The 72089-nt window shown below is 33.0% G+C and overlaps 1 protein-coding gene across 1 annotated transcript; it reads left to right on the top strand.

The window, feature by feature from the left end:
• The first annotated feature begins 223 nt into the window (after window positions 1–223).
• LOC145303464 (26S proteasome non-ATPase regulatory subunit 13-like) lies at window positions 224–48339 on the top strand. The gene is made up of 13 exons (XM_080144803.1): window positions 224–477; window positions 4987–5065; window positions 17611–17645; window positions 21302–21357; window positions 25038–25081; window positions 29273–29359; window positions 31741–31912; window positions 33735–33814; window positions 40002–40127; window positions 44473–44535; window positions 44674–44754; window positions 47531–47647; window positions 48133–48339. The coding sequence occupies exons 1-13, from the start codon at window positions 377–379 to the stop codon at window positions 48226–48228; spliced, it is 1137 nt and encodes a 378-aa protein (XP_080000929.1). The 5' UTR covers window positions 224–376; the 3' UTR covers window positions 48229–48339.
• Window positions 48340–72089: the final 23750 nt, after the last annotated feature.

Here is a 72089-nt window from a genome sequence, read left to right on the forward strand (position 1 = left end):
CCAACCCCTTTTTTACCCTGCCTTGCATAAAACGAAAGTAAATATATCCAACATTCAAACCCTTCATGCTGAACAGCTGTGTTAAAAATAATCAGCTAATTAGTACAGGGAATTAATCTTGTACATTCAAATATATAAACATATCTAACTTTATACGAATAGAAAAGATATATAAGGTTATTGAATGTGAAAGATTTTAATGTTTTTCAAGAGACTCGTTTTCAAAGGGAGATAACTCTTAATGCAAGAAATGAATATACGCTGAATCATGATAGTTTTTTTTTTTTTTCGAACTCTTTAACGTTTGAAAATTCCTTCCAATTTTCATCCACATCAAATTTTTCTCGCTCAAATTCGTCTACAAGAATCGAAAACAATGCCGAAAGACATTGGCGCTTATCTGGCTGAACAACAACGGAATAGTACCGGACAAACAACATTGAAATGGACAGAACTGGAAGAATTATACAACAAAAAGTAAGCCTCAAGCCAAATTATCGTCCTTTCAAAAAATACGAAGCCGGTTGCCTTTCATTTCTTTGTTAACTAAATCAAAAATAAACATACAAAATACTTTATTATTATTATTAATAACATCGATTTAAATGCGTTTTATAGATTTTAATAATATCGATTTAAATACGTTTTATAGATTTAAAAAAATAATGAAAATTAAAAAAAAAACGTTTTTACTTTTATCATGTTTTTTTAAATAGTTGTACGGTTGAAAAATAATGGCTTTTTTCTTTGCTTTAGAGCCACAAATGAAGCATTATAATTGGTTTTTAAACTTTAATTCTAACCAGAAACCACGTCATATTCGTTAATTTAAAGACTTCTAAACCCCTTTCGAAGATCCAATGCGACGACGTAAACACTATTTACAACTATCCCCCTTCATTGTTTATCTTCAGTATTTGAAATAAAATTGACTTCTTGTGTATCTGTATTTTTCGTCGTCTATGAGACTTTCACAATATCTTTTATTACTTTTGAATTGATTATTTAGGGGAAAATTGCAATAGTGTAAAATAGATGTACTTCTACAGAATTTGAACCGAACTGTTTTTTGTTTTTTTAAACTAATAGTAACAAAAGTTCTAGTTTTTTTTTTCGGCAACAGTTGATTCGGTTCAAATTCTGTATATATTAAAAAAAATAAATAAATAAAAAAGCATCAATTTTTTAAATTTTTTAAGATTAAATAAAAATTATGACGAAAATATATCCACTTGTCTGGTTTCTTAATTTGATACTTATACGGAGAAGGTACCGGGCTGAAATAATAACGATATTTAGAAAAACCTTAACATCAGAAGGAGAGGGCGTTTTTACCTATTGTGTACTTTCACCTAACAATGTAATAAACACAAGATACCGTAAAACTTGAATTACTTATGCCGTGCTGAGATAATGGGTTTGTATTACTGTACACATAGATTCGAAAAAGTTGTCAAAAAACAAATATATAACAAATAAATGTTATCAAAAGCAAGATAAATTACTTTTCTGCTTTTCTTTTGTGTTTTTATTCAATGTAACATATTTATTCAGCTCGAAAAAAATAGTGTTTACCGATGTATTCGAAAATTCAAGATGGCGTCTCACACCCTCTTTAACACCGTAAGTATGGAAAAAGGTGTTATAAATAAAAAAAAACTATACAAAATACTATTAAAAACCCGCCGAATATATGTCAACCTATGTCACGGTAACATATATTGAGCGAGTTTTTAATAGTATTTTATCCGGTTTTTTTATTCATAACATCTTTTCCCACACTTGCCGTGTTAAAGAGAGAATCAGACGCCATCTTGAATTTTCCAATACATCGGTAAACACTGTATGTTTTTTTAGCTGAATAAACATGTTACATTGAATAAAAACACGAAAAATATATCCAGTTTGGTAGAAAAGTAACTTATCTTGCTTTTGATAACATTTATTTGTTATATATTTGTTTTTTGACAACTTTTTCGAATCTATGTGTACAGTAATACAAACCCACAATTTAATAAAAAAAAAAAAATATTGTAAAACTTGAATTTAACTTGAAAATATTACGAAAAACATAGCACGGTGCCTTCTCTGCGTAAGTACCATTTTAATATTATCATCCTAACTTTTATACTATTTAAAAGAATAAGCTTCAAATAAACTGCTAATATTTTTTTTAATTTTACAGCATACAAAAATAATGATGTAAAGATAGGAGCTTGGTTTTAGATGCATTAAAAGTAACCAGCCACCTTTTCCCCCATTGTACCACGCGCTCAAGATCAGAGGAGAGAGAATCAGAGAGAACTTTGACATTTACGGCCTTTGATGTGTTGCCATAGATAGTCGTGTCATCAGCATAGATGTCAATGAATGATTTAAGTGTGTGTTTTGGGAGATTATTGATGTAGATCATGAAGAGAGTTGGGCCCAGGATTGATCCCTGAAGGACTCCAGCATTAATACTGAGGGTCTCTGATTTCTGCCCATCAAACACTACTCTTATGAGCTTATCAGAGAGAAATGATTTAATGATTGAGAAAAAATTTCCAGTTATACCGTAGTTGGAAATCTTGTAAATCTAAATGGAAACCAACTTGAAAACAACAAATATATGCTATTAACTTTTCAAAATCTTTGGATTCGGCATTAAATAACCTTAAAAGGGTTGACATGCCGTAAAACAAAAACAACCAACCAACCAACCAACCTTAGTGGGGAATGCCCTTTTCTCTTCCCTGCAACCTCTTTCCCACAGGAGACGTTGCGAGCCTGTCTTTGTTTTATCGTTACTTCCATGGCAAGTGCTCGTCTGAGCTCCAATTTCTGGTCCCCTCTCGCCAATCTTTCACAATAAACACCGGTCTAGCTGAAACCACTGTCAAAAATTTTCCCCACTTTTTATCTGTGCAAAAACCAAGACATAGATTCCATGAACAAAGCTTCTTTCTAAGAAGTGCACGCCTGTGGAACTCTGTTCCGTTTGCCTGTTTCCCACCTGACTACAACCTGGATGTCTTCCAGTCCAACATAAACAAATTCCTGATGAACCGCCCCCTTAAGTAAGACACTTTATCAAATCTCCAATAGTAACGTACTGTACACGTAATAACCCTTATCCCCGAATGGCTTCTGGGCCTTGATAAGTGGTGACTACCTTGTAAAAAAAAAATGAAAATGCGAGACAAAAATCGTGTTTACGCACACCCATGTTTTAAAAATCTAGCAAAAATAAAATAATTGTCATATTTTCCTGAAATTTTCAGTATTTATTATTAAATATTGAATAAACTTACATAATAAAAGTAGGTTTCGATAAATATATTTAGAGGAAATATTTTTTTTAGGTGTTCCATCCAACCCCCCTATATTTCATGTTTCGAAAATTAAACAAAATAAATGTAGGTCGATAAAAATTTCAACATTTTTGAAATCTGAAAAGATCAAATAATTAAAAAATAGTTATCCCGTTATTTTTTTCATTTACCTTAAAGTTGTAAATAAAATTGAACATAAAATCAATATTACTATCTTAAAAAGAATAAACACTTTTCCTGATAATTTTTTTTTCTCCGTAATATAATTGTTTGAATTACAACAACAACAAAAAAAAAATATTTTTAAAAAGCTTTAAATGATATTAATTTAAAATATTACGCAATATGAAGTTTAAACAGATTTTTTTATATAACAGGTTTCCAATAATACAAAAAAATATAGTCATATAATAGAATATATAACTCTTGAGGTAATAAAAATTGCAAAAGCAAAATCGACTAAAAAAAATTTGTTTCGATTTGATTATTTAAAATGACAGAGAGTGATAATCTAATTGTGCGCCTTTTTCCAAAAAAGTATGGATGCCTGTAAGCAGCAGCATCTTTAGATACATGTATCAACAGAACAGGTTAAAATTGATTTTATCGTCTGTGTAGTTCGTTATTATAAATCTATTTGTTTTATAAAAGGTAAGTCTTATATTGTTTTTTATCCATTTTTTTTGTGCATTTCATAAATTTCTGCATAAATGATCTTCCATAGAAATTAACCCAGACTATAGTAAACACACAAAATGATGACATCACTAGTTAATATGTACAATGATGACGTTCTACACAACGGTTTGGAGATGCCTAGTGTTTTTATTCACTTTAAAACTTTTTAAAAATAGCCGCTAATGGTCACTTACGTACGCAAGTTTTTTTTTTTTATTACCTAGCTGCAGTTTTATTTGTTTTATTCGACTTCTTGTTAAATGCAAAATATTTCTGTAAAAAAAAAGAGTTGATTTTATTTATTAATTTATTATATTAGTCTGAAAAACAAAATAATTTCGGTAAAAAAAAATGTTATTAAATTGTTAGGTGAAAGTACAGAATAGTTACTAAATGCCCTCTTTTTCTCATGTTAAGAATGGCTTTCTAAATGATATTTCAGCACAGTTCAATAAGTGCACCAGTACCAGAAACATTTAAACTGTAAGATTATCTAAAATTCTTAAATCCTTAATTATTGCTATTTAGCAGTTGTTAATGAATTTTTGGATATATTAATATTTCCGACATGCCAATTAAGCACTGTTGTTTTGCTAGAAGCCATATATTTTAAAAATCGATCAGTCGACTCTATCTTAACAAGCACCAAAAATTCAATTAAACAAAAGTAAAAATTGCCTCTGTCTAGAAAGAATTTTTTTTTCACTGACCGAGGACAGAAAAGATGAAATATAATATAAGAACAAATATTACACTTTGTTCCGAGCCAAGCGGTCAATATTTTTATGAATTTTCTAACATTTAATTGTCAACATGGATTTTAGCAGCTTTTCTTAGATGCAGCAAATGTCAACAAGTTAGCTAAGAAGATTTACTTGATTAAATTTCTTCTATGGAAGTATCCAAAGCATTTATGTTGCTCTTGATGTAAAGAAAATCTATTATCAGCATCATATATAATCCTGTCTCATTTTTTATTAATTTTTCTTTCCAGACTGTGGCATCAGCTGACACTAAAGTTACTTGAATTTGTGGAAGATCCGATCTTCAGCAAAGGAGATGGACTTCTGCGTGTAAGTAATTTCCCTATAATACCCACCCCCTCCACTCCATCCCAAAAAAGTAACTAATTAAATTTTTTTTTCTTCAGGGAGGTATGGAAGTATTCGGACAACTATTCTTCTTTTAATTGTATTTAAAATGACAACTTTTAAAGGTTTTCGACTATGCTGAATATGAAAATCACATTTAAATTTTGCAAAGACAAGTAGTTATTGAAATATAAAGACTTGTATTATGCACTGTAATTCTCTGGCGCCCATGTTTTTATGTGCAATAAACAAGTCTACTTCTATGAAGTAGACTTGTTTATTGCACACAGGTGCATCTCTTCATGTGGATCCATGCTGCAATGGCTAAAAGCATTGATTAACTATCTAATATATAGAATGTTATATGTCTGTCTGTCTCTATATTTTCAAACTCTATCTCCACCGAAACTAAACTGGTGCTATCAGATCAAACTGTCTATTGGCTTCCTGAGACGAAATGCACCTATATTGATTTTCTGTTTTTTGTTTTCTATTCTCGTTTGTAAAGCTTAATTATGTTCTGCAAAAACAAAAACAGCCCCCTTCCACCCCTTTTCCAGTTTTTTTCTCCTTCCCAACCCCGTCGGTGGGGCATTAGAATACACCGACTGCCCCCTGCAGAGAGTAAAAGTCCCTCAATGGGGCCAAGTGTTGGCCGTGGGTGGCGACCTGTAATACTCTAGAACAGGATCCTGGTGGCTGAGTACCTCATGACCCGGATCCAAGTGGCCGTGAGTCTACAACACTTTACTTTGGCCCTTACTTCAGCTAGACGAGTGGTCAAGAAAGCCCAACCCAATCAATCTGCTAGTCATGCTAAGCCCTAATAACGGTAAATTCTCACAAAAAGAGAAATACAAATACATTACACATAAACACCTTTAAAAAAAAAGAAAACAAAAAAATATACTAATACTAGAAGGCAAGGGCCAATCAAATAATGAAACCTGATGCGACAACAAACCCTTTATTATAACTTGCTGGGCCCAAGTAAATAAAGAAACCGTCATAAGCAGATACACTCACTGTTTGAGTATATCATCCTTGTATCCCTGAGATGTTTGGGCAAATGGGTTTCCCCCCTAACCACCTCCCAATTTAGGGCTCCGAGGAGGGTGAGGAGCAAGGATGATGACAGAAACAATATAATTTATGGCTTCCAAAAAAAATCAAAAGACCCCATCCAGAGAGTGAAGATCAATCAGACTCGGATATAGAATTAGATAATCATAGAATATTCCCAAGATTCATTGTTTTGAAATCTATGGAGAGCAGTACTCCAATCACCAAATTGCCCCCATTCATTATCGAAAAAGAAATCGGATTTATAACCAAAACTACGCAAATCAAAAAACTAAGTAACAACACCCTCCTTATAGAAGTACCTAATAAACTCTCAGTAACTGCACTCCTAAATATAAACCACATCCACAACCTCAAAATAAAAGCCTACCCCCACATCACCTTGATCTCTTCAAAGAGTGTGATAAAGAGCCCAGAACTTGCACTTTGCTCGCCAGATGAAATTAAAAATAACTTAAAGGAGCAAGGAGTCACAGAAGTCAGAAGAATAAACATTAAAAAAAATTAACCAAATGATTTCAACGAACACCTACATCCTAAACTTCAATGCTCTGAAACCTCCCACAGAAATAAAAATCAGCTATATAATAGAAAAGGTAGAAATCTATATTCCAAACCCATTACGATGTCACAACTGCCATAAATTCGGCCATCATAAAGATAGATGCACCAGACCAGCAACATGCATAAACTGTGGTGGAATTGGAGAACACATCAATTGTGAAATGCCATCAAAATGTGCAAACTGCAAACAAAAGCAGCTGATTCAAAGGAATGCGAAGTTTGGAAGAAGAAGGAAAAACAAATAACAAAAATCAAACACACTAGAAATCTACCATATCCGGAGGCAAGAAGACTAGTTGAGGGCACACCAGACTCCCCAACATATGCAAGTATAGCTAAAATTACAAATAGCACGATCTCAAAACAACCTGACTGAATTGACGAAAGAATTAAAGTTACTGGTGGAGACATTAATGGAAAACTTAACTAAATGGGACCTGAAGAATCCCCAGTCCCAGAGAGATGAGGCTGAAACTCCAAATTTATCCAATACTACGACTAAAACCAAGGATCTTTCACCTACCAAATAAAAAGCTCCTAAGAAAAATCAACATAACAAACAGAAATGTTGCTGGTTGAGGATGAAAACAAATTCGGATTAATCGAAATTAAGAGCCAAGAAAGACACTCAAGACAAAAAAAAAATCAAGAACCCCCCCCTCCTCTCCAAAAAACAAAAAAAAAACAAACTAAAAAGCCTGGAGACCGAAAAATCTCGCCAATGTTCCCAATCTAGATCCAAACCAGAAATATCACCAAATGAGGTATCAAACCAAAAACCTAAAATAATACAAAAAATGGAAGTGGATGAACATTTGCAAATATCTACAAAACCTTCCCAGAAGCAAGAAAGCTGATAGAAGCAACAAAACATACAGATGTATAATCACAATAATAGACAGTCGAAATACAAAACATTACACACAGAATCATACAATGGAATTGTAGGGGTATAAAAGCGAATTACAACAAGCTACTGGTACTCATATCAAAGTTAAACCCTGCTGCCATCTGCTTACAAGAAACCTTCCTACAAGAAAAAACAAACTGCAAATGAAACACTACGGAGCAACAATTTTATCAACAACACAGGACACAGAGCTAATGGAGGTACAATAATACTCGTCAGGAAAAACATACCCCATAGCAAAATAAATATTAAAACAAAGCTACAAGCAATAGTAACTCAAATTACATTATATAAAACCATCACTATCTGTTCCATATACATACCCCCTAACGAAACTATAAATACAAAAGAAATAAACGACCTTATAGAACAACTCCCCAAACCCTACCTTTTGCTGGAAGACTTCAAAAGCCACAACCCAATATGAGGTAGTAAAAAGCTTGAGCCCAAAGGTAAAACATTGGAACCACTCATAAACAACACAACATCAACCTATTTAAACCCTGCCACTGGATCAGGATCATTGATAGACCTAAGCTTATGTGACTCAAAAACTTTTATGGACTTTACATGGAAAATATATGATGAGATACATATGGAAGTGATCACTTCCCAATCGTACTGGAAATATCCACTCTGAATGAGGAAACTCCCTTACACTGGAAACTGAAAAGAGCAGACTGGGAGAAATTCCAAAGAGAATGTAAAAAAAGATTAATAAGAAACGAAAATCAAGATCTAGAAGATATTCACTTTACAGAAACTCTTACCACTATAGCAAAGGAATGCATACCTAAAGGACAAACAAAAGCATAAAGAAACAAACCATGATTCAATGAAGATTGGCAAAAAGCAAAAACATTCTGGCGTGCAGCTCTACGAAAATTCAAAACCACACCAACTACCCAAAATTTAACTGAATTTAAAATACTCAGAGCAAAATTATGCAGAACAATAAAAGAATCAAAAAAAAGAAAGCTGGAAAGACTATGTAAGTAAACTCAACACAAATGCAAAACCCAAACAAATTTGAGAAATGGTAAGAAAAATTTCTGGAAAACCTCAAACCTCCACAGGACAAAATAAAACCACCACTAAAACAGAAATAGCAAATTAACTAGCCAAAACCTATGCAGAAAACTCAAAAACAAATAATAATCAACATTTCCAGAAAATCAAAACAAGAGGAAAAAAATTAAAATTTTCATCTAATAACATGGAACGCTACAACAAGCCGTTCACTATGACAGAGCTAAAAAAATTCAATAGAAATGTCATGTAACACAGCGGAGGGACCTGATGAAATCTGATATGAATTCATCAAACAACTCCCCCAGTAATCCCTTGAATATTTACTACACATGTACAATAACATTTGGACAACGGGAAAACTACCAAAAACCTGGAAGACAACAACAATTATACCAATCCCTAAGCCAAACAAGGACCATAGCAACCCACAAAACTATAGACCAATAGCCTTATGCAAAGCAATTGAATGCATGATAAACAACAGACTAGTCTGGTATTATGAAAAGAATAATAAAATAACTAAATATCAATGTGGTTTTAGGAAAAAAATGAGCACAAATGACAACTTAATCAGATTGGAAACCTACATCAGAGAAGCTAACAAGAACACCTTGTTGCCGTCTTTTTTTACTTAGAAAAAACATACGATACCTTGGAAATATGGGATATTAAAAGATCTACACAAACTCGGATTAAGAGGCAGACTCCCAATATTCATCCAAAACTTTCTATCAGATAGAATCTTTAGAACAAAAATAGGACCAACTCTGTCAAAATCAGAAAAACAAATCGAAGGAATTCTACAATTAAGCATACTCTGTGACTCTATTCAATATCAAAATAAATGACATAATCCATTGTCTCAATCCTCGGGTAAATGGCTCTATATATGTTGATGACATTGTGATCTGCTATCAATCAAATACATGAACACTGTTTCTTTTTTGAGAAATATGCTAGTCAGTTCTAAGTGACATTCTGGAGATGCAATCTTTACTGCATGCATTGTTAAATAAAAGTGGCATAAAAATGATGAAATATAGATTAAGTAACGGGTTTTGTTTAAAACATAAGTTCCTGACTTCAAAAAGATGCACTCGGAAGATCAGCTGAAATGTTGATAGTAGTAATCTAAATAATACAAGCCCTTATCTAAAAAAATTCCAAAACATCTTTTTTGGTCCCCCAATTTATCAGGGAGGGACCTATGTTTTCAGTGGCATCCTCCGTCCGTTAGTCCGAACGATTGCCAGATAACTGCCTATTAGTTTTTCCTGAAATTTTGCCATAAATTGTATTTCATTAAATAGATGTGCACAATAAAAAAAAAAATTTTTTTGCAAAAATTCCCATTACATCCCCAGGTAAAAGATAAAAAATGCCCCAAAATGACATGTTTTGCCCTATAACTTTTGATCCATCCATTAGATTTTTCTGAAACTTGGCCAAAATCTGGAGTCCATTCTTCTCAATATAAATGCAGTATGAGTGACCCTGGTAAAATTCTGGTTCATGTCCCCAGGGACTTTTAGTGCTAAAAAAGTTTGTGGATCTTTTTTCATATTTCTCAAAAAAACAAACTTGATATCTCTGACTATATAGTGGTTTTTCATGGTGATCAACTCATATATACATGTGTTAAGGCCTAAAACTGCACCGTTATTGATTTACTCTGGGATGCGGTGTCCCCTGGGGCTCAAGAGGTCAAAAATGACACTTTTTTCCCCATAGCGTTTGATTCATCCATTAGATTTCCCTGAAACTTGGCCAAAATGTGGAGGCCATTGTTCTTAATATAAATTCAGTATGGGTGACCCTGGCAAAATCCTGGTTTGCATCTCTCTGTACTTTCAGGGCTAAAAAAAAATGCCTTTTTGGGGCTCTTATTTCATATTACTCAAAAAGTTACTATGTATGTCTATAGAGTGGTTTTCCATGGTGCTGAATTCAAATATACATGTCTTAAGGTGTGAAACTGCATCATTTGTCCATTTTTCACTGGGTTCAGCGTTCCCAGGAGTTCAAAATTGCAAAAAATGACATTTTACCCCATAATTTTTGCCCCATCCATTAGATTTTTCTGAAACTTGGTGAAAATGTGAAGGCAACTGTTTTTCATATAAATTGAGTATCATTGACCCTGGAAAAATTCTGCTTCGCATCCCTCGGGAACTTTTAAGGCTAAAAACAACCCTTTTTGAGGCTCTTTTTTTTTTCTTTTTTTTTTTTTTTTTTTTTTTTTTTTTTAACATATTTCTCCAAAACTTTATATGTAGGTCTATATAGTGGTTTTCATACCGACATTTATGTTATGAAGAAAGTGAAGCAAAATGTAGTAGGCAAAAAAAAAATTAGGAACACAGATAGGAAATAGTCAGTATCGCCCACCTCTAGAAGAGAGGGATTTCTTGGCTGTAATAACCATAAGAAGCATAAAAAACAAGAAATAATAAATAAAAAAAAAAAATTAAAAAAAATAAAAATAAAAAAAAGCAGAAAAAAAACCTTGCTTCTCGCAGACATGTGGTTCGTCACAAAAAACAATCCAATCACCAGAACCACCTATACACAATCTGCAGGACACTGTGTGACTGCTTTCCAGCATCATGCCTTTATAGCGGCCGGGAATAATATATATATATATATATATAATCGCGTGAGAACTGACGCGATTCTACGAGAATTGCATGGGGTCAACGCTAATAAAAACCCATGGACACCATCTTGGAACTCTCTCTTCCGCTCAGCCCGAAACACAACAGACGTATCCGAGGTAAGCTCTCTATTTCCCCTCATTTCGGTAATTGCTAATTCTGCTACACTCCCCCCTGATCTCATGACATGATCACAAACAGGGTAGGGGGGGGGCAGTTGTCTTTGTCGGATACTTCTTCGAAGAACCGGAGGCAGCACTTCCTCCTTGCCATCTTCCTCATTGCCACCAGTCTGTTCCATAGGTGGTGTTTCACAATCAGAGCAGGGGGGCAGTATCCGTCTTTGTCGGGTACTCCTTCATAAAGGCAAGACAGGTGGTCCCTCTACCACTTCAGTATATGCATTATATGGCTCAAAATCCTCTCCGTCGTCCTGCATCATACTCTCTGTCCTTTCAGAAGACATCGTACTGTCTTCCTCTTCCTCTTCCTTCGATGTAACAACATAATGGTGAGGGCGCAGATCTTTCACGTGGCGAGGCACACCATCCACCAAAATCGATTGAGGGCTGATTACCTTGGTCACTTCACCCTTGCTGAACCTCGTGGTACACCGATTTTGCGGTCTTTTGACTCACATGCAATCTCCAACCTGGTAAGAGCTGTTCTTGGGACCTGAAGACGCAGTTACGAGATTGGTCTCCTTTACTCAACTTCGTATTGATAAATCCTGTTGGTAAGCGAAGTAAAAGATGTCATCTCTTGGTGTGATGTTATACCAGTAGACAACCTCCTGTATGGGACAGCGCATTCTAGCCGCTATTCGTTTCACTGTACAGTGACATCGCTCCGCTATGTCATTCCCGGCTGGAGCATATGCACAACGGAATTGCAAGTGAACTCCCCATTTATGTGCAAATACTTGGAACGTGTTGCTGCAGAAAGCCGTGTCCTTGTCTAAAAGGATTTCATGTGGCAAGCCACGCTTCAGGACCACTGCCTCCAACTGATGAATCCCGCTTGCCGAGTTCGGCCTCGCCAATTTCCTCGTGATAACCATTCCAATTCTCTGCCAATTCTCGTTCACTTCCAGCTTTCCCTTTTTCCACTTGACTGGAGGTGGGTCAATGGACTGACATTCCTCACATTTCCGTATGACCGGTTTAATGGTTGCTTTTGTCGTGGTTGGGCAACTTCTCCTGACAAAGTAGGTAGTGTGTCGCATCCCCGGATGTCCACTACCTTTGTGAATAGCCATGATTTGACTCTCATCCAGCTCGTCTGTGTGAACCGCACATATCACCAGGTCAAGCCCGTTTTTCTTTTTCATTGCCTCAAATCACTGCTGTGGTACTTGTGTCAATCGGTCAGCGATGTTTCGTGCTGATGGAACCAGCGTTACATCCATTGTCAGCCTGTACTCTTTCACAAGCTCCTTGAGAGTGCTTAGTCGCCTCCTAATAAGCATCTCGCTTGCTGCTTTGATGCATACTTGCGCCTTTCCAGTTAGCGTGTCCGAGACCCAATGGTATACGCAGACAGAATCTGTCTATGTGTAGCACCTTGCTCTGCCACTGAAGAGCTAAATTGATGCCTTTCAATACGGTGTCCAGTTCGACTAAGTTGATATGTTGAGAGTCATCTTAGGTCGCAGCCAACATGCATCTTCCAACACAGTTTCACGCATCTCCAAGGCTGCACCAATTGCTAGGGAGCTAGCATCGGCCCATAACTTCAGCTCTTTGCAGTCCAACACCAATTTCCCCGGGCTGGATCGTTCTGCTGCACAGATTCTAAGGTTTCAAACATCATACGATGCAGTACGGCGTCCCTTGCTTCATCATCCCAGCCCTTCGTTACCAAACTTACTCTCCTTCTGAGTATTCCACAAACCACATGAAGCCAACTGCACACCAGAAAGTGTTCGCAAGTCGACCACACAGGGAAAACATTATTTGTCGCGTAACAATGCTGGGAGCCTCTGGAATTGCATTTCCTCGCTTTCACCACAGTTCACTGCGTTCCATCCTGACCACCAATCCCAGCACCCGTGCACCGTTCTTCAACCATTCTGGGTTCTTGCACTCCAACCCGAACTGCGCTAGGTGTTCTCTTACACGGGTTGCGGACACCACGTCTTCATTGACAAAAATGCCATCAACGTAAGCAGATGCTGCGTGGCTTACAACAGACAATTGCTCTCATTATCAGAGGAGCCACATTCAAACCGAACCTCAAACGGGTCAGGCAGTATTTTTTCCAGTCAATTTCCACAGTCTGGTATGAGCACAGTGTCGCATGGACCCGAACTTGTAGGTATGCTCTCCTGAGGTCCAGTAGACACGTTAGCACCTTTTTGTCTCCATTCACGCAGCTTAGCTGCACAGACATCTGTGTTGGCTGTAAACGTGTCTATGTAATGATTTAGCTCCCGGTAGTCCATCACCGGGCGCACTTTGGTTTTGTTCTGCTGTATCACAGCTATCAGGGGAATTAGGCCTTTGGGAGGGGTCCCAATTTATCCTCTGGGTACAGCACGAACCAACCATTATCTAGCCAGGTGCGGATTTCTGCCGGGACTGGGTATTCTGACACTTGATTGTGTAGCCTTTCGGTGCAGCCCACGTTCTGTTTTGATGGTCAAAGGTGGTGGTGAAATCCGGTTCATTAATAGAAATGGTTGCGCATTTAATATTTTTCCTGCCTTAGTCGCACTAGTCCTGTAGGCTCGACAACAACACCTCCCAGAGCTTTTATGGCATCGATCCCTAGAAGTAAGTCAAACCCCAGCAGTTTGCCACGCACCACCAACACATTGATTTTGGCAGGCACACCTTCATCAGTGGATACAGAGACTGCTCCAACACCGCAGCACGCATGGGATATTCCACCAAGCGTTTTGACATTCACGCCTGTTTTTCTCCAAGACCGGCACCGGTCTGCATGTAAAATCGTCCTAGAGCATCCTGTATCAATAAGTGCCAAACATCGTGTCCTGTCAACATGAATGCTTATCATCGCATCTTGGTGGGGAAGGAGACTGGCGCTTATGCGTCCTCCCCTTGCTCGTTTCCCGAGCAGTTCCGAGCCCAGTGTCCACTCTCACCACACCGGTAACACCATGTTCCACGTTTTCGACAGTCCTTTGCAAGATGGCCTTTAACATTTAATTTGAAACATTCAATTCAAATTTATTGGCAAAAATAGAAAATAACAAAAAGCAACGAGCCATGTGAAAAAGAGAGAAGACATGTTTATTTACATTCACACGCAGTCCGAATGTTTGTTCAAGGCTAATTCATGCTTACACTATAAAGGCTCAAATTTACGGCCTCCTCTGGCAGGTTCTTCCACTGAGCAGAAACAGAAAGAGTGAATTTTGTCTTTCTTCTGCTGAGACAAAAGTGTTGACGATACATCTGCTGCAAGGTGACCATGGTGACCATGACTTGGCACAGTGGTGAAAAACTTGGAAAGTAGATTTAAATTCCCATTGATGTGTTAGACCAGAATCGGGTCCTTTTATGACCATAGAACAACAATTGGCACTTGTCCAAAACTTCCCATCCTATGAAAAAACAAAAGTAAAGAAAAACCTGTATGCGTTATGTACTTGTGACTGAAAGAAAATCTTGTGCACTAAAAATCACTAGATTGATCAGGTAGTTTTATTTTTATAAAGCATGAGTTTTTCCAATGCCCCCTCCCCTCTCCCCATGTTACAAACGACTTTCTAAAATCTGACAAGTTTGAAATATTTGGAGTTATTTCCTTTGCTCCTTCAAACTTTTCAAAATGGCGTTTTGTGTCGGTTGTTTCACGTTTAGCCATAAAATTTGATTTTCTTATTTAAAAATCAATTATCAATTTACGTGATTTTTTAAAAAATATTTTCTTTCCATTACAGGTATGTACATCATTTTTTTTTCCTTTTTAGTTTTTTAACCTCATTATGCAAAAATGGCATTTTGTTGAAAAGTATTCTAAAAGAAAAAAATTTGATTACAATCTTCAGTTATGGTATGATGTGATGCCCCTTCTCTCTCTCTCTCTCTCTCACTACTACCAGACTTGTGTTCAACTTGTAGTTTCAAATGTATAGAGAAATTTTAATTTAAAAATTATCCTTTGAGTATATATCACAAACCTGCCTAGTTTACAGTGTTAAAACAAGTAAATAGAGTGAAAGTCTCTTTAATTTCGGTTCGGTTTGGTTGTTTTGTTTTACGTCATATCAACCCTTTTTTAGATTATTTAATGCTGAATCCAGTTATTTTGGAAATAATATTCATGTTGCATCCAGTTATTTTGTAGAAAGTTTTTATTCTTCAAGCTCTTTGTATCTTCAATCGATAGTTTGTAGTGTTTGGTTTGGTTTGGTTGTTTTATAGTGAATTTTATCGTTTTTATTCCTTGCTCTTCAGAACATGAATGAGTTTTGAAATGAAAGAGGGAAAAGGGTTACAGTATTAATATTTGGTAAATTTTAAATTTGGAAACCAGTCAAGAAGTGGGGGAGAAAGGGGAAATGAGAAGAAGGAAAACGGGGGGGGGGGTTGCAGTACATAATAAAGTTTTGCAAAAAGGAAGTAGAAAAACAAAAAGCATCAATGTCAGGAGCATTTTGTCTCAGGAAGCCAATATCTTCTGGTAGCAGCAGTCTTCAAGTGCAACATGCAATATCCTGTTAATTTTAGGAGAGGAGGTGGGTGATAAAATTTGGATTTGAACAAAATGTACCTTTTTTTTTTTCTTTATAAATGTACAATTCTTTTATTCTTTCTTTCTTTCAAGGTTACATTAAGTTAGTATTTTCAGGTTTGTTTTTTTTTTTGCAAATAAAGTTAGTCCTATCTAAAAGAAAAGAGCTACTTGTCAATATGGTGGGCTTAATGTATGGTTTAAAAACTTTAGTAAATGAAATACTAAAGAAATTTTTTTGTCAAATTGTGTTGCTGTCTGTTTTTACAGGTGATGCATACTTGCTGTCTCATTAACGGCATAGTAGCCTTTTTCCATTTTCAGATACAACATCAAGCTTCATAACCATCTAAATCTGAGCTGTTTTAATTTTTTTAATTAGAAAGATTGACTTAAAGAGCCAAACTCTCCAACAGCAATTTTAGTATATGCCATATTTATTTAGAAATAATGAAATTAATTCTAAGATTAACTTTAAATAAAAACATTTTCGAATTCAGAATAAAGCTCAATGTAATAAACGTGGATATTTTTTTGAAGAGAAGTTAAAAGTGATTGATCAGAAGCAGGCAACCTTATGACTTAAAATGAGCTGTCCTCCTTTTTTTGCTGAGTCATAACAGATAACCTTTAAAGGAACACACCAAGTGTCACACACATTCCAAAGTCCACCAAAAATTAAATGGGATTTCTTTTATTGGTTCTATATTTCCCATTGATACCAAATTATGTGACCACAATGATGTTTCTTACCACTGCAGCATCACTATCTTTCAAAACACACTTGCTATAATGCTGCTTTTATTTGAGAAAAAAATTGGTTCTTGTTTAGAATTCCCCCATATTAAAAAGACAAAAAGAAAAATCTGTATGTTGTACATAACTATGATTAAATGAAAATATCATATTCCAAAAATTATGTAAATTGACCAAGTACTTTTATTTTCACAAAGATCATTTTTAAGCAATTAATGAGAATTAGTAGGCATTATAGCATATATCTAGTGTAGTATGAAGTATTGTTGAGTTATCCTCCTTTTGTTTTTTTAGATATTTTTCAAAAAGGCAAGCAAGAAAGCCATTTCTCAGATACTTATGAAATTTGATTTTATTATTTAAAAATAAATTTATGTGATTTTTGGATTATAATATTTTTCTTTATCACACATTTTTCTTCTTTTTTTTTTTTTAATATAAGGGAATTCTGGACAAGAGCCAAAATAATTTTTTTTTAATCTTTAATGATTCCAAGAAAAAAAATATTCCCTTTGTTTCTCCCTGATTAGAAATACTTTAAGAGGAGTTCCAGAAACCATCCAACTTTCCACCGTGCAAAATTTCAGTTTGATGAGATAAATAGGTTTTGAGTTATCAGCATCTTTATGACATAACATATGGAATGCTTCATACATTATGCTCAAATAACACTTTAGCTCATCCTTATATTTTTAGGCAAAGGTATGCAATCTGACGACTGACTTAAATTTTTATTAGATTGTTTTTAATTTGTAAAAACTCTTTTTTTTTGTTCTTAGTTACGTTGATCTTTTTTGTTTTGTAATTTTCCTCTTTTTTTATTACAGCTCTATGAAAATTTTATATCAGACTTTGAGCACAGGTAAATAACAATTTATCTTTCTTGAATTTAATCTCTCATATGATATGTATGTTTCAACATCGATACGTATAAATATGTATGAAAGGTATGTTTTAAAGGATAAATATCCAACAGAATACATAAGTATAAAAAGGAAATAGGGAAATTAGCAAAGACAAACTACATGATTAACACAGGTTTGTGTTGACCTGATGAAATAATGTGAAAGAGTCCTTGTCACAGGTTACCAAATATGACCTTTCCGGGTCACTGGCAACAGGTGTGAACCCTCAGCGACAAAATATAATATAAACTTATATACAACTGTCCAGTATTGATTTCTTACAAAACACACTATTGAATCTTACTCTCCGTTTTTGCAGTAGCGACGGACAGTTGAAAGGGGTGTGGTGATGACTCTTCAATTAGTGTTAGGTTCTCTCAAGACCCAGCTTCAACTGACTGATTTTGGCCTGGGAATGTGCTTATATAGTGAGATGATGGGGTAGGGTAGGTTGTCCCCTAGACCAATCGCCAATCAGTACATCATCTCGGGGAATTCCCGATCCCCTGCGTGTGTGCTGGTGATTCTGCAAACGCCCGCAGTTTTCGGTTCCCATGAACAGGGAGGTTGACTCTTGTGACCCATCGTCTGGCCCCAGAACCGAAATCATATCCGTTAGGTTCTGACATCAATTATTACTTTTCCCCAACAATAAAATGTATATGTTAGTCTTACAAAAACATAATAAAATTCATAATTTAACTCTTCCTATCAACAAGGTTGGCTGCCGCTGCCCGGGCACGCAATAATGCTTAACAATTAATACCAGCATCGTTGCTCGGCATTCTTTAGTGTTTCAGGAGTCTTAATCTCCCCCCAATGAGAGGCCCTACTGTGCCCGACGGCGGTCACGCCACAATAATTGTTAAATAGAAAACTGAAACTGGTCGTACTGCAAACACTTGTAATTTTAGTCTTCAATTCTTATGATGCAATAAAATCTTATCACTTCACTTTCCATAGTAATACAGTTGCATCTTTTCAATGTGAATAAATGATGACTGGGCGTATCATGTAGAATTTCTCTCATTGTTGTGTAATCTGGGTGCCGTAGTCATCACAAGTTTATTCTCACTTTTCTGTTTTATAGTAGTAGTGACTGTAGTTGTTCTCTTTCTTCATAACAGTAGTAGTAGTAGTAGTACTTGTCTTGTCTGTTCACATACAGGTTGAGCACAAATATATAACAACTGCAGGTCATATTTGGACTGTTTTGCAAGCATTAGTCTCCTATATAATATTTTGATTGCAGAAATTTCCCTCTGGACCAAAGTACCATAGGTTTGCAACAACAACAGCTGCTGCATGTAAATTTATTATGTCTAGACTATTAGCCACTATCTTATGTAACTTTTTAGAACGTCATTTTAGGCACATTTAGTCGTTATAATAAAATCCTACATTTGATCCTAGGAGCAACATCATCACAATCACAACCATCTTTAGAGGAAGTAGTTCCTACTTTTCCCTCTAAATAACAAGTCCTCCTACTCCTCTCATCATTGGAAGGAATTCTGCACTTTTGACATATCTGGGGTTGTACCCTTATTAACTGGATCCTATACTCATTGTCATACCATGATCTTTCCATTTCCAAATTCAAAACTAATAAAATCTCCCTTCTTACATTTCGCCAAATCTCATTGGCTGACAGCTGACAATTCATTCCAGAATCTAAATCTTTTTACAAAATTGAACACTCCAGAAATTTCCAAATATGGACACAAGAAAATTGTTCTAATACAGTTATGTTACCATGCGCAATCTTTTGTGCTTACATACATCGCATGTGTTGTTATTAAATACTTTTTTTCAACACATTAACACATGCTGATAAGCAATTATTTCATTTTTTTTTTTAAAGTTAGATAAATCTTTCTTTTCTTTAAAGTACAATTGACTACACTTTAATTACGCTACCATGCTAAATCTTGTATTTACATACATCGTACGTGTTGTTATTAAATACTGCTTTTTCGATACATCAGCACATGCTGATAAGCAATTATTTCAACTCTTTTTTATACTCCATAATTCTTTTCTTTTTAATACGATTTACTAAAATTCTTTATTTATTATGACAAATAAAAAAAACATTAAAACAGATTAAGCGAATAATATAGTGGAGACACGAATTTTTCCGAAATATTACACATTGACCTATATTGCTGAACTCTAACATTTAATCATAATCAGAATTTGATAGTTCATATACTTCAAAATCTCCTTTTGTGTGATTTTGAAGCCTTTAAACTGTTTATTCCTGACTATTTGCAAAGTGTGTGCACGAGTGTATGTGCGTTGGCGTGTGTGTGTCTGCGATCCAAATCCATCTAATACTTGCATCAATCAGACTCACCCATGGCAATATGTGGCTGGGCAGGTACAGCTAGTATTATATAATACACAATCCACTTCTATACACAACGATAGGAGGAAATCTCTGAAAACCCTCTATTCAGTACCATATTCACAACTGAAAAGGACAGCTTTAGCTTCCTATTTGCATCTTGACTTTCTGCTTTCTTGTGTTAATTCCTTGTTAATCTTTATTTCGAAGTCGAAATTTTCTCCATACATAATCCAACAAATCTTGCATACAATCTTGCTGCATTTCTGTTTTAGCTTTAACCTCATCTGGTACCTTGAATAAATTCTTATTAATTTAAATAGAAGAATAATTTTAGATATTACTTTTTTGTTTTTACTTATTTTGTAATTATTGCTAATATGATACTATGGAATGTATTCCCCTCCTCTCCACTTGGAACTTACAGCTAGGATCACTAAGAAATTAATTAGAAATCTATGAATGATAAAATATTAAAAAGGACAGGTCATTTGAATTACACAGACAAGTGACACTATTACACTTGGCTGTTCACAGCCTGGAGATCTAGACAGTATTTCGGAAAAATGCTAAAAACAGATTAAAAAAAAAAAAACAGATGTCTGTAGTTTCCAGCAACAGTAAGCTGAGGAAAAAATAGACCATTGATTTCCAGCAAAAAATAAACTTAATTAGGAAATGAGGTGAGGATGGCAACAGAGCTTGAGAAGTATCACAGTGAGAGACAACAGAATCAGTTTTAATTGATATACTTAAATTGAGAAATGGGATGTTTAGATGTAGAGACACTAGCGACAAGACCCTAATGACACCTACAAACACCTGTGTCCAACAAGTCATGTGTATTACAGTACCTATGTCTGTGTTCTTTTTATTATGTATGTGAAATTTGAACTATAACTTTGCACTTGGTGACTGCAAACACTACAATCCAAACAGTTGTTAAGAACAACAACTTTGGCAATTAGTCTAGGAAGCAGGCATAGTTAGACATTGATGAAGATTGGATTTTAACCAATTTCAAAACTCTTGGATCAATTCAACCAAATCTTAACCACATATTCTTGGTTATTGTCACATTCTACATGCCCATTTTTGTGAAGCCAGACATAGTTGTTAAAATATGATTGTATTATAAGTAAAAACAAATGAGAACTTGATAAACAAACTGACAAAAAAAAAGCTGGCATAAGCATGCAAGAAATGCCATCTCTAAAGATTATTTTTTTTTCTAACGATTATTGTTGGGATTATTTCTTTCAGAATCAATTCATTGGCATTGGTGGAAATTGTCATTCTTGTTGTTAAGCAAATCTCTGGTAAGTACTCTCTCTTTTTTGTTTTTGTTTTTTTTCTTCCATTTCTTTTCTTCCATTTCTTTATCTTCTTGTTTTTCTGTTAGCTTTTATTTAAATTTTTTTTTCCCTATTTTTCTGGAGGGTACAATGACTACGTCTTTGATACCCACTTCCCTTTCTCCCTTTACTAGTGATGATGTTCAAATTCATTCTGAAATCTATCACATGAACAATAACCAGCATTAAAGTACTCTCATGTTAGTGTATAAACGAGATGGTTTGTCTATAAAAATGAAACTATTTTTATCTATACTCTTAATTATAAGGCAGAGAGACCATGAGTTTTGTTTTTTCTTGTTGGTTCAGATAAATCCTTTGTCTGAATGCATTGCTTTACATGTTGCAGCTGAAATTCCTGGAAGAAGGGATGAAGAAGACAATTTTATCTTAAAATCTGTTTTTGATTTCCTTAATCCGTTTGCTTGTCCCTTAGTTGCCTCTTGTGATCAAGCATCCCTATCTATGAGAATTTCATGCACATGATGATCCTTCTCATCTAACTTTGAATCCTTCTATGCTTAGTTATGACTAAAATTCAAATTGCATATCCATCTTCTTAGATAAAGCGAGGTAAATCATACCTAACTACCTTTTATATTTTGCAATCATTTTACATGTAACTTCCAAAGTGTATTATTTCAGCAAAGTATTCTTTCAATTGGGAATGACAATTGTATCACCTTTTTTTTTTTTTCATCCAAGTTAAATAATTTTCTCAAATTTTTAAGGCTCTAACAATGCTTTCAGAGTTTTTCTTCCCTCCCCCCCTGTAGACATATATAATACCTCATAGGTCATCCCTTAAACTGTCTCTTATAGGAAGAGGGGGCTACTGTTCCAAACGCAACATGATTTTAGCTACTTCCTGTCTATGATGCAATATTTTATTATAATCTTCTAAAGGAATTTTCCACTTTCTCTTTATTCTAGCCTTATGTGAAAAATTCTTTTTTTTTTCTTTTTTTAACATATCAGCATCTAACTATTATTACAATACCATGGCTCACCAGCCAATGTTTATCTGATTGAATAGAGCAATGTTTTGTATGGTCTTTTTTTTTTTTTTTTTTTTTTTTTACATAGGTGACACCACTTATCAAGGCCGATAGGCCACTCAAGGATAAGGGTTAAAGAGTGTAGAGTAGTCAAAAGGACAATATAGTAATCGATAGTAATGGAAGTTCGGTAAATTTGTTAACTTAAGTGGAACGGCTCATCAGAAACTTGTTCACGTTGGACTTGAAGACGACCATATTATAGACAGCTGGAAAGCAGGAAAACGGAAGACAATTCCACAGGCGTGCAGTTCTAAGAAAGAAGCTTTGATCATGGAATCTATGTTTAGGTTTAGGCACAGATAAAGAGTGTGGAAAATTATTGATAATGTTTTCAGCTAGTCTAGTGTTTCTTGTGAAAGTTTGGCGAGGGGGGACCATAGATTGAAGCTCAGTCAAACACTTTCCATGAAAATAACGATAAAGCAGAGACAAACTCGCAACATCTCTTCTGTGAGATAGAGGTTGCAAGGAGGAGAAAAGGACATCTCCTACGAGGCTACGAAGTCTATTTTGAACCCTATCAAGGCAGGACAAGTCTTTTCTAGCAGTTCCTGCCCATATGTGGCAACAGTATTCTATCCTTGGATGTATCTGGCTCTTATATAGATAGAGAATTGCATCAGCAGTGAGATATCTACTGGATCGATAGAAGGATCTGACCATTTTTCCAGCGGCCTTGGCAACAGATTTGATGTACGTATTCCATTTAAGATCAGGAGTAAAGGTCAAGCCCAGAAGCCTGTCAAAACTTGAGGCCTCCCAAAGACGAGAGCCATTCATTTTAATTGATGCCAGATGGGGATCAGAATGTTGATGATGTAAAGAAAAGCTTGGTTTTAGATGCATTAAAAGTAACCAGCCACTCCTTTCCCCATTGTACAACGTGATCAAGATCAGAGGAGAGAGAATCGGAGAGAACTTGGTCGTTTACTGTCTTAGATGTGCTACCGTAAATGGTAGTGTCGTCAGCAAAAATGTCTACGAATGATGTAAGGATGTGATTTGGAAGATCATTAATGTAGATCAGGAAAAGAGTTGGGCCCAGGATGGACCCCTGAGGGACTCCAGCATTTATACTGTGAGCTTCTGATTTTTGCCCATCAACTACTACTCTTATAAACCTATTAGAGAGAAATGATTTAATAATTGAGAAGACATTTCCAGCTATACCATAGCTGGAGATCTTGTGAAGTAAACCTACATGCCATACCCTAGTAAAGGCCTTTGATATGTCGAGAGCAATTGCCCTAGAAAGGTTGCCTCTGTCGAGAGATTCGCTAATCCTATACAATCAATCAATTCATCTTGCGAAACAAAGATAGTGGACAGTCATGTTGCGTGCCAATTATTAAAGATGGTACCAATGAGAAATCCTATAAAAGTACAAAAATAAAACTATTTTTAATACTTCTATAGGAAGGGACCCATATTGTCTTGAATGTATCTAACAGCATTTTATGAAACAGAATGAAAAAAGTAAAGCCTTTGCCAAACAATCAAATGAAACATTTTCATGTTTTTCCTGATTTAAATTTTTTTAAATAGTTTTTTTTTAATCAATAAATGAATGAACTTTATTCTTTTTTATTTTATTTTTTTATTTATTTTTATATAGAAGATTTTTTTTCTGCTAAAAAATATTTTTTAACCTTAACCCTAGTGTCATCTTCCTTATATATATATATATATATATAACAAAAGTACCCGTCGTTGACTGGGTTCAAAAACAGCCTACAGTAAATGGACTCTGATTTATGAAAGTATGATAGCTTATGAAAAGGAAGGGTTGTAAAGAGATAGCTTCGAATTTGGGGGTATCAAAACCAAAGCAAAATATGATAAAAGTAAAAATAAAATAGATAAACCCCATAATTTCGCAAACGAACACCCCATAGTTTTATTTTACCATATTTTTTCAAACTGAAACATAATTATCAAAGTATACTTACGCAGATACATATGAAAAGTCTTTATTAAAGTTTGTGCCTATTTCCATTCTATGAAGGCCAGGCGCGAACGCAGACCCCACAATTTTATTATACCATTCCTATTTAAGTTAAAACATACTTATCAAAGTATTATTATGTACATCTATATCAAAAACCCTTGTAAACGTTTTTTTTTTTAATTTTTTATTTTCATACTTTGTGGACCAAGCGCATATGCAGACCCCACAATTTTAATGAATCATCATTATGCCAGATCAAACATACCCATTCCTGTGTCTCGATACATCTATCATTATATGTGATCGGTTTTCTATAATAGTCAACCATATAGGAGCCTATTCGTGACCAGACACACACACACACACACACAGATGTTCAGCTTTATATTATAGATATATATATATATATTTGGCTTTAAATCATAAACTGTTCAGCCATTTTCAGTTTATTTTTTTTAAATTACAATCAAAAAAATTCAGGCCAAAGAAGCACTTTTTGGGTTTCTTTTTTAATTTTTTAATAATGTTTTTATTTTTGTTATAAATGTTTAACTGATAGTTCACTGATTTTACTGCGATACTTACAGAGGTATAAAGAAGTTTAAAAATTGTTTTATTTACTTTTTACTTTTTAGATACTAACAAAGCTGTTGAATTTCTTGAAAAAATTAAAGAAAAGGTAATATTTTTTTCCTACTCCTTCTGCGATGAAATCTTTTTAGTTAATTTCTCGGCAACAGATTTTCCACATCCTCATGTGTTCATATAGAACTTCAACTACTGGTTCAATAAATTCTTATTTAAGTCACCATGTTTTAACTACAAAAACAGATTAAAACAGTTTATAGACTTGACTAGGATCCAAGCTTAATATCTTAATACCAAACTTTATCTGTTCTGTCCTTTGTTGAAGGAGAAATCGTTGTAGACTGAGACAGTATTTATCTCAATTTAGAGTACCTCTTTTTGGGTGGCTGAATTTTCCCCTTCTGGTTTTGTAACTTTTAGCTTTAATAACTGGTGAAACATTTAACATTATTTCCATTTGGTATTTGACATATTACAGATATAATCCAACACTGGCTACTTTGTGTTCTGATCTAGAAAATTTCATGTTCAAGATAGCATTAAATCAGATGTTAAATAAAAAAGAACAAATAATTTTATTAAAAAATAGTAGCATTGCGTACTAAACATGTTTTCGCAGATCATATTTGTTTTAGAATAGCATTAGCACTGATGAGTTCGGACCTCTGACCATTCACAACCTATCCAATCGACTGCTACCTTAAATAAGTCATATTATCAACTTGATTTATTTTCTTGTAAAGGTGTGGATCTAATCTCTGACCAAGTAAGTAAATGACTTGTGCCGATTTCCGAACTAAAGTCTGCCATGTTTCTGGTTGGCTTACAGAGCTGTTTTGGTGTTAACATTTCACTGTGCATTCATCTCCATTATTGGTAAAAAGTCTAACTTTGTTTACAGTTTATGAAATCCAAATGGCCCAGCCCCACTCATGACCAGTTTTAGGCGGATTTGTGGATGTAACAACAGACTCTGATGGATTGAATGTCATTGTTCTTATCTTTGGCGTTAGGATTTTCTATTTCTCAAAATCTGGAAGTGAAAAATCAATGCTTTTCTTTATCGGATTTCATTTTTTTTTTTTTTAACAAAAAGACCAGGGTATGTTAATATTAATTCTCTCAATCCGATAATATTGTCACATGTGTGAACATGTTTAATTTTCCAAAATAGAAAACTTCAATTGCACCTCTACCAATATGAACAACATACACTGCTGATCAAAAATTTAAAACCACTTAAAAATCTTTAAAAAGAAACCTTTTTTAAGGATAGATTTTAAACTCTTCCAACTTAAGGTTACCAATACTACAATCTAAAAAGTTATGGAAACAAAAAGGTACATTCCAAAAATGTTATTTAAAAATTTGCATTTTTATTAAATTAGGCTTTTTACACATGATCAAAATTATAAGACCAAGTTTATAAATTGTTAGATTTATGGTAATTCTAATGTTTTTAGTTCAGTTAGAGATTAGCAATCACTGTGTAAAGGTGTTACCATGCCTAAAGCAAGAAAACTAATCGAAGTTGAGCGCTCTTGAATTTTAGAATTCTATAAGCAAGGTTTGTCACAGCGAGCGATAGCAGCTAAGATGAATCGCAGTAAAACTGTTATTTGCAACTTTCTAAAGAACACTGAGAATTATGGAAAAGCAAAATCCTTTGGTAGCCCCCCCCCCCCCAATTTCTCCTGCATTGAGTAGGAGAATAAGACGGGTTGTTAGGACTTTCTTCTAGTCAAATTAAGACGGTTACAGATGCTGATTGCAGACCAGTAAACATCAGACAACACTTACAACAAAAAGATATGGTAAATAAAAAGTGTAAACAAATTCTTCGATTACTTCCACGTCACAAAGTGGACAGCTTAAGATTTGGACGTGAATACCAAACTTGGGACATTAAGAAGTGGAAGAAAGTCCTGTTTTCTGATGAGAAAAAAATCAATTTAGATGGTCCTGATGGCTTCCAGCGATATTGGCATGACAAAAACATGGCCCTTGAAATTTTTTCCACACGTCATAGTGGTGGAGGGTCCATAATGGTATGGGATGCCTTTTCTTACAGAGGGACGGTGGAGCTCCAGGTGATGCAGGGTCGTCAGACAGCAGCCGGTTATGTTTGCATGCTACAAAAAGCATCTTTGATGATGGAGGGTCATCGTTTGTGTGTGGATGGATGGTTATTCCAACAGGATAATGCTGCAATCCACACTGCAAGACGAACCTTGAGCTTTCTACAAGAAAATGGAGTCCATCTCTTGGGAATATCCTGCATGCTCACCGGACTGGAACCCAATTGAAAATGTTTGGGGATGGATGAGACAAGAGAGGTTTATCGAAATGGCAAACAATATTCAACAAAAAATGAACTTTGTGAAGCCATCTTCAGAAACTGGAGCAGGATCCTCCACACTTTAATGGAAACCCTTATTTCTAGCATGCCCCATAGAATTTTTCAAGTCAAAAACAGTGGAGGTAGAACTCATTATTAAGTTTGATTGTTGAATGTTTTCATGCACTTTTCATACACTTTTTGTACAATTTAATAGAATTTTTGTCTCTGGTCTTATAATTTTGATCATGTGTAAAAAGCCTAATTTAATAAAAATGTAAATTTTAAAAATAAATCTTTGGAATATAGCTTTTTGTTTCCATAACCTTTTAGATTGTAGTATTGGTAACCTTAAGTCGGAAGAGTTTAAAATCTATCCTTAAAAAAAAAGTTTGTGCGTTTTTTTTGTTTTGTTTTGTTTTTTTAAAGATTTTTAAGTGATCTTAAATTTTTGATTCAGCAGTGTACTGTTTAAAAATGCCTAAACATGAAAAATACTTTTGGAATTATCGAAATTATAAAATAATTCTACCATGTTATTGCAACAACATTTACTCTGGTCAGGTTTAGTTGTTTTGTTTGTCTGCACTACATCCTGAACCATGAAATAACATTGCACAAAGTGCCAAACTAATTGCAATTTCATTGTCGAAGAACACCTATGGACTTGAGAATTTAGTCAAATCCTACTTGATGGTGGTTGTTTTGGTCCTCAGCTAGCCAAGCAGTAGGGAGGATTACATCACAAATGAAGAATTCTTTATTTTAGCAATAAGCTGCATACTGAAATTATCAAAGACATTGCTGGAGCATAACACAGAGAACAGCAGTTAGGTCTGTTACAGTCCATGTAAATAAGAGTATTAGATAGGTGAAAATGAGATTAGGATAAGCCGAGACTCGAACCTTGTAAGCAAGGTTAAGAATTGGAATGCTAGAATTTAGTCTATTGTTAAATTCTATTAGAATAGTCAGATATTGTTTATATCGTAAAAAAGAATTGATTGTTCACTCTTTTAGAAAACGGAATATTAAAAATGTCAGCTAAAGAATGAACAATACAAATTAAAAATATATTGTTAAAAAAATGTTAGAATTATATGTTGAGAATTTTTTTGTTGTTAAAAGTGTGTTCGGAAAAACATGCATAGCCACGTGAATTGGTCATGTTTGGGAAACACACTTCTGACGTCATAGACGAAGGGGGATTCTCAATATAAGAGCTAGAGTTAGTCAGATCAGGGGAGTCAGCAGAAGAGTAGAGTCGAGAGCAGTTGAGTTGGAGAGTCCTTTGGAAGTGGAAGGGAGAACGATTAAACTATGTAGATCCCAAATTTGAATTCCTGACGTCATCAGCATTCGACCGGTCCGATGAATAAAGAATCATCATTTGTGTTTTTGCAACTGTTGTCATGTGTCATCTTTCAACAAATCAAAAAGGTGTTAATCATCTTGTAATAACCCTTACAAGATTATGTATCTCCCGTTCCTCTGTGTTAAGAACTTGTATACATCTCCATTCAATATCTATATGAAGTCCCAAGCATCCCAGAACTATAATATACATAAATGTCTTCTCACTCCTTCATCATTGTTATATATGTCCCCATCATCCTTAATATGTGCCCCTATGCAACAAGGGCATGGATAGTCAATAAAAGAATATTTTAAAACGTTTCGTTTAGTTTTATTAATTTTGTAAGTTTTTAATGGTGATATTGGTTAAAAAAAAACTTGAAAATTCTAAAAACAAAAATTGCCTTTTACATCGTGATCTGAAACAATTTCTACCTGACTTTCTCTAAAACCTAAATCTGTGCTTGTTTTGACTGTTATTACGATTAGAAAAGGATTGCCACAAAATGGTTGTCATTAATGAAATCATAAATTTAAAAAAAAAAATTTTTTTTTTTATATTTGAATTTAAAATCTTTTAATTTTCAGATAAAATCGAATGAAGAAGCAAAGATCTTGGTCCAAACAACTATAGCAACTCTCAAGCTGAAAGATAAACAACTTGAAGAAACTAAAGTAAGACATATTTGCAAGTTATTTGTTTTATGTGAAATGCATTCACAAACTCTGACTTTGGACAAAGGAAAACATAGAACATGCGACAAATTCATAAATTTTAGGAATACTAAAATATTTAAATCAAATTTCAACAAAATTTTATAAGATTTATTACTTGCATAAAATGACGCCGAAATTCCATGCTTCCTTTCTTCATAGAAATTGATGTTTTAGAAATGGATCTTTTTTGTACTGATGCTTCCTGATCAGCTTCCTAACTTAAATACATCAAACATTGACGTTGTTTTTTTTTTTTCTTTTTCAAAATCATTTTCTGCTAAGCTAAAAACAAAACAATCAAACTAAACACCATGAATAAATATTTGAAGATATAAGGAACTTAAATCATAAAACCCTTGTTTTAAAAAAAAACACTAAATTCAGCATTAAATAATCCGAAAAGGGTTGATATGCCATAAAACAACAAACTAAACTTTTTGTAAAAAAATTGGGAGGGGGGAATCGGTTGTCGTCCGCTTGTTTACATGCACAAATGCTGTATTAATACAACTACTACATGAGTTAGAATGAATTATATCCCTCATATTTAACACGACATCTGCATATTTGTAACATTACAATCATGTTAACTAAGAGAAGAACAGGTAGGGTTTTGATATAAATTATGAAACCTCTTAACTTGAATGTCCTGAGTATAATCATAAATGGTGCTTGTTTAGATTTGCACTTGTAATGAAAATTTTTAGTAAAGAATATGCAGAAAAGCCTTTATGACATATGTATCCATTACAAAACAAAGATGGCATATTCACATAATTTGATAATGTAGATTTTTTTTACTAAAGAAAATCAAATTTTATGACGTGCTCGATGGGAGAGAAAACCAGCCACTATGTTTGATTGGGAGCGGACAAAAGTGGACAGTTCTATTTGGCTATTTCTTTTCTTTTCAAGGGCTCATCAATTACTACTAAAAATACTTCATCACTAAAAATTGTAAAATTTGACTTTCTTAAATAAAAAAAAAAACAAAAAAAAAAAACCTACTCTAGCAATTTTTGTGATTTTTGGAATATAACATCTTCATGCCATGATAAGTAGGTACATCATAAAGTTTATTTTTGTTTTCCTAAATAAGTGCAAGTCTTAATAAGCACCGCCATAAACTATATCCGGTGGTGATGTCATAGTTTGGGATCTTTCTGAACTATGGACTTTAGTTGCCATTGTTTCCAGGTCTACTCATCCAAAGTTGTACAACCTATTATGGTTTCATTTATGGCTTAAGTAGAACCTGACCTGGTTATTTTGTTTATCTCTTCTTTAAGAGGTTTAACTCAAGGTCAGATGTGGGTTTTGATGAAAGTGTTTCTGTGGAATGAACTGGATTCAAACTTAGTACATCTAACAAAAATGGTATTTCAAACATAAATATGACAGACTGACTGAAGAGAGGGGGACAGATTTGAACATACCTGACAATAATGAAAGCTGACCTTTGGGAAATCACTAATCTTAAAAATGTAGGATCTTTGGTAATTGAATTACAAGGTCAGTACCACCACCATAATAAAATTCACAATTCTTCCTGCAATTCAACCATATTTGATATAAACTCTATGCCTGACTTGTCCTTCAAATTTCAGATATCAATACTTTGGTGATTGTCTTATCAGTAGGAAGTATGATCCATAATGGACTTCCCACTCATTTGTGAGGTTATCTTAAAGATAATATCTATCAAAACAATTCTTCAACTGAGAGGACCATCACAACCAAATTCAGGATAGTGCAAAGAAAAGAGTGTATCATTGTTAGTGACAATTTTCCACATTGTACCCAGCAGTGCTCATCATTAAATGGCAATAAAACAAAGACTTGTACATTTATGATTGAAACTTGGTGGACAAGAGAGACACAATCTGAAGTTTATTTTTTACAGATATGGTTAGATTGGAGAAAGGGTTGTGAATTTTATTAATCCATTATTGAATGTGGGGGGGGGGGGAGTCATATTGTATAAATGACTTGAGATCACCAGATCCAATGTCAAATTCCAGATGCCATCGGAATGAGTAAAGTAACTGGCTCAATCTTTCTGGAGTGATAGTAGATCCAAGTATAAATAAAAAGCTTCTGTGCTTTTATGCATTAATAAATATAAATAAAAAGCTTCTAATAAAGATGCTTTCATGCATGTAAAATAAGATGTCTATTCACTTTGGGCTAAAAATGAAAATGCTATTTCAAACTGAAGCATGGTAAACTTATGGACACGATTTCTCCCAGAGATACAAGGATGCATGTGGCAAAACAAATCCCTAAAAAAAAATCAAACATTTTCTTTCATTAAAATATGATTTATTTTTTATTTCTAGAAAATTATTGAAGAAACTCGTGAACTTTTAGAAAGCCTTGATGGAGTCACCACAGTGCATAGCCGCTTTTACAATTTGTCTAGTTCCTATTTACACATGGTCAAGAACCATGCCGAATACTACAAGGATGCCTTACGCTTCTTAGGCTGTACAAAAATAGAAGATATTCCATGTGAGTTTCTCTGTTTTATTTTATTTTTTAAGGAATTTTCATATATGATATGTTATGTTTTAATATAAACTGTTTTATAATGTTTTGAAAACAAAAACTAACATGCATTTTAACATGTAGTTCATTTATTCATTTATATTCAGTCACCTGGACTTTCCTGGTGTTGTATAGGAGTTTTCTGTGTTTCACTTTTATTTTTTAAATAAAATTTTGAAAGTAAAATTTAATTATGATATCATTTGTCCATTAAATTATAAAACTACAGCTAATTTGTTATCGTAATGTTTTAATTTCTGTTTACAAAATCATTGACTGTAGATAGTTTCTAAAACTTTTGATCTTCGAAATCTTTTGATCGTTTAATCTTTCAACGGTTTAAATGTATTCAGTATTACTTTGCCTGCTTCTACCAGATCAGGCTGTCTAAAGATACTGGCTTTCTAACCTAAAATGCACCAAACATTGATATTGTTTTTTTTTGTCTTGTCTTTCCAAAACTTAGTCGTGTTCTGCAAAGTCAAAAATAAAAACAATTTTATCTCTACAAAACAACCAAACCAAACACCATTTGAAGCATAAAAACTTTTTCTAAAATCATTGGATTTAGCATTAGATAACTGAAAAGGGTTGTTATGCCATAAAACAAAGCAACCCAACTAAATTCTTTGCGCATTTCCAGGTGATACAAAGTAATTTACTCTTGTTTTCCAATTATTAAAAGAAACTGGAATATATATTGCAGTGGATTTAATTTCATGTTTTTTTATATATGACTTTTTTTAAAAAAAAAGTTTGTTTCCGTACTATATGCTATTACAGTTTTCATTCCAATAAATAATTGATTAAAAAATAAAACCAAGTGTAAGGAGCACAAAGAACCTGCAAACACATAAGAAATGCGCACACAATTTTATGTAAACGTGTCATGCTAGAATAATGAGCGAGCCTTCTGCACCAATTAATAAAAAGATATCAAATTTTTTAGTTAGTTTAATTAGCTATTCAGACTAATTTTTCTTTTTTCACTATATCCCAAACTGATGTTTTTTTTTCACTATATCCCTAACTGATTTTTATTTTTTTTTTTTTTTTTTAACTACACCAAGAATTTTTCCGGTATGCATCTATAGTGCTGCAAAATATAAGAAATAAATATCAAATTTATTTTAGTATCTCAATTAGTATTTTGTTATGGCCATTTAAAGTTTGTCGAACATTGCATTTTGCATGATACCGAATATAAGGCTGTGACTACTTCTGCTCGACCTCTCAGCCAATTAGCTAACTACTTAGAAAATATCAAACAAACTGTCAGGTTCCAACTGTTTGTAGATTTTGACAGTCTTCCCATCGTCTGTCTATCCCACTTCTGATAACCGAGTCCTTTCCTAAAATCAATATTCTTGGCTCAGGGGTGCAGTTCATGGTATCATAATGATAAAACATATTTATTAAAAGCAATAGAAGATTATACTGATAGTTTCACTTAGATAGCTTTAATTTGTTTAAATACTTCTGTGATAATCAATATATAAAGGGTGTGTCATATGGTTCTATCACAATAATCATGGTACAAGAAAAATATCGTTAGAAAGAGAAAATAAATTTTGATTACATACAATTTTCATAGATATAAATTTCATAGATATAACCCCAGAAAAACAATCGAGTTATCATTAAGTTAAATTTAACATAAATTTCACTTTTGTTTTCTCCATTTTCACAGCATAAATATGCCAGTTTGACATTATCAGTTTTATACTTTAATATCTTTGAAATTCTGTAACTTTATTTTGTAATGTTGAATATCTTTTGTTTTCAGTTGAGGACCAAAAGCAAAGAGCTTATCATTTAGGAATTGCTGCACTGCTTGGTAATGGAGTTTACAATTTTGGAGAATTGGTAAAATTTTCTTTACATTTTGAAATCCTTTCATTCATCTTTAGGCTTCTTGCACTTTTACATAAGTTTGGGATATCATAACATGGAGATGTGTGTGTGTAAGATAGCCTCGCTCTCCATGTCTGTCGTGATTCTTAATATGCACACTTCCCCAATCTCTCCCCCAGCCCCCCCCCCAACTTTCTCAAAGATTAAAAATGTGATTTTTTTTTTTTTTTTTTTTTTGCACCTTTGTCTAAGTCATCAAATATCAAATTTATCCCTTACTTCCGTTTCTTTCTCTCTATTGGTTAACTTTTCTTATTAATTTTCAATGTTATTTCCAATGTGAAAACTGTTGCTTTAGCATCGTTGTATAAAGTCTATAATACACTGAAACATCATATAAGATGAATAAATCTTTTTTATATTATAGATTTTTTTTATCAGCTTTTATATTGTGAGTCTTCATTCTTTTATGAGTTGAGCGACATTTTTTTATTTTTTTTATCAGTTTCACCTTAAACAAGGCAAGTTGCAAGTGAGGCATAAGGTGCTACTGTGAATTAGGGACCATGTCTACAGGGACACCCTAAGTAGGGAGTTGAGCAGGAAGATGTCTGTTCACATTATATTTAAATTTCTGTATGTTAGTACAATCAGGGAAACAGGAAAGGAATTTCGAAGTCTAGCAGTTCAAAGAAAGAAACTATTAGAGTAGAAGGTTTTTCGACATTTGAGGACCTCTACAGTGAATGGAGTGGAATTTTGCTGCTTGTCAGGTTAATTGGGGGATATTTACATCGAAGGGTCATTCTAAAAATGTACTTGTAAAATGAGCACAAGGATGCAACATTGCAGCAATGGGACAAGAGTTGGAGCTTTGTTGACAGTGCAGGACTTATTAGATTGAAGACTAATATCATGTGTGGCAATAATAGTCCATCCATTGGCGAATGGTGGCTTTGTAGAGATATAGGACATGAGCAAATGTGAGTAGTTTTCTAGAACAGTAGAGAGAGCCCACCTTCTTTGCAACAGCCTTGGCAATGTCTGCTGTGTATTCCAATTCATGTTACCTGTGAATATCAGGCCGATATCAAATGAACTCTCAGCTAGCTAGTGTTATTAGTCATAGTAATTAGTGGTTAAAAGGGATTTTTTATAATTGTTGGAAGAAAGTCGCTTTGTTTTAGTAGCATTTAATGTTACTATTATGTCCTCATTCCATTATGGATTGGATGTTATTTCCTAAGGTTTTAAACATTGACTTGAATATATGTGCATTCGTTTTTCCCACGTCTGTTATAGATTGTGATGTCATCAATAAATATATTCATCTCGGATACAATTGTATCAACGAACTCATTTATTTTTGACTGCAGGGTTCATACAACTTGAAATGTCCTTGAATTTTTACTTTTGTCTCGTAAAGGTCTTATTTCTATTGTTACCTTAAAAAATCCTTCAAAATATGGAAAATGTCTCGAAAAGGCCTTGAAAACCATATGTCCAATAAAAATTTGTCGAAGTGTTAAAAATAAAAACAAAATAATTACTATTAAATTATTTTTAAAGTATTAATAAAAAATATAATACCATTAAAATATTTTTTAAATATTGAAAATAAAAATACATGGTTTTGAAATTGTGGATACAAGAGTTAATTCCTTTATCATGAAACTATCTGTTGTTTTCCATTTAATAACATAGGGTAGTTTCCTGATAAAGGGACATAACTCTTGTATCCATAATTCTGAAAATTCAAAATTTAAAAGTAAAATGAACACAGCATAGACCAATCTACAATGGGGAAAACAACAGTATTTAATCGTGCTTGGTTGGCTAAATATAAGATCAGGGAAGATAAATATGATTGTCAACAGGCTTGTAAAAAGGCATTTGTTTTAAACAAAGTGAAAATGCCTTGAAATCACACATGGCTGACACTAAACACAAAACGAATGAAAGCTGTAAATACTTGATCAGTCTTGTTGCGCATTAGAGAACTTCATATGAATAACTGTGATCTTGAAAATTTCTTCATGAAATAAAGAGATAAATGAAAATGACTTTTTATGTTGTCAGTTATTAAGCTTTTTAGTTTATTGTATAATTGTTTATACATCAAATTTTGGGTTTGTTTTACAGTCCACAGCTATTCAAAAAAGTGTTCAAATATCAAATACACAACAAATAAATGTTACCATAGCCAATAAAAGTCTCAAATATTAACTCTCTTTATGGCTTTTAAATTTCCAAACAAGATGGCTGTTATGGCTCGGCCTGCCTCTTTTTCGATTATCACAATTTGGGATCGCCATTAAAGAGTCAGCCTGGATTTTTTTGATTTTTTTTTTTTTTTTTTTTTTTTTTTACATAGGCATCACCACTTATCAAGGCTCAGGGGCCACTCGAGAATAAGAGTTAAAGAGTGTACAGTAGTCAATGGGACAATATAGTAGTTGTCAGTAATGGAAATTCAGTAAATTTGTTAACTTAAGGGGAACGGCTTATCAAGAACTTGTTTACATTGGACTTGAAGAGAACCATATTGTAGTCAGCTGGAAAGCAGGAAAACAGAAGACAGTTCCACAGGCATGCAGTTCTAAGAATGAAGCTTTGTTCATGGAATCTACGTTTAGGTTTAGGCACAGATAAAGAGGTGGGGGGATTATTGATAGCGTTTTGAGCTAGACGAGTATTTCTTGTGAAAGTTTGGCGAGGGGGGGGGACTATAGATTGAAGCTCAGTTGAGCACTTTCCATGAAAATAACGATAAAGCAAAGACAAACTCGCTACATCTATTCTGTGAGAAAGAGGTTGCAGGGAAGAAAAAAAGGACATCTCCTATGAGGCTACGAAGTCTATTTTGAACTCTATCAAGGCAGGATAAGTCCTTTCTAGCAGTTCCTGCTCAGATGTGGCAACAGTATTCCATACTTGGATGAACTTGGCTTCTTTTGTCAAAGAAGAATTTGATTATATTAAGCATTCATCTAGTAATACTGTATAATTTAATTTTCACAAGATCAGATGTTATCAAAGACATTGGATATATTGAGGGCTGCCACCCTAGTTTCCCCTGCATTGTCCAGAGCATGGTATATAAGTTCAGAAAATCTAGCATTTATGAGTTGGTGAACTAATGCTAGATTGAGTATTGATTCAAAGAGAGGAAGGAGACTGATGAAACAATGATTGGGTAAAATTTTTCACCAGAATTCTTGAATACTGGTACTACAAAAGCAATTTTCCAGTTATCAAGGAAGCAAGATTCAACAAAGCATTTGTTGTAGAATTTAAAAAGAAGAACAAGGGTTAGTTCATCAGAGCATTTCTTTATGAATATAGCCGGAATAATGTCAGGCCCACATTTCTTGGTGTCTACATTTTTTTTATATCACAAATGGAACACATACATCAAGTCTGTTGCCAATGTTGCTGGAAAGATGGTGGGATCCTTCTACCGCTCCAGAAGATGCACTACTGATGCAATTCTCTATCTATATAAAAGCCAAGTATGTCCGAGGATGGAATACTGCTGCCATATCTGGGAAGGATCTGCTAAAAACAGCCTATCCTACCTTGACAGAGTACAAAATAGACTTTGTGGCTTAGTGGAGGATGCCCTTTTCTCTACCCTGTAACCTCTCTCCCGCAGAAGAAATGTTGCGAGCTTATCCTTGTTTTATCGTTATTTCCATGGCAGCAGCTCGTCTGAACTCCAATCTCTGGTCCCTCCTCGCCAATCCTTCACGAAAAACACCCGTCTAGCTGAATCCACTGTGAAAAATTTCCCCCACTCTTTATCTGTGCCTAAATCAAAACGTAGATTCCATGGACAAAACTTTTTTCTTAGAACTGCACGCCTGTGGAATTCTGTTCCATCTGCCTGCTTCCCACCTGACTACAACTTGGATGTCTTCAAGTCCAACGTTAACAAATTCCTAATGAACCGCCCTCTTTAGTAAACACTTCATTAAATCTCCACACTAACGTAATGTACTTGCAATAACCCTTATCCCTGAGTGGCTTCCGGGCCTTGATAAGTGGTGACCACCATGTAAAAAAAAAAAAAAAAAAAAACCTGGGAAGAAGTGATGATCAGATCAATAGTTTCCAAATTGGACTATAGAATCTATGGAAGATAAGTACAAACCCTATTTGATCATCCTGTTATATTCAGTTGTGCTCTTATACGATTGGGAAAGGTTATGAACTCTTACCAACTCCCTTTCATTGATTTTGGGAGCATAAAATAATCTATATATATAAAAGCGAAAATGTATGTATGTATGCTTTTCCTTGATGTCCACAAAAAGCTTCTTTCAGAGAGGCGCTCGCTCGCTTCACAGCTTCTTAAAACTTTTTATATCATCTAGAAATTGTAATATCTCACAGTTAACCACGGAGCTCGCCTGTCTATTTAATTTTATTGACTTTCAAACGTTAATTATTCCACATTTCCCGCATCGGCACGCGTTACATTCGGTTTTCGGTATAAACAAAAAGCAAAACTCGACTCTAATCACAGGCCCAGAGTCAGTGGTCTCTAGAGAGCTAAGTAACGTTTGGTCATATCAGACGGTAGCTTTCATTTCGAGACGAGGGAGCGGGTTTTTAAAAACAAACAAACCGATTTATTGACCTCATTAAAAACTGTCCCGCACAAAATGCTAACTGCTGAATAGATATCGCTGTCACGTCAATCAAAAACGCACCTGTTTTTTTTTTTCACACTTTACTATTTTCCAACTGCACGTCGTCAAGACTTTTTTTTTCACACACACCTACAAACACCCGGGCAACGCCGGGTACTCCTCGCTAGTCTATATATATAAAAGGCAAAATGTGTGTTAGTGTGTGCACTTTTTCTGTATGTGCAAAAGACTTTTTTCCAGGGGGTGATCGGTCGGCTCACTCCTTAAAACTTTTTATATGCTGTCTAAATCATAATATCTACGACTTAAGAATGGCAGTCACATCTATCTTTAATTTGCCCGACTTTTACGCACTATTTTCAAGATTTTTTTTCGATCGCTGTGTGTTGATTCGGCTTTTTCGTATAAAAGCAAAACTAATTCGAAGCTGGCATTGTTCCCGGCAAATGTCCAGAAAGCAATAAGCTTTGATCAATGCAGAGTTTCTCCTTATGTCAGACAATTGCTATTCAATTTGAACAATCCCCTTTTTATGGGAAGCTGGTTTTCTCCCAACATCTTGTGGAAACAAAACCAGCCAAAGTTGGATAAATAAACTAAAAAAAAACTGCCCTAATATATAAAAGGCAAAATGTGTGTGTTTGTATGTCACAAAAACTTTCGACAGGCGCGTTGGAAGTGACAAAATCAGTATTGTTTTAAAGCTCGGTCTCTCGGACGACAGATATCGAAAAATTGGCCAAAAAAGATTAATTCCTTCACCCTCAACTGGACCATTTTTTACAAGGAGGGGTTGTTTTTTTTCATCGACATTTTCGCAAGTCATCATCTCCTTTCAATTGACTACCCTTAATTCCAACGTTTGCAACTTTCGGTTTTGCGATGGATGCATCGGCTAAGACATTAAGTTTTTTTTTTCACTTTCTTTGCCTCCTTTGCGTTACTGTTTTGAGCCTGCCTGCCTATTACCACTTTTTTTTGTGAACACCTCCCTCCACCCAGGTTTGCCTACTGTTGTTTTGATCACCCCCACACACACACACACACCACTTCTCCACACCCAGCCAATGCCAAGTACCCCTGCTAGTACTGTATAACAGACAAAAACCAGTACACAATAAAAGTAACTATTTTTTTTTTTATATTTCTTTTTAGAATGAAATGTTGACATTTTTCAAAATTTCCACTCCTACACTAGACTTTTTGAATAACCATAGCTTCAAAAATTATTTTTTAATTTTAATTTTTTTTTTTTTTTCCTATTTTCTCATTGGAAAGAGTTTATGATTTAAAAGGAACATCTTTATTGTTGAATTCTGATTGCCTTCAAGATCTGACATATTTTACTCTTTAACACCCGCCTTCTGCCTCTTTTTGTTCCCTTTTTCTTTCCTTCTTACTTTCTTACACCAACAAATAATGAAGGGGAAGCACTTGTTTTAATTTTAATTAGTTTTTTTTTTTTTTTTTTTTGTGAAAAATGGTGAAAGTTTTTTGTTAAAAGCTCAGTTTAGAAAATGTGCATTATTTTCTCTTCTTTTTAGTTGGCTCACCCTGTGTTGAACAGTTTAAATGGCACCGACAAGGAATGGCTCGTTCATATGTTGTATGCTTTCAACAGTGGCAATTTGGTCAAATTTGAACACCTCAAAAATTCTTGGATGGCCGTTGTAAGTTATTGCTGTCTTCTTTCTTTGATTTGAATCCCTTTAACTTTAATTATGAAATTGTCTTCACATTATTCCTTGTAAGCTGTGTATTGGCAAAATTTAGGGATGGGGGAACTAAATATAATTCAAATGCCTTCTTCTCAGTAAAAGACTTCTGTTATATGAAAGATAATCTATGTATAGTTCACAATGTAAAAAAGAAAGTTGTGGTGATCTGATACCTATATTACTTTAGGTTTGATATATAAAAAATATTTTAAAAAAAAAAAGATTCTTATTTTAAATTAAACCTATTTTCAAAACAAAAAAGTAAGAAAAAACTTTGCATGTACCATCACAGAATGAAGATGTCATTTTACAAAAATCACATAAATTGATAAAGTATTTTTTTTTTTTTTTCTAAGTGAATCAAATTTTATGACTAAGCTACACACTTTTTTTATTTACTATGTTTTATAAGGGAGAAACAACTCAATTTGAACTATTAAGATCAAAATCAGCCTTTTAATGGCTACAACTTTCTATTAAAATCATTAAAAATATGATTTTATATATATATATATATATATATATATATATATATATATATATATATATATGCACTATTGATCAATTTGTGATTTTTGGAAGATGATATCTTTGTTCTGTGACAGGTATTTGTATTATTAGCATTAAAGCATATGCTATATTTTCGTGAACATCAGCAATATTACATACTTAATGTGCTTCAACAAGTCATATCTTTTTTATTTGTGGGTCAATTTTTAAAAGAATTACATTGCTAGAAAGAGAATAGAATAAGCATTCCAATGATGTTAATTTAATTTTCTTTTATGCGTTCAATGTTTTTATGCTCCAAGTTAAAATGAAAAAAAAAACAGTAAAAAATGATGACAGCAAAAAGGGAAACTGTTTTTTCATATGTTACGTTTGGATACATATGTGCAGGGGTCAAATTTGATTAGCTATGGCTGAAATTTTACAGGCTATATAAGCATAGAAGTCCATCTCTACGGGACTTTAATTTATATTTTTACGATCACAGGAAGCAAAGTTACGATCGAGCGAAGTTGACAAAGAATATTCCAAAATTGATGCGATAAATCGGTATATATCATCCATTTTCATATAGATAATAGTTTCAGAATTATTTTCATGTTTAATATGTAAATATTTCATTATTATTAATTGTGGGGAAATTTCTTTAAAATGGTATCTTTTATAGAAATTCAAATCTGCTGAACAGGGAACAGCTCGTTAAGTCAGTGCATTAACGAGTTTCGTTGCAGTTTTTTCTGCTTTCAAAACAAAAGCAGAAAAATCAGTTTCATTTTTTATTCTGAGTTTGTCAATTTAAAAAAATTATCAAATTTTTCAAATTTGATTTCCAAACAATACTATGTTTTTAACGCTTTTAGTACACATTTACTAAAAGCGTTAAAAAACAAAAAAAATGTACTAAGTACATGCATCATCTGTTCTCATTGTATTTATAACTTCTTAATTGTACTTCAGGTAGAATTGTGTTTTTAGTGGTAAAAAAAACCAAAAAACAACAAATATATAACAAATAAAAGGTATTTGTGCACTTATGCTACCATGCTGAAATAATAAGGTTATTATTTAGAAATCCATTCTTAACATGGGGAAGGAAGGGTGTTTTGTTAACTATTCTGTACTTTCACCTAACAATTAAATAAAATATATTGTGAAACTTGAATTTATTTTTAACTCATTGTCAAGACTATTTTTTCGAACGTGTTTTTTTTTTTTACTGAGGATATCTAAATAATAATAATAATTAGGCGGTTTAAGAAACAATTTCATTGTGATGCATTTTGTAAATTTTAGCTTGTTTCAACCTTAACATTTTTCTTTAAAATGACTACCTTTTAAGGTTTTCGGGTATGCTGAAAACGAATATCGCATTTAAATTTTCCACAAATAAGTAGCTTTCCGGATATTAAGCAATGTTATTTTTTATGTTATTGCTGGTGGCCATCTTGGTACGTGCATACATAGTTTCTTGGGGTTACATTTGCGTGCTCACGCATACCAAGATGGCTACCAGCGATAACATAAGAAATGACATTGCTTAATATCTGGAAAACTACTTATTTGCAGAAATTTAAACGTGATATTCGTTTTCAGCATACACTAAAACCTATAAAAGTAATCATTTTAAATGTTAAGGTGGAAACAAGGTAAAAAAAACTACCGTTTTATTTCTTTGTTTACATAGTTTAATTTTCGGTAAAGCAGAATAGAAATGACAAAAATTACCATCAACTGATGAATATATAGTTGTTGCTTTATCAGGATGCCTGGTATCCTGGTACTGTGAAAGTGACATCAAGGATTCATGTAGAGTACGATTTAAAATAGGGGTATATTTTGGGCCAGATAGAGAGGATTTACAAAATTGAAAATTGGACTCTTCCCAAAATGCATAAGTTCTGGTCGACTGTGGGAATTTCCATCTTTTACAGAAATCCAAAATCTGTATGAAAAATTTTCTTCGATTTATTTCTGAGATTAAATCATATCTACTCAATTTTTTTTCTTTGAGGGGTGTAGTAAATACCGGGCATGAATGCTCTTTATGCATTCAATGGCTACACTTAAGATTAAGCTCTCCTTTGGTAAGGAAGCAGGAAAATGCCTGCTCTTATTAAAGCTATATTTAAATACCACTATAATACTTAGTTTTGTTCATGAATAGACACTCACTGTATGATACCATGCGCCAGTTTAAAAATAATTGAAATTTGTACGTCTTAATTTATAATTCATGGCTTATGGTAAAGAGATACATGAGATTTGACTGCATAATCAGAAAGAGCACACAATTTTAAATAAGAGTGCCAAATTTCATGAGAATAGCTTGAAAAATAAATAAATGCTGGCGAAATTACCAAATTTCTTGGAATGTTGAGGTTTGTAATTTAGCCCACTTTTTCTAAAGACAAATGTCTACGGAAAAGCCTAAATTTTGGCACTTAAAATTCTCATAACTTTTGAACTACTGATGGTATTTGCATAGAGGTCCATAATTTAACCCATTATTTCTAAAGAAAAATGTCCACAGAAAAGCCTAATTTTGGCACTTAAAATTCTCATAACTTTTGAACTACTGATGGTATTTGCATAATTCAAATGGTTTTAAGCATCTTTTACATAGCTCTTTTCATGCAAGTTGATAAAATAACAATTATCTAAAAAGAAAAAAATCAACTTGTAATGCTAATATATAGATTTTTCTGCAATTTAATTATATAATCACTTTTTTATTACAACAAATAGGATTACCTAAATTAATGAATATTTTTTATAATCTTCCAAAGTACAAAAGTTAAGGTATAATAATGTTTCAATTCTTCTCTAAATTTTAAAATAAAGTTGACTTTCTGACAATTTGGGCTTCCATAGAACTTATGCGTGATGCTTTGTTCATTGTTTTCATTGTGTGAAGCTGGATCTGTTATTAAACTCTTGCTTGAGCTTTTTTTGTAAAACAAGGTGGTTATTTAATTTTATATCTTAAGTCTTTACTAATTATATTTGAAATAGTCCCAGAAAACTAATATTTATCCTTCATGGGATTTTTACAATGAATTTATTTAACTTTCCAGTTTAGCTGGACATTTTAGTTTTCAATGCCGACGTGAAAACAGTTTTCATTATAACTTTTTTTTTTTTTTTTCGCAAGTAAAAAATGTTTTTTTTTTCCTTTTTAGAGATTAACTAATCTTTCAAGCAATCAAAATGTAATCAGAAGCCTACAAAAAATGATGATAAACAGACTTTTAAAACCATGGGCCCTATCAGTTTTTGCCATAAAATTGCACGTATCTAATCGATAAAAAATGCCTTGTTGAACCATCAAAAATGTGAGCACAAAATTTTAAAAAATTTATAAAATTTATGTGATGTTTTTTTTGTAAAACTGATATCACTATAAAATCTTACAAAATTAATAAAAATATAAACGGCTTTAAAATATTTTTTGTTAACCAAACATTAGATTTTTCATAAAATTAATGTTTCATCACAAAAAGAAATGAAAGTTTTATTAGTTGGAGCAATAAGTTTCATTTTTTTTTTTTCAAACAGAAAATACGCACACGCAGCAAATGGTTGTCGTGTTTCAGTGGTGAAATTTCGAATTCAGAGAAATTTTTTTTTATATTAGTATGACTATCCAACAAGGACTGTGTTTAAGAGCACTGTTATTAAACATGATTACTACAGTATTGTTCTGCAATCTAAATCCATTCCTCCTTCACTTTATTTTCATAATCTATCAATCAAATGTTATCTCTTTTTTTTTTTTTTTTTTTTTCAGCCTGAACTTGTCAGTGAAGAAGTAGCTTTGAAACAAAAGATCCGTCTCCTCTGTTTAATGGAAGTAAGCGTGTTTTTCATTGCATTTGACACTTCCTGACCCCTCCCCCCCCTTTTTTATTTTTTTATTACTTTCATTGCATATAACCTTTCGTGATCTTTTCCATATGATTTACTTATTTTTTTACCAATTATTTTCTAGATGACATTCAATCGCCCAGCCACGAATCGTCAGCTGACATTTAAGGAAATTGCAAAGGAAGCCAACTTACCTCCTCATGAAGTAAGTAGAGCAAAAATGTTTCCATCCATCATTGTTTTTTTTTTTTCATTCATATATATATATATATATATATACACACACACACACATTATTGTACTAAACTGAGTTAATTTACATTTATTTTCACAAGACTTTTTTCCTATATAGTTTTTCACACAAATTACATGTTAAAATATTCCTTTTTTGGGATTGAGTTATATCTGAAAAAAAAAAAACTTCCAATTTAAGTTGTTCTAATTATCTGCAATTTCCAATGAATTCACCAAGTGACACATTGCTTACTAAGTTTCTATCACTTTCATCCTTTCTCACTATTTTATACAGTATCTCTTGTTTTATTAACAGTTGAAGTTAATAAAAAATGACAGAAAAAATTATTGGAATAATCTATTATAAACAAAAGAGAATATCATTAAAAAAAGATTGTTTAATCCAAAGGTTGGCAACTTGCAGGCCGAATCTGTCCCGCAAAGGCATTTTGAACACCCCGCTAGTCTGATTATCAATGACTATTTTTAACATGAGAAACGAGGTTTTAAAACTCAACAAAAAAAGCTTGCAGTTGTTTTCCTGATACAACCAGCAGAATTTGAATACTATGACCGCAAAAACACAATCAAAACCTAATCACCTCCATTTGTGTGTAAAAAAAAATAAATAAAAATTAAAAAAATAATAAAATAAAAAAAAATAAACCTAAATCAAAAACTGAAAGACGATTTGACCATTTGGGAAGGCTAGGCGCTGTATGTGCCTTCTGGGAAGGTTGGGTGTGGGGCCAGCACCCTCACCCTGTAAAAAGAACTCCTCACTACAAAAGCATCTACAAAGTTGTAGATGGCCTATGCCCCTCCAGGGGTTCAAGGGCTATGGATGGATTCCTTTATTACCTTTGACTCTTAATAAATTAATTACAAAAAACTGTTTTGTTTGTTTTTTTTATCTCAAAATCCAATACTTACCTATTTTAGAGTAGCATACATGGAAAACAGCTGTATAGAATGTATTTAAAATTTTGCATAGACAAAACAACAATTTGATAGCAAAAACATTTGAGATCCATATATTTATACATTTCAACCAATTCTAGCAATTTGTTAAAAAGTGCCAAAAGATAAAGATTGTATAAAATGTATCCCTCATAAAAAAGCATTTATTCATCTTAATTAACCTACCTCCTCAAAAAATGCTGGGTAGAGTCTAAAACAAAAACTGATGCTCGATTCATGTAAGATGGTCCAAAAGCAGTCTGAAGTATTCCATACATTTCTGTGACATTTTTTTTCCAAGTTTAAAACAGAATTTTATTGCATATCGTTCTTCTAAAATGTCCTCACATCCAGATTTCATTTTTGAAATTCACCAGCTGTGACAATCAGGCTTTAGTAGGGTGCATTCCAATTCCTGTTGTAGCTGTTCATTTGAACCTGAAATCATAAAAATTGATCAGTCGTTTCATAAGATGTATAGCAATAACATACTGAATTTTCCAGAGTCTACAACAATTTTAAATGTCTGTACAAAAATGTCTGGAAACTTATTGAAGACACTTCATATTACTCATCAACAAAAGAAAAAAACAAATATATGCATTTATTCATGTTAATTATCCCCCCCCCCCCAAAAAAAAATGCAGGGCAAAATTTAAAATAAATGTGCAATTTTCTGTAAGTTTTTTTTTTTTTTTACCCTCAAAAGCCAATCTATTTTATATAGAAAACAAGTGTTATAAAATATTATCATCCACAAGTAGCTGTTTTTGTTATATATATATATATATATATATTGTAACAGTACTATTAGCAGATTGTGATCCCCTATATTTATAATTAGTATAACTAATTATTAGATAAAATTGTACCTATGATTCCATTTTGTTACAGTGGATGTGTATTCTTGGACTATGAACACTTCATTTTTATTTATACTTGATGTTGGGTTAGGCATCTTTCTGATTGGGAACATTTTCATTCTAGAATCAAAGTCAAAGCAACACAAATTGAACCGAGAACACATTTTCAAATGAAAACTCTTGTTAGAAAGTGCAATGCTTCAATTCAGTGCAGTAAATTTTTAAAGTCTGATCATCTGCAACTAGTCACATTGCAACTTTCCCATCTCGGACTCTTCACATTTTTGTGCTTTCATCTATTTCGTCATTTACTCTAGCTATCGTTCCCAGGTCAGTGATGACCCCAAAGTTTAACCACCTGATTATCCTGTTTACATGATAAAATCTTGTTGCTAAATTTTTGAGATGAGGATTGATTATTTCTATTACTTGGATTACTATTCTCATCTTTAATGTTATTTTCACAATGTTTTGACTGATGCAACCTCCAACCTTCTTCAGGTGTACGTGTCTGTTAAGCTCAGATACCTTTCTGTTGAATCTGGGTATCTGCACGGAATTTTGAACAAAACTCTTTATTTAATCCACGGCAGAAGCATGCTCTTGTTAGCCATGACTGAGTAGAAGTCCTAAGTAATTTGCAATTCTAATTTGAGTCGCCTTACACTGAGGATTGAACCTTCAACCTCCAAAAGAGTGACTGTGTTCTGCTGCAAAATTAGTTATATTTTTATAAAAATTTAGTTCAAGTGTCGGAATTTTTTAGATGAGGATTGATAATTTGGATTATTCAGACTACTGTTCTCATATTGAGTTATTTTTAAGTTTTGATTGATGTAACCTCTGACATCAATGTTTTCTTTTGTCTGATTTGTTTTTTATTTATTTATTTTTTAATTTCTTTTTACATTTCTTTGACAACAGGTTGAACCTCTGGTGATGAAGGCTCTCAGTTTAGGATTGGTGCGTGGCTTCATTGATCAAGTTGATGAGAAAGTTTATATGACTTGGGTGCAACCAAGAGTCTTGGATTTAGCACAGGTAAAAAAGAGAACATTTGTACATGAATTACCTTCTCTTTCTCTCTCTCTCTCTCTCTGTTTTTTTTTTTTTTTTTTTTTTCATGTTAATTAAAAAACTACCAAATACTCTTTCGAAAGATCACTCCCTCCTCAAAATACGGGAGATTTTGAGATTTACACATTTACTAATGAAAATGCTATTTATGACTTAGGAATGACAGGCAGAGCCTCCTAATAAATGTGTCAACACCTAAAAAAGACAATCTTAAGTGTGACAGAGACATTAGGACACATCTAAAATGAGATGAATCCATTCAATCTGAATCAAAGTTTAACAATGAAAATTTTATTTTAGATTCAAGCATGGAATACATCAGATGAGCAGAGTATCTTAAAAACTTTAAATGCAAAAATTTTCACATGTTAGAATTTTTTTTTCTTTCTCTAAAAATGTGATTTTGCTTTCTTTATTTTTTTTCTTTTTTTATTCTTTTTTTTTTGTAGATTTCTACGATGCAGAAACGGTTGGGTCAGTGGAGTAAAGATGTTAACCAAATGGAGAATCTTCTGGAAGACAGAGCTCATGACATTCTCACTTGAAGAATAAAATCTATTACTTCCCCTCCCTCTTTCAACCAACATCAACAGCAGCATTTGCTTTTGACCCATTAAAGCTTGTCAGGTTCAATAAATTCAGATTTCTTTATTCAATTCTCATTTCATCTTTTCTTTCTGTTTCGGAGGAAGAGAGTAAAAATCATTGTGTTGTTTGCTTTAGAAATCAGCATATCAGCATATACACGTGTGTGTGAAAAACAGAACGGAAAAACAAATCAAAGAAGTAATAGAAGATTGGACGGGTTTCATCAGATTAGCAACAACTGTATTAAAAAAAAAAGGTTAAGATATCTGTTACTTCAAATGGAGCTTGTCAAATGTTTTGTTTGTTTATATGTGTTACCACTTATCAAGGCCAAGAGATCACACTAACATGAGATTTAAGTGTTAGGTAGATGGTGAGACAACAAGATCAGTCATGGCGGAACTTACGTAGGGCTAGATTATCTAAGAGGATGCCTCAATAGGAATTTTATTCACATTAGATTTGAAGACGACCATGTTATAGTCAGTCAGGAAGCAGACCCACAATATGGCATTCCGCATAGGCACAGTTCTAGAAAAGAAACACTGCTCATTAAATTTTTGTTTAGTTTTAGAAACTGAGCGTGGGAAGTTGTTGGCGATTGTTGGAACTAGGCATGTATTTGTTGTAAACGTTTTATGATGAAGAACCATAGATTGGAGCTCAGCCAATCACCTGCCATAAAAGTACCAATACAGAAAAAAACAGACTCACAATATCTCTTCTGTAAGAGAGAGAAAGTAAGGAGTCGAAAAGGTTATCGTGCAATAAATTTAATTGATGGTTTTGAATCCTATCAAGGCAGGAAAGGGTGATCTTAGGAGCTCCACCCCAGATATGGCAACAGTACTCCATCTTAGGATGTATTTGACTCTGTATAGGTAGAAGAGAATTGCGTCTGGAGTGTGATACTTTCTGGAGCAGTGATTTTGGCAACAGTTCTGATGTCTTGTTCCTTGTGTGAGTGTGTGTGTATTAGTGGCTTGGCAAGGTCACAGAGGAGACAACCGAAGCAGCAAAATTGAAGTTGGCCTACCAGGACACTATATATACAAATGTAGGCAAATTTGGGCATATTTTATTGGTTTGAAAATATAGGTTTGGAGGGGGGGTTACCAATTGTCATAAAAGTTTAAGCACAGAATATCATTATAATCTTCAAAAAGCTTGCAAAGTTTTGTGTAGTTTCATCTCATAGAATCAAAGATATGAGCATTTCAATATTCAATTTGGCTAGGAGTATAGATATATCCATATATGTAAACAAATCAAGCTTAGGTATTTCGGATGATGTCAGAAACATTGTTAATTCATGACTCACACAGCAACCGCCGATTAGCGTAATGGTTAGGAGCCTTGATTGTCGTACAGGCGGTCGGGTTTCAATCCTGGCTCGAGGTAGTTGCCTGTCTAGCTGCACTGATGAGCTGTGAAACAGCGAAACAGTACTGTATGCGGATGACTACACACACACATATATATATATAGTCTTTGAAGTTTTTAACCTTTAAAACTATACAAAAAAATATTTTTTATCATTCGTTAGAAAACCATCTAGTCAGTAAGTCATTTAATCACCTGCAATCACTGCATCAACTCGCTCTAGAATTTACTATAATACCAATAATTTATTTTTCAAGGGATCATCAGTTGTTTACCATGAAACACTGTTTCGGGGATTATATATATGTATATATTATTAGAAAATTGCAAAAAAAAAAAAGAAAAAAAAGGTGGTATAAGTTCCAAATCTCAGCGACTATTGATCAGGATTTAACAAATGAAGGCTTGTTGGAAAAGTAATGACCTGAATTGTGTAGTGTGTGCCATGTGACATTTGCTGTTAAGGTTGCACAATAATAAAGGGATCATCTATCATCCAGAGCCTATTTTTGGCATTTTTGTACAGCCATATAATGTTTCAGTGAAAGTGCAGTATCTTTCTGCCCACAAAAAATCCTTTAAAGCTACCACTATTATAGGTTTTCAAGGGTGCTGAAAATGAAAATAACGTTTTGTAGTCTCTAAGATATGAGGAAATTATAGTTTCAAAAAGTGGGGATCACTTTTTTGTACTAATTAAATATAAAATGAGCACCCATTTATGGTCACCCTTTTATGGGGTGTCATTATTTTTTTAGAGGTGGTGTTTTTTGTGGCCTGGTAGACCAACACAAAACCTACCTTAAAAAACTTGTTTTGTGTGCTGAAGACAAATATTGCATTTAAATTTTCTGCAAATAAGCATTTTTCAGGTATTAAATAAAAATATGTGCATGCTTGCACGTACAACAATGGCTACCACTGATAACATTAAGAATTACATGGCTTAATATTAGGAAAAATACTTATTTGCGGAAAATTGAAATCCGATATTCGTTTTCAGCACACCCGAAAACCTATAGAAAATAAGTTTTTTAAGGTAGGTTTTATGTTGGTCTATCAGGCCACAATTACCAAATAAACACCAGCCCTAAAAGAGGTGGCTATAAAGTGGGTGTTAATTTTACATTAAATTAATATAGAAAAAGTCATCCCCCACTTTTTTAAAGAATAATTTCTTCATATCTTGGAAACTACTCTTTCATGGAATTTTAAACGTTATTTTCATTTTCAGAACCCTAAAAAATGTATAATAGTGGTAATTTTAAAGGATTTTTGGAGAATAGAAAGATACTGCACCTTTACCAATGTTTCAATCATAGTCATTTGTTTTCCTAGTTTTGTACATGAATTACAAAATATCTGATATTTCCCCAAAACTTCTGACCTTGATGGGGGGGGGGGGAGACAAAAACTTGTTGCTATGGTTTCAAATGAACTGAAATAACAAGGGGAGATTTAATTCCAAATATTTCTCGTATGTTATATCTCCCTTCTGGTTTTCTATAATATAAATCTCACCCGTCTGTTTAAATGTATGTATGTCTGCCTAAAACTTTTGACAGAGGCGACATATTTTCACAGGATCGGTATCGTTGTGAAGCTCGCCCCTTCGGATGACAAATATAAAAAATTTGGCCAAAAACATTAATTCCTTTATCCTCAACGGGATACTTTTCTACAGAGAGGGGTCACTTTTTTCGCTGATATTTTCGAAAGTTATTCCCTCTTTTCGATTGTCTAGCTTTAATTTAAACATACGTCACTTCCGGTTTAGTGATGGGTGCAACAGCTAGCACATCACTTTTTTTTTCACTTTCTTTTCCTTTCATGGTACGGGTTCGAGCCTGCCTGCCTGCCTATTACCACTTTTTTTTTTTTTTTTTTTTTTTTTCCTCAACACACACCTCCAAACACCCAGGCGATACCGGGCACCCAGGCTAGTCATACATAAAGTAAATTTCACAATGTATAAAGATTATTTGATACTGAAGATATTCAAAATCATATCCTATGTCCAAAAGATGGAGGATATACCATATGAGAAATATTTGGAATCAAGATACCTTTTGCTGTTATTCAGATCATTTGAAACCATAGCAGCAAGTTTTAGTCTCCCTTCCATCAAGGCCAATGATTTGGGGGAAATACATGTGTGTGTGTGTGTGTGTATATATATATATATATATAAGCTGTCACTAGTCGTATATATATCCCAGTCAGGGAAGATGATGACATTATGTTTTTGCAGGAAGGCGTCAATGTCTTCCTACATGCAGCACCTGGTATTTCCAAATTGTCACTAATCTGGTACTAATCAGGCTCAACGTTTCCTAATTTTGATGATTTAATGAGAACCAGTGTGTCCATATGATTATATATATATATATATATATATATATATATATATATATATATATAGATGCTAGCTATACACCTGGCGTTGCCCGGTTGTACAATACGCTTAAACATGATATTTTAATTTATGCATATTGTGTATGTATTATTAAAGAACCAGTCATATTATGAGGAATAATTTGCAAAAATGTTGTTCATCAAATTCGTCTGTGTTTGTTTACAATATAATGTCAGCTGATATTTGGGATTGACGAGGGATGCCCTAGAAAAGTCACTTCTGATTAATATTTAGTTTTTAAATATGTAAAGAAATGATTTGCAGCGATTTTTAAATGGTACCACTTCTTTTATTGTAAATTGAACTCCTAAGAAAAAATTTAAATAAAATGGTGAGGTACACCCAGGTTTGAACAAGGAACCATTCGATCTGTAATCGAATGGTCTACCACTGAGTTATTTCTCCAGCTAACAGTACTTTTGCTTTTTTTAAGCAAAATCAAGTAAAGATTAGATACCCCGTAGCAGACGACAAAAATAAGCGAACAATTCAAGAGGCATCGTTTGTTCGACCTTGACATTGCCGTTAGGTGTTTCTAAACTTGTAAACAGATCAAATAGCAGACATATTCGAATGTTTGCGAGCAAGATTTTTTAAAAATATATTTACAAAACTTTTAAAGATTTAAAAGTAAAAATAAATATTTACAAAACATTTTCTTGCTACGAGGTATCTAATCTTTACTTGACCCAAAAATAGATTTGCTGAAAGTTGCATCTTTTCTTTGCTGAGAATTATCTCCCTAGGCCGGTGCAACATAAAATATTACCCTGTAAAAATGATTTTTTTTATAAGAAAGAACAACTATTTTTAAGATCACCCTGTATAATCCATTGATCTCAGATTTATCAGGAAAAAAAGTAAGTTTGTAAAGTCAGTGCTCAATTTCTTATAAACTTGTGCCGGACAAGACAAGCAAATATTGTACTCAAGAAAATTAATATATATATTAAAAAAAATTATTTATTAACTTAATGAGTTACTGGGAACTACTTTTATTAATGATTGAGTATAATTATAAAACTCTGTCGACCATGCGCCCTTGCTTGAATCTTGTCTTCAACAATCGGGCAATTCCATCTTTTAAAAAAAGGGATGACAGGGGAATAAATATATTTATATATATATATATATATATATATATATATAAAATGAAAATTACTATTGAATTTACCAAAATGATCCAAGATGGTAAAATTAAAGTAAATTATAAATATTAAAGAATTAATATTTATAAAATTATCTCAGCCAGATATAAAAGCTCGATAATACCAAATAGGAAATAGAGCTTATAATATGAGCAAACAGTTAATGAAATATGTTAAAAAACACTTTGAAATGAGTTAAAAACATATTTAATCTGAAAAGGAAATACTAGATAAATGGATAGTCCTTAATCCGCGGAGTTTCGAAGAAATACTCTCCTTCTCATCAGAGGGTAGGAATTAGCAAAATGCAGGATCGGATTTTGCATGCAGAAGTATTTGATGAAACAACAAGTAAGTCAAAGATCTTACTTGAAAACAAAATAAGTTAAGCAGAGGGAATATGGTAAAGAAAAAGGTGATTACACATGAATGGATAGTCTGGTGGAAGATAAAAAATCCAGTGACGGTAAAATCCAAATGTAAAACTTCCAGAAAGTTAAAAGAGTTTCCATTTGTACAAGTAAAATCCAAAGAAGTCCCGTAATTGGAAGAAGATGGTCCATAATAATCCAAAGGCAGAAATCCATGGAATAATTCACAAAAAAGTGTGTACAAGGAAAAAATAATATTAATTTTTTTTTTTGAGGCATGCTCACACCCGTGACCCGAAGGCGGAAAAGAAAGTGGAGGTGTGTTCAAGGGTGAGAAAAAAGGAAAACTGCAAGCGCAAAAAAAAAAAAAAAATGGTAGCAGGAAGGCTCGAACCCATACCACGAAGGAGGAAAAGAAAGTGAAAAAAAAAAAAAAAACGTGACGCATTAGTTGTTGCGACCATCACCAAACTGGAAGTGACGTAGGTTTAAATTAAGGCTAGACAATCAAAAAGATGGGATGACTTTCAAAAATATCAGCGAAAAAAGCGACCGCTCCCTGTAGAAAAGTGTCCAGTTGAGGATGAGGGAATTAATATTTTTGGTCAATTTTCCAATATTTGTCGTCTGAAGGGTCGAGTTTCGAAATGATACTGGTCTCGAGAAAAAAATGTTGCCTCTGTCAAAAGATTTTGCGAGACATACAAACATACATGCATACGGTCATATATACATTTAAACAGACAGGTGAGATTTATATTATAGATGTTGATTAATGTGGTTTTAGTTTAATAAAATTAAAACTCTGTTCGTGAATGTCTCTGAACTGGAACAATTTTAAAAAAACTTCAAACCTGAAATGCTTTGCTTTTTCTAACAAAATTTTTATTTTCAAACTCTCAACTGGAGCATATCTGATAAAATGTTTACAGTTTTATGCGAAGTTGCCATTTTTTTTTTTTTTAAATATAAACTATACTTTTAAATACCTGTTAAAATAAAAATTGTAGTAAAAATAGTCTAAATTCGAAAACATTCAGAATATATATATTTTCTTTATGAAATGAACTTTTATATCATACATTATAGTTAGTATTAATAATATAACTGCTTAATAATTTTATATATTAACCCATTAAATACCTAAAACATAGTCTATGTATAAGAATCAATTCATCTTTTACGTTATTTTTATGGGAAAATTATTGTATTTTCAAACAATTTGGGGTGGGGGGAGCTGGATTCTCCCCACATTAATAACCTTCTGCATAACTTGGTTCTCGTGGGGAGGCAAGTAAATAGAGACAGATACTTCTTGTTAATTATGTTATTTTAATAGATCAGCTTAATAGAAAACAGAAAAAATAATTTGATTTTTTTTATTCAAATAATTTTAAATCGAAACATTGTGTCTTCAGATCTGATACTGCATGATTCATACGAAATATTGGATAGATAGCAACATACAAGAATAAGCTCAAAGTGATCATATGGATATTCTTGCGAATCTCCCTAGCTATCATCTGAGGTATTCTCCTTCATCTTCTATTCTGGCCGTATCGTCTCGGCAATCACTGAGAGCGTGACACTTATAATAAAAATATAAAAATGAACATTGCAAACTCAGATGAAAACAAATCCAAAACATTGTATATAGATCAGTTGTGCTCCGATTGTGTGTGATAAAAGACCCCCCCCCCTCAAAAATAAAAAACGTGGTTGTTGATAGTTGTTTGTCAACGCATCTTTGTCGGTCAGCTGATCAGTTCATCACATCTGCTGTTAAAATTCTTCCCAATCTGCTCCAAGCTGAAAACTATTGGCAACTGTAGTAAACTGAATATTTCTAAAAAAAAAAAAAAAATAAAAAAATAAGGATAATTAAACTGAATATTTCTTTTTTAAAAAAAAAAGATAATTTAATTTGTAAATAATCCTAAATTAATGATAAAAAGACGTCAGGTGATGTTCATTTGTATAAGATCATCGAATCACTCTGATTTCGTCATATCTTAACTATCGATACATATACAGGTGTTCAGATATGAAGAATTGGTCTAAAAAATTTGGATATGAAGATTTTTTGTTTGTCATAACAAGCCGCAAAAATACTTGAAAACTACTCGAGAATAAAGGATATAAGGATTGTGAGTTGAATGATGAAGAATATTATGAGAGGATTGAAAATGAATGAAAAAAGTTTGATTACATATGGTGACCGTTTATCACCAATATTCAGCATTGAACTTAAAGACAATTTCGTTGTAGTCTGCAGGAAAGCAGCCGTGTGGTAATGATCCTGGAAAGAAAATCTGCTCATGGAAATTCAACCTGACGCAAAACACATGGAGGAAGAAAGAAGAGTTCTTGTCAATTGTGATAGCAAGATAATTTTTTTTTTTTTTTTATGCTGTGATTGCCTTACAAGGAGGAACAAGCAATAAGAAATGAATGGGTAGACGTTATTGTTGGAAATTATTTTAACGATCCAAAACATTTTAACTATATATTGGCGTTAAAAAATTTGAGGCCGAATTCTAATACACATAATAAATTTTGTGACATGGCGCAGACATGTGACTACAGTTCATGTATATTTAAGGAGAGCAAAATTGGTCGGGGTCAGTTGAAGCTGCAAGTTGGTAACTTTATTTGTTAATTCACCAGTTGTTTCTACACAACACAAACTTCTATTAAACTATTTTATATTTACTATTTGTGTATTATTTTCCACTCGATGATTCAATATGTATACATCTATATATATAAATCCCAAATGTCTGTGAGTTTGTATGTTTGTATGTAACGCTAAAACTTTTGAAACACACAACCAGACTTGATAAATTTGGTATCATATCGAAGCCCCGTGTCCCGGATGACAAATATCGAAATTTCACGTCAAACGGACGAGGAGAAAGGGGTAAACGTATCAGTTATCTCCAAGGGGGTCCCAAAAAAAACTGTCATTGTAATGCTTTTTATTACGTAATTCTTGAATGATCCAATGTAATTAATACGTAAAAAAAAAAAACCTTAGTCATGTCACGTGACGTGACGTCAACGTCCACTAATGGCGAACAATTGTTAATAAAAAAATCTTTCTCCGATACTTTTGCATTTTTCTCTTCGGCTCAGTTATATCTTTTTTTTTACTTTATGCCAATGTTTCCATCGTTATTACCTGGTTAAAAATATTATTTATACAAGAGTTTTAACGAAAAATGTCAGGAAAAACAGTACGGGATTAAAAAAATTCACCTTTCAAAATATTAGACGATTATAAAAATATCGTAATATTTATGTAATGTACAATAATTAGCCATTTTGTATATTACCACGTGACCTCATACCTCTTAAGCTGGAAGGGGGGGGGGAATAAAACCAACACCGTCTCTCTCTCTCTCACACTTACTCTCTCTCTCTCTCTCACTTTCTCTATCACCCTCTTTCTATTTTTCTATTCGTTTAAAAACGCTTAGTCATGTCACGTGACGTGACGTCACGGTTTGGTTACTATGGAAACACTTACTTTTTGTGCTGCTTCGAAAAGGAACAAAATTCAACATACACCGCTTCCTCTTCCCTCCCTCCCTCTCTCTCTCTCTCTCTCTCTCTCTCTCTCTCTCACACACACACACACACACTTTCTTCGGTGTGTTTTTGTTGTTACGTACGTATTTTTTTATATTTTTATCTCAGTAATTTTTATTATATTTAATAGCATTTTCTTTTTTTTTTTTTCATGGGAAATTATTTTTCTATTCGTTTTAAGAAAATGCTATTAAAAAATAAAAATGCGATAAATTCTGGCAACAGTTATTTATTTATGCTATTCGCAGCCGGCCGGAAGAAACGCGCATAGACATTTTGTAAACATTGTTTTTAAAAAATAAAAAATAATACTTCTATTATGTTTTAAACGACTGTAATAGTTTATTTTGGAAGTATAAAAAAAATTCCATTAATTTGAACTTAAAGCCTGTTTGAATAAAACTTATATAAAAAAAAACCGTCACTTCCGGCAAATGGCTATGTAAACAACTGGTGGCATTTTTCGAATACATCGGTAAACACTGTATGTTTTTCGAGCTGAATAAATATGTTACAGTGATTAAAAACACAAAAAATATATCCAGTTGGATAGAAAAGTAACTTATCTTGCCTTTCCTAACATTTATTTGTTATATATTTGTCTTTTGACCGTCCACTAATGGCGAGTTTTTTTTTTTTTTAAATAAAACTAATTTTAAAATTTCGATGTTAGAAAAACAGTCCATCACATGTCAATATAAAAATTCTCTTTTTGTTTGATAAAAAGAATAAACAGTTAATAGATACAACAAAAAAGTCCATTAAGTTCAACAAACTAAACTCTTTTATTTATAATAAAACTCTTCGACAGTTTAAATGCTTTCAAAATCCTATGTAAGTATATCGTTTTTACTGTACACAGATTCGAAAAAGTTGTCATCAAACAAATATATGAATATGACAGAGTTGAATAAATATGTTACATTGATTAAAAACACTTCTTATTAGCATTTTCTTTTTATATGACAACGTTAATGTTCATGAATCTCTCTTTTAATCATTTTTATCGACTATCAGCCAAATAACCGGGGTCTAAAATTTGGGAAATTATTTTTCTATATTTTTCTATTCATTTAAAGAATATGCTATTAAAAAAGAAAAAGTCGATAAAAGTTAGACATAAACAGTAAAAAAATAGAAGATATTATTATTAAATAACAATAATTATTAAAAATAAATATTAACATTTACAATAATAAAATGAGTTAGTATTAAAAATAATTATTAAAATAAAAATGAGTTTATTATTAAAAATACATATTAATATTCAAATAAAATTGTTTTTATTATTAAAAATAAATATTAATATTTAAAGTAGAATAAAATGTGTTTATTATTATAAATAAATATTAATATTTAAAATAATATGTGTTTATTATTAAAAATAAATATTAATATTTAAAATAATATAATGTGTGTACACCGCTTCCTCTTCCCTCCCTCCCTCTCTCTCTCTCTCTCTCTCTCTCTCTCTCTCTCTCACACACACACACACACACTTTCTTCGGTGTGTTTTTGTTGTTACGTACGTATTTTTTTATATTTTTATCTCAGTAATTTTTATTATATTTAATAGCATTTTCTTTTTTTTTTTTTCATGGGAAATTATTTTTCTATTCGTTTTAAGAAAATGCTATTAAAAAATAAAAATGCGATAAATTCTGGCAACAGTTATTTATTTATGCTATTCGCAGCCGGCCGGAAGAAACGCGCATAGACATTTTGTAAACATTGTTTTTAAAAAATAAAAAATAATACTTCTATTATGTTTTAAACGACTGTAATAGTTTATTTTGGAAGTATAAAAAAAATTCCATTAATTTGAACTTAAAGCCTGTTTGAATAAAACTTATATAAAAAAAAACCGTCACTTCCGGCAAATGGCTATGTAAACAACTGGTGGCATTTTTCGAATACATCGGTAAACACTGTATGTTTTTCGAGCTGAATAAATATGTTACAGTGATTAAAAACACAAAAAATATATCCAGTTGGATAGAAAAGTAACTTATCTTGCCTTTCCTAACATTTATTTGTTATATATTTGTCTTTTGACCGTCCACTAATGGCGAGTTTTTTTTTTTTTTAAATAAAACTAATTTTAAAATTTCGATGTTAGAAAAACAGTCCATCACATGTCAATATAAAAATTCTCTTTTTGTTTGATAAAAAGAATAAACAGTTAATAGATACAACAAAAAAGTCCATTAAGTTCAACAAACTAAACTCTTTTATTTATAATAAAACTCTTCGACAGTTTAAATGCTTTCAAAATCCTATGTAAGTATATCGTTTTTACTGTACACAGATTCGAAAAAGTTGTCATCAAACAAATATATGAATATGACAGAGTTGAATAAATATGTTACATTGATTAAAAACACTTCTTATTAGCATTTTCTTTTTATATGACAACGTTAATGTTCATGAATCTCTCTTTTAATCATTTTTATCGACTATCAGCCAAATAACCGGGGTCTAAAATTTGGGAAATTATTTTTCTATATTTTTCTATTCATTTAAAGAATATGCTATTAAAAAAGAAAAAGTCGATAAAAGTTAGACATAAACAGTAAAAAAATAGAAGATATTATTATTAAATAACAATAATTATTAAAAATAAATATTAACATTTACAATAATAAAATGAGTTAGTATTAAAAATAATTATTAAAATAAAAATGAGTTTATTATTAAAAATACATATTAATATTCAAATAAAATTGTTTTTATTATTAAAAATAAATATTAATATTTAAAGTAGAATAAAATGTGTTTATTATTATAAATAAATATTAATATTTAAAATAATATGTGTTTATTATTAAAAATAAATATTAATATTTAAAATAATATAATGTGTTTATTATTACAAATAAATATTAATATTAAAATAAAATGTGTTTATTATTAAAAATAAATATTAAGGAAGGTCAACAGGTGGAGGAAAAATAGTCAATGCAGGTCATACCACCTGACCAGCTAAAATCGCCTTTTTATATAAGGCAGACAGTCAGACTATTTGCCTTGAGGGCGGGCTAAGCCCTCCTACCCCCCCCCCACCCCAAAGCTGAGAGCTGGGGAAACTTCTCTCAGAAGGGGTATGGGAGGACAGGGAGACCTTCCCTCTTTCAACTAAGAGATAGATATCCTTTTGTATGGTTGATTGACCCCCCCCCCCCCCTGTCGGTTCTGCTTACTCCATTCCGAAAGAGATCAACCTTACACAAAAAAATAAAAAATATGGGGACAGGGAAGCCTTCCCGGGCCCCCTTTCTGGGAGGAGAAGTTCCCCGGCTCCTACCTTTTTGGGAGTGCTCAGCCCGTCCTCCAGTCAACCACAATATTTGAAGAATAAAGATATTTTTGTTTTTGTGTTTTAGGTGGTGAAGGTGATCTGGGGAGTGTTTTTTTTTTTCACAAAAAAGGTACTTTTTACGAATGGGTATCCAAGAAAATTACAGTATTTTGTCAGAAATTAAGATTTTCATTGACCACTCTCAATACTATCAGAAATGAACAAAGTTAATTAAACAGTCTACACAATATAAACTAACTGTTTTGTTGGCTTTTTATTCTAACTCCAAACTAACCCATAACTACATTTTTCTTTTATTTTGCAAATTTGATTTCCTTTAGTTTATATTGTGTAGCTGAATCAGAAATTGATTTATCTTTTGTCATTTGTAGTTAACATGCTATCAGCGCAATTACTACAGTGTAATCACACATGATCTACCAAAATAAAAACACTTCAGATAAAGTCTTAAATAGAATTCAGTTCCTTACATGACATCTGATGAAGTCAGTACAAACGTTACAAACTAATACTTGAAAAACAATTTGACATTTACTGTACTACAATATCACATTTGTATAGAAGTAGAAATCTGGATACCTATTCTGATACCTAATAAAAGAAAGGACACTCTTTGGGGCGGATTTTGATGATAACAAGTCACTAATTAGAAATTATAATAAACATTGAAATAATTTAAGAATTTTACCAAAATAAAATTACTTGGTAATCACCCAATTTCTGCCACAAAATTTTATTTGGCAAAACTCATAAGCATAAAATATATATTTTCTAATTTCATCTTTTTTTTTTTACATAATCTGGTTTGATGTTTTCCTAAATATTCAAATCACTATATTTTGCTGCTTAATATTAAATACAGCAAATGAGTTATTTTTATGCATCAAACAATTACATTTTCTCATTCATCCAAACTAATCACTGAACATCAATTTCATATTTTCTTCACTAAAATATTACTATGCTTGATGTCATCAAGTAGAGCGGATCATTTTTTTTTACATTTGTTTACACATTTTTTACAAATGTTTTTGAGAGTCCATACAAAGTTATAAGTGTTCAACATTTTTTTTCATTTGAATATATTTTGTCTAAGATTCTTAGCCTATGTCATTGCATACCAATTTGTTTCTTGAAAGTTAAGTTCACTGTAAAAACATCTGATACACCAAAATCCCTGATACCTGTTTCTTATAAGCGCCAAATAACTATCACTATTTCGATTTGTGTTTCATGAGAACAATTCAATATTGATACATTATAAGAAACATTTCCAGTGCTTTTCTCTTTTTAGCAATAGTTGGTTGATAATTAGAGGACACAACTAACCCTATACTATGCTTTACTTTGTTTTGTATATATATTTTGTATTGTGTGCAATTAACAAAGATTCATATGCAGGAATCTGTTGATACATTCCAAGAATCCCAATGCGACCAACAAACTTGAAAGACTACAATTTCTTTTTACTATGACCAATAAGAAAGCTCAAGGACTAAGTTGTTGGACTCATCCTGATCACCATTTTAAATTATTGTTAACAGTAAGTTTAACATTTTAAGTACAGAATAATATTCCTTTTGATATTTATAATTTACTATTTTCTGTGACAGATGTTACTTTTTCAATATTGATTGTACCCTCTTTTGTGTTTTTAAATTTTGCATACAATAATATTAAGCACACCATACCAAGACCACTATTTGAGCATCTAATAAACTGCCTACCAAGACCAATGTTTTCAAGTGACAATGGAGAGTATTCATGTTATGTTTCACATTTTTATGTTTTGAAATATTTTGCTGCTTAATATCAAATTCAGCAGATGTTTACTTTGTTTTGTGTATATACTTTATATTAGGTAGAATAAACAAATCTTAATTTCGCTACCATCATTATTTGTAGTGACATGCACTGTTAACATAAATAAAATCAATGGTGACAATCCCTGATACCTGTTTCGTATAAGCACCAAATAACTATGATAATGTGTTATTGTTGATACATTATAATAAACATTTCCATTGACTGGTCGTTTGCTTAGCTTAGGTTTACATCATTTTTTCACAATGTTTCTCTACTTGCTTTCAGCATGAGAGCAGATCATATTCTGCACATGTTTCATGCATATCACAAAAACTTATAATATTTGATCAACATTTGACTAACAATTTTACAAAAAAGACCTACCACCTTAAGGGGGGTAAAGGTAAGGCTCCCCACATAACCATAAAAGAAAGCCGCCCCCCCCCCCATACAGTGGGAAAGAGCTCCCTTCCCATTCTGGGGCAGAGAAGGGGCAAGGAAAACTCTTAAACATAAATGGTCAACGGAGGGTATACACCCTGGGAAACTAAAAGTCTATATGGAATCTGCATAAATTAAAATATCCTGTTTAAGCGTATTGTATGACAGGGAGGGAAGGTCAACAGGTGGAAGAAAAATGGTCTACGCAGAGCATACCGCCTGACAAGCTAAAATCGCCTTTTTATATACGGCAGACAATCAGACTCTGATTGCCTGGACGGCGGGCTGAGCAATGAATGTGGAAGCCGGGGAACTTCTCTCAGAAGGAGGATGGGAGGCCCAGGGAGCCTTCGGTCTCCTCCTAAGAGAGGGATATCCTCTTACTCCCTTTGGAAAGAGATCAACCTTACACAAAACAAAAAATATGGGAAGAGAAGCCTTCCCGGGCCCCCCTCCCCCTTCTGGGAGGAGAAGTTCCCTGGCTCCAACCTTTTTTTTGGGGGGGGGGGGCCTAAGCCTGTCCTCCAGGCAACCAAATGAAAAAGAAATTTACCCATCCCACCTTTGTAGGAAGTGTGCTCAGCCCACCTTCTGAGCCACTGTGAAAGTTTCCTTCCACCAAAAGGGAAGGGAACGAGGAAGGAAAAGTCTCTGAGAATCTTCATGCAATTTCTTTGACAAAGAAACTGTTTTCACTTGATTCCACACAAAATTTTTATTGCTTTTTCATCTATTGTCTTATATTAGGATTTCTTTATGCATGTTATTTTATTTAAGAGTACTAAATAGCTTTTCAGTTTCTTGAGACTCTTTCAACTGTCTGGATTCTGCAGCAACGTTGTGGAGTGATATGTAAAACATAAATTGGTACTTTATAACAATAGGTATGTAGAATTCTAACTCGCCAGTGTTGATCGTTTCAATTATTTACAAATTCACCAGGTCCTGGATATGACCATAAACTGTATCCAAACATGGGGCTTTGTGAAGTGTGAAGCCACCATTTAATTGCTATTGCTACCAGGTCCACTCTGATCTGGAGTAGTAGTACCTGTTAGGGTCCCAATTATGAGTTAAATAGAAACCAACATTAAATAAACAAATATATTCTAGGAAAAAAAAATGTCACTAGATTGGGCATGATATAGTGTTGATATGTCATAAAACAAAATGAACCAACAAATTCACCAATCGACACAATATCAACAAATGTATCTTTCTTTTCCTTATTCTGTGCTTATTTCTTGGTACTAAGCTTATCATTAACTAACCCTGACATTTCTTTTACTTTGTTTTGTGTATATATTTTATTTTGTGTAGAATAACCAAAAAGACATTTAGCTACCACATTTGCAGCGAAATGTTAGCATACATAAAATCACTGGTGACAACCCATGATGTTTTTTCTTATGAACACGAAATAACCAACACGCTTTCCATTGGTTTTTCATGATAACAATTTAATATTGATAAATTATAATAAACATGTCCATTACTTTTCTTTTTTTATCAATAAATATACTTGGTTGATAATTAGAGAACACAATGTTTATTGTAATAAAACTTGTGATCTATAACATCCAATTCTAAAAATTAAACTTTCCTTTCTCAATTGAAACAAACAACATACCCCACACTATGTTCCTAAAAATGAGGATTTTACTATTGCGTTTACATAATTTTTTAGCTATGTTTCTCTTACTTTCAGCATGAGATCATTTTCTACACGTGTTTCATGCATACCACACAAACATTTTACCTCTGACATTTTTAATTTTTTTCCAATTTCCTTTCACCATGAACATTATCATTAGTACAGTTTTCATTTAAAATGAAGCTGTACATGGTTACTATTACTTGGAAAGCAGATCTAAAAAAAAAAAAAAATAACTGTTTTCACTTTGAAAATTTACGATTTATAGATCTCGGATTTGGCCCTTCTTCACCTTTTATCTTACATTTGTAAATATTGTATATATAAACTTTTTTCTTATTTCTCCAATGTTATTTCATTCATGCAATTTCATAATCCACCAACATTGTATAAGATTCAATTCCATTTGACACTTGAAAACAACTTTTTATATAGTAAACAGCATTTATTTCTTTTCAGACATATTCTTATTTTATTTTATTTCCAGTACTATGTTTTATTTCATTTTGTGGACACTCATTTACCTCTCTGGGATGCTGCAGGGAACATGTAGAGTGATATATCAAACAAGAAGTGGTACTTTATGACAATAGGTATCTAGGATTTACACATACCAGTGTTGATAGTTTGAAATATTTACAGACTAACATTTTACACAATATAAACACATGTACTTTTTTTTTTCTTTTCCTTTGCTTATTTCTCGAACCTAAACTTATCATTAACTAACCCGTAACTTTGTTTACTTTGTTTTGCGTATATATTTTATATTGGGTAGAATTAACAAAACTTAATTTCGCTACCATCATTATTTTTTAGTGACATGCACTGTTAACATCAATAAAATCACTGGTGACAATACTTGATACCTGTTTCGTATAAGCACCAAATAACTATCACTATTTCGATTTGCTTTTTCATGATAATATGTTCATCTTGATACATTATAATAAACATTTCCATTCACTGGTCGTTTGCTTAGCTTAGCTTTACATCATTTTTTCACAATGTTTCTCTACTTGCTTTCAGCATGAGAGCAGATCATATTCTAAACGTTTCATGCATATCACACAAACTTATAATATTTGATCAACATTTGACTAACAATTTTTTGCCAATTTCCTTCAACATTCTCATTACAATTAGTACAGTTTACATTTTGTCGTTAAAATGAAGCTGTACATGTTTCCTATTACTTGGAAACCAGATTTGTAAAAATCCCATTTTTTTTTTCACTCTGAGAATTTTCATTATATTTCTTTGACCAACGATTTGTTTTCAATGGACTTGATAAGTGCTAATATAGAGAGAAGAGAAACAGGGTGAGAGAGAGGCAGAAGAGAAAGTTGTTCCATCCTCTTTCCCAAATTTGACTACTGTGCGCGTTTGAACTCTCATCCTCGAGTTGCCTATTAGCCTTGATAAGTGCTAATATAGATAGAAATACCTATTCTGATACCTAATAAAAGAAAGGACACTCTTTGGGGCGGATTTTGATGATAACAAGTCACTAATTAGAAATTATAATAAACATTCAAATAATTTAAGAATTTTAACAAAAATAAAATTACATGGTAATCACCCAATTTCTGCCACAAAATTTTGATTGGCAAAACTCATAAACAGAAAATATATATTTTCTAATTTCATCTTTTTCTTTTTTTTTTTTTTTTTTTTTTTTTTTTTTTTTTTACATAATCTGGTTTGATGTTTTCCTAAATATTCAAATCACTATATTTTGCTGCTTAATATCAAATACAGCAAATGAGTTATTTTTTATGCATCAAACAATTACATTTTCTCATTCATCCAAACTAATCACTGAACATCAATTTCATAGTTTCTTCGCTAAAATATTACTGTGCTTGATGTCATCAAGTGGAGCAGATCATTTTTTTTTTCATTTGTTCACACATTTTTCCAATTTATATATATTTTGTCTAAGATTCTTAGCCTATGTCATTGCATACCAAGCTGTTTATTAAAAGTTAAGGTTCACTGTAAACACATATGTTACACCAAAATAAAAACGCTTCAGATAATGTCTTGATATTCAATTCAGTTTCTCACATGACATCTTATGAAGTTAGTAGAAATGTTACAGACTTTTGAATCTCAAACATTTTCAATACTGAGCACTGATATTTTCTTTTTTGGAATATAAGCACATTCATGATTTTTTTTTTTACAAACGTCAACAAATTTCACATTGTGTAGCAATGTACTGAAACAATTATAAAAATATTTGTTTTTATTTTGGATGATGCAGGGCATCCGGAGAGAGATGTTTCTAACAAAATGAAAGTATAATTTTTAGCAATAGGTATCTAAGAAAAGGCCACTACATATGTTATAAATTCCAAATTTCCACAACCTGGCAAATACTGGTACACGCTAGCAAATTTAGATTTGCAATTACAGAATATGATTCTAATTTTTTCCTTTGCTCTTTATTCTAACACTACACTAAGTTTACTGTTTTATTTCGCTACAGTTGATATTGTGTAGAACAATAAGAAAATCATAGTGAACAATGCATTCAACAAAATTTCATACACATTTCTAGATACCTATATCTAATAAGTTCAAAAGAAAGGACACACTTAGGGAGGTATTTTGGTGGTCAAGTCACTAAATAGAGATTAGCTGGTTTCCCGGCATAGCCCAGGATGTAATAAAGATTGACTGAAATACATGTTCTAGCTGGTTTCTAGGCGTTGCCAGGGATGTAATATAGACACATTATGTTGTATATTACCTGTTCTCTTCTCCCTAAGGTAAAACAATTTCATATACATGCTGTAAATTACCTACGCTAGGGATAAAACATGAACAATACCAGTCCTAGGGTAGATAAAACAAATAATACATAGAGATGAAAGATTCCTCTCCCCTAAGAATAAAACATATATTCAATATCTGCTTTTGTTTTTTCATTGTTTATACGGTCCCGAGCAACGCCGGGTAGCCCTGCTAGTCTTTTATATAAATCTCGCCTGTCTGTTTAAATCTATGTTTGTATGTCTGCCTAAAACTTTCGATAGAGGTGACAGATTTTTACGAGATTGGTATTGTTTTGAGGCTCGACCCTTCGGACAACAAATATAAAAAAATTGGCTAAAAACATTCATTCTTTCACCCTCAACTGGGCACTTGTTTTGCCAATATTTTTGAAAGTCATCCCTCTTTTCGATTGACTAGCTTTAATTTAAACCTTCGCCACTTCTGGTTTGGTGATGGACGCAACAGCAAAAATGTCACTTTTTTTTTTTTTTTTTTTTTTTTTTTGCTTAACACACACCTCCCCTCCAAACACCCAGGCAATACTGGGCACCCACGCTAGTAAAAAATAATTCTCATTTAAATAACTTTCATCTTTTTAATCTCTGATATAAAATAATTAACTTCTTCTGATGGCTTTTCATATTATTTGGGTTTTTTGAACTACTGTTCTTATCTTGAATGTCATTTTCACGTTTCGGTTGGTGTAACCTCCGACATTCAGGTGTATCTTGTCGAACTCTGAAATTTGGATGGAATTTTGAACGGAATCCTTTATTTACTTCACGGGAATAGCATGCTCTTATTTTGTCAGCCGGTATTAAAGGTCATAAGTAATTTGCAATTGTATTTTTTGGTTACCCACACTGAGAACCTCAGGAGAATATCACTTTTACAATTGATTTTTATGATTACTTTAACCACTGCACCAAAATTACAGACAAAATTCTGTGCATCGGCTACATCAACCGAAAGATTGTTAAAATGATACTCAAGATGAGAACAGTGGTTCAAAAACTCCAAACAACCCAAATAATCAATTCTCTATTAATTGATTTATTGCAGACTATTATCCTTATCTTTCTTAGTTGTTTCATGACGTTTCGGCCAACTACTTCTCTGGCCTTCGTCAGGTGGTAACCGTGACGGTATAGGAACTCTGAATCTCCTAACTGCATCCTTAACAATTACTGCCTTTTTTTTTTTTTTTTTTTTTTTTTTTACAAAGGCATCACCACATTATCAAGGCCCAGAGGCCACTCAAGGATAAGGGTTAAAGAGTGTACAGTAGAAATTGGTCAATATAGTAATCATTAGTAATGAAAATTTGGTAAATTTAATAACTTATATGGAACGGCTCATCAAGAACTTATTTACTTTAGACTTGAACACAACCATATTGTAGTCAGCCGGAAAGCAGGAAAACGGAAGACAATTCCACAGGCGTGCAGTTCTAAGAAAGAAGCTTTGTTCATGGAATCTACGTTTAGGTTTATGCACAGATAAAGAGTGGGGGAAATTATTGATAGTGTTTACAGCTAGACGAGTGTTTCTTGTGAAAGTTTGGCGAGGGGGGACCATAGACTGAAGCTCAGTTGAACACTTTCCATGAAAATGACGATACATCAGAGACAAACTCACAACATCTCTTCTGTGAGATAGAGGTTCACAGCGTGCTCCAAGCTGACAAATGAAACCAAGGTCGACCAAGACTGCAGTATAAGGGCACGGTCAAAGCTAACCTCCAGTGGTGCTACATTAAACCGAAAGATCTAGAGGGTTATGCCATGAACAGACTAAAATAGCATGGCTCAATTCATAGAGCTGCTGCCAATTTTGAAGAGGCTTGATGCCAGAAACTCACTGCTGCCAGAGAGAGACACCGCAGAGCAGCCTCAGCAGTGATCACAACAACTGACTTCCGATGTTCTCACTGTTCAAGATTTTGTGCCTCCAGGCTGGGGCTGCAGAGCCACCTCCATATTCATAGATGAGATGCAAAATGAAAACGTCATCATCGGATTCGATGGACAACCAATCAAAGCAAAGTAGATTCACCTGTCTTCCCACCGGGACGTCCAGAAAGGCAATTAGCTTTGATCAATGTGGGAGAAACCCATCATATCAGACAATTGCTATTCATTTGGACACTGCCAGAGCTAGTTTACCCCAACATCGTGGGGAAACAAATAAATAAAACGGCAGAAAGCTTAATTGGCCTTCAGCCAACATTCATTTCTGTGCCTGCGTGATTCTTAACTTATTTGTGCAAGTCAACTTTTTCAATGACATCGCTAACTTTGAATGCTTTTCATTTCCTGTTGTGTCATAGCATAGTGCTAAGATGTCAGCTTTTCTTTCACTTTCTTTTCCGCCTTCGTATCATGGGTTTGAGCCTGCCTCCCTACTACCACTTTTTTTTTCCAGCTCAGCACACACCTCCAAACACCTGAGCAATGCTAGTCTTCTTAAAATCACAATCAAATACATCAATAATATGGAGTGCAACATTTCATATATGAGTAGTTTTATGAACATGCTCTTGTGCATTCACTGCACTAGTGTGCTCATTCCACCTATTGTGCTGCAATGTTGGACCAGGTGGAGTGAGCATACTAGTCGGGTGATCATTCCACCTGGTCCAAAGTTGCTGTCTCTGCTGCAATGAAGAATCTTCCATCCAAAATAAAACCTTAGCAAGCCATTAAACAAATAGCAATATTTATTACTACAGATAAGCGACATTTACTTCTCCAAAGTTGAATGGCAGACATGCAAAATGAGATGTTTTACCTAACCAGTCCAAAAAAGACAATTCCTTTGACATAGTCCTTCAGCTATAATCCGCAAGGGACCCAATTAGTCACAAGAAGCATACTTGCCAAATTGCCTGGCAGTTTTCTTGAAAATCATCAGCTTCTCTCCTGACTGACACAGGTCTTTTGTTGGTAGTCACTGTTTGGCTGCTTGAGGCATTCATTGAAGATAATATTTAGTTGGTCTCCATTCCTGCATTTACCCATAGTTGACCTGGAAATTTTTTTTCTCACAAAGCTAATCCCTGCAGGACTTTTCCCATTCCATGAGGTACTTATCCCTTCAAAAAAGAGAACATCCCTTGGGTGGTCTGATTCTGGTCAGAGATATTTTCAGCTCTCTGTGCTTCCCTCTTTCCTTGGCCAAGCACCTAACAACTGCACCTCTGCCATTCATATGCACGAGATAAAACATGCTGCGTAACACGTTTACACTTTTACTGTATGTGTAGATTGACACAGTATTTACACACGTAAACAAGTTTCATAAAAGCAAGAACTTTTGTCTATTCATTCTTTTATTCAATTCTTTTGAGATTTATTTTTTGAATAAACGAAAAAATAAAAATAAATATACATGTTAGTGCACTTTTAATAATGCTAACATTTTACTTTTTACATTGCAAATATCAAAAAAAAACTTGTATGTAATTATTAAACATTTCTAAAAAAAAAATCTTTTTTATTATTAATAATCTGTTCAATTAAATACTTAGTCAGAACTTGAGCTTACCCCCTCGTCAGCATCTTCCAGCATGCAACCCGAAAAAGTCAATGTAAAGATTGCCAGTGACAATAAAGTCAAAACACTAAAAACAAAACTATAACACTAAAAAATAGCGTGAGTGTAATTATATGAAAATTTTTACCCAGAAAAGTATATAAAAAGGTTTTCAAGAAAAATTTTAAAATAAGTCTTTTCTGATGAAAATATGAAAAACATATTTTTTTTTAACAAAGTATATAAAAAGTTTATTTTTCAAGAAAAATTTCAAATAAATAATCTTTTCAGTTTATGAGAAAAAATTTGCAAATAAATATTTTTTATATGACAAAAATATGGTAACTGTTAATGTAAAAACTGATTTTGGTCTTCTCCCCCCACCAAAAAAAGTGTAGTGTTTTAACATTTGTCTTTTTTTTTTGGGGGGGGGGTTCTTTTATTTACTTCAAAATGTTTTTTCTGTTGACTTTTGTTTTCACTAAATCTTGGACGGGGGGGGGGAGGCTTCCTTTCTTACTTCACACAGCATACTGAGAGAGTTGCAACCTTGGTTGAAGTGAGTGTCCCTAATGATGGAGGTCTGAACAGAGCTGAAAGGGAGAAACAGATCAAATACCAAGGTCTCATGTATGATATGAAAAGAAACTGGAATCTTAGGGAGATATCAATCATACGAGTTATTATAGGTGCCACAGGACTTATGAAGAAGAACCTGAAGTCCTACCTAACTAATATTTCTGGTGAACCGAGTGCAAAAGAGATCCAGATAATTGCACTTAAGGGAACAACGAGGATACTAAAAAGAGCTCTCGGTTGGTTTCAATAAAAAGCAAGGCAATGTTGGCAGCTGGTTTGGCTGCCCCATACCCAGCGTTACAATTTTCAAAGGAAGAAAATTAAAATAATAAATAAATAAAAAATAAATAAATAAAAAAAGTTTTGTTTTTTTGTGTTAATGACTTTCATGATTTTATTGAAACTTGTCTGCTGGCAGCTGATTAGTTAATCACCTCGACATCTTCCGATTGCATACCGTAACATGCAGGAAGATGCCAATGCAAAGTTGCATCAGGTTCTGGATAAGTACCAATTAAATTTACAAATTTATTGAAACAAACATTTATAAATTATTCAAACATCAGACATGGGTTTAATTATTAAAAAGAAAAACTGAGAAAGAAAAAATATTTCAACAATTTTTGTATTTAAATTCATTCCAAACAAAAAGTATGGGTGATTGAGAGGGTGTAGCATACGGATCTCCCATATTTAAAGTGGGTAATGTGCACACTATCATCGCGGTGGGCAGATTGGGTTAGGGTTAATCATTAGGCTAACTTCAATCACATTCATTTATTTATTGTACTC

Source organism: Euprymna scolopes, chromosome 19, assembly GCF_053919585.1.
Source record: "Euprymna scolopes isolate OS-2025 chromosome 19, ASM5391958v1, whole genome shotgun sequence".
NCBI lineage: Eukaryota > Metazoa > Mollusca > Cephalopoda > Sepiida > Sepiolidae > Euprymna > Euprymna scolopes.

What these genes read in the sequence shown, in the direction of transcription:
- LOC145303464 (XM_080144803.1), top strand. Translation starts at nt 377, where the DNA reads ATGCCGAAAGACATTGGCGCTTATCTGGCTGAACAACAACGGAATAGT. An exon ending in TTGAAAAAATTAAAGAAAAG is followed by an intron (nt 25,082 to 29,272) that starts GTAATATTTTTT and finishes TTTAATTTTCAG; the next exon opens with ATAAAATCGAATGAAGAAGC. An exon ending in AACAACTTGAAGAAACTAAA is followed by an intron (nt 29,360 to 31,740) that starts GTAAGACATATT and finishes TTTTATTTCTAG; the next exon opens with AAAATTATTGAAGAAACTCG.